Here is a 72,089-nt window from a genome sequence, read left to right on the forward strand (position 1 = left end):
GTTCCCACCATGCTGCACTACAAACCTGTGAGGTGATGCTCCGGATAGGCGTTATCACGAGCACCTTGTTGAATGGTTTATATTTTGCATTTTTCTGATGTTTTTGTACTTTTTGCATTCTTTTTTGATAATAATGTATCGTTTAAGAAATGTGCCTCCCCAAAAGGGAATAAACTGTTCATGTTAACTTGTACCTTATGTCTTCACAGTCCGGGACGTACTGTGCTTCACTATGGGGGAATGTGGCGCCCCATGGGCCGGTTGCCACAGTAGTGTTGCCTCCTTCAATGGAGGTGATATTACGCTTGGGAGCAGGAGGAGCTCCCCACGTCAGGTAAACCCCACATGCACTCACAAGTTCTGATCCCTTACCTGAAGAGGGAGCTCTATACCCTATTTTAGGGAGCTGCCTTTTCTGGTTGGGGGGAGGAGTTAGTCAGTGAGTGTGAGAGGGAAGGGAGAGGGGCAGAAATCACAGAGAGAGAGAGAGAAGGAGAAAGTTCTGGGGAGCTGAGCACATGAAGAGCTCACCCCAGACAGTGGAACAGAGGACGCCAGAGTCCTGGGTTGTACAGGGATTGCACGTCCCAGCAACCGAATCAGGGTAGACAGGAGACTGCATGTTTTCTGGCCACAAGCAGAAGCCCGGCAGCACAGCAGCATAACTAGAGCCTGGAGCTGCACCCAAGACAGCAGTACCCATTATAGGTTTGCACCGCCTGCTAGTACGTAGCTTAGAGCAGGAGTGAAGAAGAGGGACCGCAGGGTAGCTAACAGGCAGCGGGGCCCGCAATGGAGAAGTGTAGCAGGCAGGCCTCCAAACCCATCTGACGGGGCGGACTCCAACTGCTTCCAGGCTGACCGGACCCTCCTGGACCTAGTGACCAGTGCCCCGGACTCCACAGCTTTCTCTGCAGTAAAGGTAACCGGACTGCATTCCTCGTGTCTGTCTTCTTCTTCTGTGCCTCCCCGCAGCTGTGCTACCAACATGACTATCATCACTGCTGCCACCCTGCTATCTTCACCCTGTTTCCCCTGCCGCCATCATTCATATCAGCTCTCTCAGTCCCTGGGGGCCCGCTTCGCCTGTGGGAAGTGTTTCATCTCAGCTGCTATACCATCTATCCCCCAGGGTCCACACAACAGCACCACAGGTGGCATCACATAAAGACTACAAATCCCCTGTAAATACTCCCTTCATCTGCTCGGCCAGGGCCACGGAGCTGGGCCACTGCCACCGTGACCTCCCTGGAAGACTGCCGGCCCGGCTACCGAGTACCCCAGGCCCTCACGGCCCCTGCACTATCGCTATATCTTCAGCACACCAGTGTTCCAGCGATACTGGGGGATCCCAGGACCCTGAGGTGGGTCATGCAATTTCCTCCCCTGGGCAACTCCTGTTACTTGGTGGGGAGACTGAATTCATGGTAGACCCCTGGGAGGGTCTCACACTGGCTGGATATACCGTTTAACCTGTTTCAATGTGACCTGACACAGTCTTTGGATCCTGTCTAATTTCATGTTTTGTAGTATTCATCACCGGTACTGTCACTGGAGCAAACCCACCAGTAGGAATCGTAAGCACAGTCTCACCTTGAACTAGGCCTTCCGGAAGTTCTGAGGAGTCTTTTGGCACGAACAGTCTTTTCTGGACTTTTCTTCCAGGTTCTACGCGGACTCCACACCTCACCCCGACCATTTGGTTTGCAGGGAAGATGGTTGGGTGCCAGCCTACCTTGACTTCTTTTACGTCCATTGTATTCTGTGCTTTCTTTACTCTATGAATCACATTTTCCGCCACGGCGTTGAGTATGGCAAGTGATGTGGCAATTGCATCCACCACCAGCGTCCCTGACTTGTGTTTCGTGATGACCTCACTGATTACATTATAACTAGTGATGGGTGAGCACTAAAATGCTCGGGTGCTCGATGCTCGGGTCGAGCAAATTGGAATGCTCAGCTGCTCGACCCGAGCAACGAGCCCAATGTAAGTCTATGGGAAACTCAAGCATTTTTCAAGCGGCTCTCCCCGGCGGTCTGCAGAGGGCCTAAAAATTGCCCAAATCGATGGGAACAGTGCTCAAATGACATGGGGAAGACCCCTGGAAGCATTTCTGAATACCAGGTCACTGCTGTCAACAACGTTGTCAGAGGTATTACGCCACTTTTACGGACTCACAATAAAACATACAAAAACAAAACCAAAATGGATTTTCCTAGGAAATATGTTGAGGAACAACCTTTCCAGGGTAATGACTTGTATATAAGGCAAAATAAATAACCAAAAACAAAATGCTCCTCCACACCTTGGGCTATGTTCACATGTAGCGTTTTTGATGCATTTTTGCACTTTTGCATTGCTTTCAACCAAGACAAATGCATTCACCGGGAAATGTCATTTTAACATTTTAGATGTGTATGAAACATCATCAGACACATCCTGTTTCATTTATGAAGGACGGATTGTGAGAGTCACAAACACTATTTTTACATCCTTACTATTCTTAAAGGGCCAGCAGTCGGCCCTCGCTATTGTTAGAGAGCTATCAGCCGGCTATGCTTTGTTGTTCCCATTATTAATGAGTGGGTCGCCTATACTGTTATGGCGTATGCAGTGACTGCAAGGGTTGCGAAAAATTTGGAGGCACTCCGATGCCTCTTGCAAGAGACGTAGAGGTCAGAGAGCCTTCTAAAAACAATGTTCCCATTATTAGGAAGTGGGTCTCCCATAGTGTTTGCTTATACAGTGAAGCAATGCCTGCCAAAAATTTGGTGGCACTCCAATGCCCCTTGCAAGACACGTAGAGGAGGTGATATGGCAGATGGTGGTGAATGATATGGTGATGGAAGATAAGGAGAAGGAGGAGGACAAGAGCAAATAGACAACATCAAGAAGCGTATACCCATGTGTAGGTGTGAAGAGGTGCATGGGAATAGACCTCCGAAAAAAAAACACTGGATTTGAGTTTATGTTACGCTGATATCATTCGGTAGTGTTGAGAAGTCTAGCCCAATCCAGCCCTTGTTCATTTTTATAAGAGTCAGCATGTCAGCATTTTCAGTTGACAGGCGGATGCGCCTATTGGTTATAATTCCACCGGCGGCACTTAAAAACCCGCTCTGATAAAACGCTAGCGGCAGAGCAGGCCAGGACCTCCAAGGCGTAGAGAACCAGTTCATTTCACGTGTCCAGCTTGGATACCCAGTTATTATAAGGCACAGAGGAATCACAGAGGATGTTGATACGGTCGGCAAGGTACTCCCTCACCATCTTCTCAAACTTTGCACTCCTTGTGAGAGTACCCCGCACCTCGGGGCCTGTAAGATGGGAGGGTCTGAGAAAACTGTCCGAGAACTTTGACAGTGTTCCCCTGCCTATGCTGGATTGGAGTTGTGCCTCTCTCGCCTGTACTCCTTGGTTGTCCAACGAACTGTGACCTCTAGTGTTTCATATGGGAATTTTTTTAATAATTCTGCAAAAAGGGCCTTCTGGTACTGCCCCATTTTAGTAGACCTGTCCGGGAATAAGAGATAGAGAGTTCTCCTTGTAGCGTGGGTCTAGAAGTGTTAACAACCAGTAATGACTATCACCCAAAATTTGGAGAACGTGAAGGTTACGGGAAAGGCTGCGTAACATAAACTCAGCCATGCGTGCCAGGCTGCTAACAGGCAAGACTTCCGTGTTCTCACCAAGAGGACAACTGACCATGCTCTCCTCCTCCTCCCTGTCCTCAGGCCATCCACGCTGAACAGACGGTATGAGAGTTGTGCAGGTAGTACCGTCTATGGCACATGAAACTAGCTCCTCCTCCTTCTCCTCTTCCTCATTGTCACCCAATCCACGTTGGGATGAGATGAGGCTGGGCTGTGTGTAATCACCCTGTATGGTCCATTGCTCCATCTTATCGTGCTCCGCCTGCAATGCATCCTCTTTGATTGTGAGCAGAGAGCATTTCAGAAGACAGAGAAGCGGGATGGTGACCCTAATTATGGCGTCATTGCCGCTCACAATATTGGTTGAGTCCTCAAAGTTTTGGAGGATGGTACATATGTCTGACATCCATGTCCACTCCTGAGGTCTTATGTGTGGAGTCTGAACTGAATACCCATGGCCTTGTTGATTCTGGTAGTGAACAACTGCCCTCTTCTGCTCACAAATCCTTCCCAACATCTGCAATGTAGAGTTCCAACGTGTGGGGACATCACACACCAGTCGGTGAGCCGGAAGCTGCAGACGCTGCTGAAACATGGCAAGGGCGGCGGAAGCTGTAGGTGACTTTCTAAAATGGGCACATAGGCGGCGTACTTTTGACAAGCAGATCCGTCAGCTCTGGTTAGGTTTTGAGAAACCGCTGAACCACGAGGTTAAGCACATGGGCCAGGCATGGTACGTGTGTGAGCTTGCCTCGCCTCAGAGCCGCCACCAGGTTCCGGCCATTGTCACACACGACCATGACTGGCTGTAGGTTCAGCAGTGTCAGCCACAGATCTGCCTGCTCTTTCAGAGCTGTCTACAACTCTTCAGCATTGAGTGGTTTGTCACCTAAGCATATTAGCTTCAGCACAGCCTGTTGCTGCTTGGCCGAGGCAGTGCTTCCAGCTTGCGACTGATGTGGTCATTTCGGAGATGGATGCTGAAGAGGAGGAGGTGCAGGCTTCCACTATGTTAACCCAGTGTGCCGTCAGCGAGATGCACCGTCTCTGGCCACAAGCACTTGTCCACATGTCCATGGTTAGGTGGACTTTCCCAGTAACTGCGTTGTTGAGGGCTAATATTGTGGGACATGTGCTCGTGTAATGTGGGGACGGAACACCGGGAGAAATAGTGGCGGCTGGGGATTGAGTACTGAGGGACGGCCGCTGCCATCAGGTTGTGGAAAGCTTCAGTCTCCATGAGCCTAAAAGGCAACATTTAGAGCGCAAGCAGTTGTGAAATGTGTGAATTTAGTAGTGAGGCCTGTGGGGCGTTGGCTGCGTATTTGCGCTTGCATTCCAAGGACTAGGGTAGGGACAATTGAACGCTGTGCTGGGACAAGGACATGGACGTGCTTGCTGATGGTGCTATTTGAGAGTGTGCAATGACAGGTGCAGGGCAGGAGGCATCTTTGCATGCGCCATGGACAGAGCATTGGTGTTATGCACACGTCCGGACTGACTGGCGTGTGCGTGATTAGTGATCCCACTGTGCCATGATCCGGAGAATGCCTGGAGGGGCGTAACTAATTATCAACCCTATCCGACCCAGGTCGCACGACGGCTACGACGCCATGCACCAGGGAGGAACCGAGCAGAGGGACCAGGTGCGACTCCAGGTCAGACCCCGGACACGGCTGTTGACCCACACCGGGGAATACAGGAACAGGCAGGTTAGAGCACAGGCTGGATAGGGTCCAGTACAGACTAGGAGACAGGTTCAGAGCCGCAGATGTGGTAATCAAGCAGAGTAAAGCGAAACCGCAGGTGCGGTGGACAAGGCTGAGCAGAGTGAAACCGCAGGTGCGGTGGACAAGGCTGAGCAGAGCGAAACCGCAGGTGCGGTGGACAAGGCTGAGCAGAGCGAAACCACAGGTGCGGTGGACAAGGCTGAGCAGAGCAAAACCACAGGTGCGGTGGACAAGGCTGAGCAGAGCGAAACCGCAAGTGCGGCGGACAGGGCTGAGCAGAGCGAAACCGCAAGTGCGGCGGACAGGGCTGAGCAGAGCGAAACCGCAGGTGCGGTGGACAGGGCTAAGCAGAGCGAAACCGCAGATGCGGTGGACAGGGCTGAGCAGAGCGAAACCACAGATGCGGTTGACAAGGCAGAGCAGAGCGAAACCGCAGATGCAGTGGACAAGGCAGAGCAGAGCGAAACCGCAGATGCGGTGGACAAGGCAGAGCAGAGCGAAACCGCAGATGCGGTGGACAAGGCTGGGTAGAGCGAAACCGCAAGTGCGGTGGACAAAGCAGAGCAGAGCGGGCAGAAACCGCCAGAGCGGTAAGTAAGGCAGAGCAGAGATAAACCGCCAAAGCGGTGAGCAAAGACAGAGCAGAGGGGACAGGGCTCTGTTCAGATGGGACAGACTGGAAGGGAAAAGCAGAACCAGATACACACAAGGTGCTTGCAAAGAAGTAGCGAGTGGACACCAAACTCACAAACAGAAGTACAGCGACAACGAGCACCAGTTAGGTGCAGGTTCAGACTCTGCAGAAAAAAAGAGGAAACGGACAAAGAGACAAAACAGATAACAGGTTAGGAGACAGTTCAGACAGGAACTGTACTGCAACGAAATACAGGAACGAGCCTAGGTATAGCCAAGTGCTGGTTCAGACACTACAGCAAAAGGGAGGAAACGGACATAGGGACAAAACAGGTAACAGGTTAGGAGACAGTTCAGACAGGAACTGTACTGCAATGAAATACAGGAACGAGCCTAGGTATAGCCAAGTGCTGGTTCAGACACTGCAGCAAAAGGGAGGAAACGGACATAGGGACAAAACAGGTAACAGGTTAGGAGACAGTTCAGACAGGAACTGTACTGCAACGAAATACAGGAACGAGCCTAGGTATAGCCAAGTGCTGGTTCAGACACTGCAGCAAAAGGGAGGAAACGGACATAGGGACAAAACAGGTAACAGGTTAGGAGACAGTTCAGACAGGAACTGTACTGCAACGAAATACAGGAACAAGCCTAGCCAAAACAACACAACAACGAAAAAGGAGCCAACGGTTTTAAAGATATGCATCAAAATTTATTAGTACATAAATGATCAGACAAAAGCAGGAATCAGTGTGGAAAACACATGAGGAATAAAAACCCGCAACAACCCTCTCCACATGGCGGACACATTCAGGACCAAACAGAACAATTTAAGTCCGATATAGACTAAGTATTTGAGGAGTAACACCATAGATGATATGTCAATACTTATTTTCAAGTACAGCATATATACTGGACTAGAATACCCATGCTGTCCTATACTGCTGAGTGTACGTTCCCTATCATATGCCAGATATAACCATAGGTGACCTGCTAGAGTCACTATATATACATACCAGAGATATCAAGCTTCAGCAGAAGACAGTCAGGGAATAGTCAAAGATTTAGAAGTCCGTCTGAGGTCGGCACATGAGGAGCAGAGAAGCCCCGACGCGCGTTTCGGTGGTTCCCTTCGTCAGGGGGCATGTTTGCTGCCTCGCTGTCACTTGCTTATATTGGCGCCAGGCACATTTAAAGACCGGAAGTGATATCAGCGTCACTGCGGAGACCAGGACGCCAGCCGGCATCCGCGTCATGTGACAGCGGAGGGGCGGGGCATAAGCCCTAACGCCGCACACCGCTGGAACACAAAGTGTCATTGCGGAGGTAGAACGCCGGCTGGCATCCGCGTCATGTGACAGCAGAGGGGCGGGGCATAAACCCTGACGCCGCACACCGCTAGAACACAAAGACCGCGGGACCGGAAGTGACGTGTGTCACCATGGGGATCCGGACGCCGGCCAGCATCCGCGTCATGTGACGGAAGCGGGGGCTACAGAATAGCCACAACACCTCACGTCACTGGGACACGGAAAGCCGGCTGGCGCACAGACCCACATACTCCGCACATTTACCTGACTGTCTCCTTCACTAGACCAGGTATCATCGCATCCCTCTCATTAAAATAACGAGAGTCAGTTCTATAAGGCCATGATGCCACATATCAAAGAATGTCTAAAAGATAGAATAAAGAGAGAGGGGAAAGAACACATGAACTGGGGGGGGGGAGGGAAAGACCCAAGTGTGACATGTGAGGTAAAAAATATTAAAAATAAAAATGTAGAGAACAGGTGATACCCCATCCGGATATATTTGGCATCCCCGGTTGTATATACATATCCGATCACAGGCACACACACAAATGATGTTATTTGTTATATAAACATAATTTTAAATTTTTTTTTTTACATTTTTTAGGGGGCCAACATTTGGCTGTGTCATCAGATATATACCCCATAATTCGCCCAAATACATACATGTGTGCGATGATGTCTATCAGTGTATATACACACATATATAAACAAAATTGCGCTGTGTGCGCCCATATGTATGTGTGTACATAACACACATGCCGGAGATATAACAGTACCCTGCACACCCATTGTGCAATAGACACCCAACATACTACAAAACATATGTTCATATGCAAGATACACAACATTAAGATACATAATATTGAAAAATGTCATTGAAGAAAAATGTCATTGAAGAAAATATCAGTCCACTTTTTCGTTTTATACAACATTATAGCATGAATTGATATTTACATGTAGTATAATAAATGTACCTATGAGTACAGATTATAATCTTACAGCTTTAATAATTTAATATCTCCACCATGCAGGTTGTCGTCCATGGTCCCCCGCAGATTCACATGGACCGGACGGAACACCACGTCCGGCAGAGGGCCCATTCTCACGGCCGGATCGAAAAACCACCCCCAGATAGTGAAGAAAAGAAACGACCAGACAAAAGGTAAGTCCTAATTATTGCAAGAAAAACAGTGAGTTAAAATCATTAAAACCATGTATATTGGAAGTTAAGATTATAAAATCTAGCCTCAATTAGCTGTGGCCACCTTAGATAGAACTTTGTGGTAGATACTAGGGATTAGAGAAAGGGGGAATAGCTAATGCTCTCATTGAGTCCCTTTGGGTGCAATGTGTTGAGGGACCAAATCCAACGGGATTCCATTTGGGTCAATCGTTGACCCACCTTACCCCCCCGTATACTGGGTATTATGCAGTCGATGCCCCTTATTTTGAGCATCGGCGCATCACAATTGTGGTGGATCTTAAAATGTCGAGGTAAGGTTTTGAGGGTGGATGTGTCCGTGTGGTCAGCCACTGCAATAATGCCCAAAACGTGCTCGCGGACACGCACCTTAAATTGACGGGTAGTCATGCCCACATATATAAGTCTACATGGACACGTGGCAAAGTATATAACATATCTAGTAGTACAGGTGATGAATCTATTGATCCTGTAGACTTTGGACCCGTCAGATTTAAAGAATGTGTCACAGTGTTCCACATTTGGGCATGCCACGCACCGACCACAAGGGACACATCCACTCCTCTTAGTATAGGTATCTAGAAATGTAGTCCCCGCCGGCCCCTCGTAATGTGAACGCACCAGATGATCACGTAAATTCTTCGATCGTCTGATGGTAATAGACGGTTTGTCTGGGATAAATCTGGATATAATATTGTCTGCCTTGAGAATGTGCCAGGATCTAGCCAATATCTCTCTCATCCGGGAAAATTGGGAGTGAAAATTGGTGATAAATCTCACTTTTTCTTTCTCTTTGTCCTCTCCTCTATTTTGATTGCCATAGCTCAAATTATACCTAGATGAGAATCTGGCCCTATTATATGCCCTCTTGATTGTATGATGGCTATATCCTCTCTCGAGGAATCTCTCTTTGAGTTCAGAGGCCTGTCTCTCGAATTCAGCATCAGTGGAGCAAATCCTACGAACCCGCAGGAATTGCCCCACCGGTATTGATCTGAGCATGTGCATGGGATGTGAAGATGTTGCGTGCAGCAACATATTAGTAGAAGTAGGTTTACGAAATAGAGTGGTTTCTAAACAGTTAGCCTCATCCCTTGTAAGTGTCACATCTAAGAACTCAACATGATGTGTGCTGGACTGGTAGGTAAGGTGTATATTAGAATTATTACCATTTAATTGGTCCATAAACATCTGTAGGGATGAGGGAGGACCCTGCCAGATCATGAAGATGTCATCGATGTACCGCGTCCAAAAAAGGACACGGCACATCGACTCATCATGATCTGACAGGTAGAGGTCCCTCTCCCACAGACCCAGGAACAGATTGGCATAGGAGGGCGCGAAGGCCGCACCCATGGCTGTCCCCTGGGTCTGAAGGAAAAAGGACCCCTTGAAAATGAAAAAATTATAATTGAGCGAGAACTCCAATAGTTCCAGAATGAGGGATCTCAAAGTGAGTGGTAAGGCTGAGGTGTCTAGGAAAAACCTGACCGCGGAGAGGCCATCCGCATGCCTGATGTTGGTGTATAATGACTCCACATCCGCAGTCACTAGGATGGTGTTTTCCTCAATATATAATCCGTCTACCTTTTTGAGAAGGTCACCGGTATCTTTAAGGAATGAAGGCAGACATTCCACCAGTGGCTGCAGATGGGAGTCAATCCACCTATTCACATGTTCAAGAAAATTCCCTCTACCCGAAATGATGGAACGTCCAGGGGGGATTGCGGCATCCTTGTGGATCTTTGGTAAAAGATAAAGGGTGGGAATAGTCGGCTCAGAAATCAAGAGAGCTGAGGCCAATTCCTGAGTAATGGTTTCCTCAGCTATAGCCCTATTAATAATGGTTTTCAATTCTGCCATGTATGAGGTGAGAGGATTAAACGTCAATTTTTTATAACAGATTTTATTGTTTAATTGGCGATATGCCTCTTTCTCATACATGGGTTTTGACCAGACGACAATATTCCCCCCTTTATCCGTGGGTTTAATAATGATGTCAGGTAGGTTCTGTAATACATGTAACCTATCACGTTCCTCCTTTGATAGATTGTCGCATGAGCTGTAATGTGACTATTCCCTGACTGTCTTCTGCTGAAGCTTGATATATCTGGTATGTATATATAGTGACTCTAGCAGGTCACTTATGGTTATATCTGGCATATGATAGGAAACATACACTCAGCAGTATAGGACAGCATGGGTATTCTAGTCCAGTATATATGCTGTACTTGAAAATAAGTATTGACATATCATCTATGTATGGTGTTACTCCTCAAATACTTAGTCTATATCGGACTTAAATTGTACTGTTTGGTCCTGAATGTGTCCCCCATGTGGAGAGGGTTGTTGCGGGTTTTTATTCCTCATGTGTTTTCCACACTGATTCCTGCTTTTGTCTGATCATTTATGTACTAATAAATTTTGATGCATATCTTTAAAACCGTTGGCTCCTTTTTCGTTGTTGTGTTGTTTTGGTTGGAGCCTAATATGTCCGTAATAGGGTAGTATTGAATAGAGCAACAATTCTATGGCTATTAATATTTGACACGTTATATACTATCTACTCATGATTAGCGTGTATTATAGGAACGAGCCTAGGTATAGCCAAGAGCTGGTTCAGACACTGCAGCAAAAGGGAGGAAACGGACATAGAAACAAAACAAGTAACAGGTTAGGAGACAGTTCAGACAGGAACTGTTACTGCAGCGAAATACAGGAATGAGCCTGGGTATATGGCCCCCAGAGGCAGAAACGAACATGCTAGGAGCGTGTTCAGACAGGCCTGGGAATACAGCCTCCAGGAAGGCGGACAGGCAGGGAAAAACAGAACAGGACCTGGTACATTCAGAGTCAAGGAGTACACTGAATGTTAAAGTTGCTCAGGCCCCAGCTTGTATGTGGAGCTGGTTTAAATATCCAATGACTGACAGCAATAGGCTGAGGACGCATTAGGGGTGTGCCCACAGCAGCTACAAGCAACAGGAAGTGACCGGGCCGCCGCCCTAAGCAGCCACAACAGAGGCAAGCAGACAGCATGGAAAGAAGCCAGGCTAGCAGACTGGACTGATGATCAAGTTTGCGATCTTGCATAGTGGGAGATGGTGCCCTATGTAAGAACGCTTCCAGGTATGTTACAGTACCCCCCCCTTTACGCCCCCTCTTCTTCAAGCCTGCAAGAGTGTTCCGCAGAGAATTTAGAGGCCAATCCTTCTCTTCAAGAGGACTACCTCTTCTGTCCACTAGACGAAACGAAACTGATCTCATCATCTTGGTAACTAGGATGCTTCCTCCCATCCACCCATCCTCAGCAACAGACGAAGTGGGTGAAGTACCAGGAACAGCACACAGGAAAGTCTCTGTCCACTTATTATCAGATAACACCCTGGTGGATTCTGGAGACAACTGGAGGTCCTCCGCCTGGTTAGAGGGGTGCGGAGACTCGGGGGTCATTACTGCTTCGAAGTACATTTTGCCAAGCTTACTAGATGAAGTAGGCGAAGTACCAGGTACAGGGTGTAAGAAAGTCTCTGTCCATTTGATAACAGGCAGCACCCCGGTGGCTTCAGGAGACAACTGGAGGTCCTCCGCCTGGTTAGAAGGGTGCAGAGACTCGGGGGTAATTACTGCTTCGGGGTACATTTTGCCAAGCTTACTAGATGAAGTGGGCACAGGACCAGGTACAAGGTGTAAAAAAGTCTCTGTCCATTTGTTGACAGGTAGCATCCCAGTGGATTCGGGAGACAACTGCAGGTCCTCCGCCTGGTTGGAGAGGTGCAGAGACTCGGGGGTAACCACTGCTTCAGGGAACACTTGGTCCAGCTCACAGGAAGAAGTTGGCGAGGTATCAGGTACAGGGTGTAGGAAAGTCTCACTGAAATTGTTACCAGGTAGCACCCCGGGGAATACAGGAGACAACTGGAGGTCCTCCGCCTGGTTGGAGGGGTGCAGAGACTCGGGGGTAACCACTGCTTCGGGGAACACTTGGTCCAGCTCACAGGAAGAAGTGGGGGAGGTATCAGGTACAGGGTGTAGGAAAGTTTCACTGCAATTGTTACCAGGTAGCACCCCGGGGAATACAGGAGACAACTGGAGGTCCTCCGCCTGGCCGGAGGGGTGCAGGGACTCGGGGGTAACCACTGCTTCGGAGTACACTTGGTCAAGCTCACTGGAAGAAGTGGGCGAGGTATCCGATACAGGGTGTAGGAAAGTCTCTCTCCATTTGTTAACAGGTAGCACCCCGGAGGATTCAGGAGGCAACTGGAGGTCCTCCGCCTGGTTGTAGGGGTGCAGAGACTCAGGGGTAACCACTGTTTCGGAGTACACTTGGTCAAGCTCACTGGATGAAGTGGGCAAGGTATCCGGTACAGGGTGTAGGAAAGTCTCTCTCGATTCGTTAACAGGTAGCACCCCGGAGGATTCAGGAGGCAACTGGAGGGTCTCCGCCAGGTTAGAGGGGTGCAGAGACTTGGGAGTATCCTCCGCCTCGATGGACGTATCGCCAGATTCATTAAAGATGTAGAGTCCCTGCTTTGGGACCATCTTCAGTCTGGTTTCTGGGTGGGCAGCAGTCTCTTCGGGCAGGAGAACTGGTGAGCTACCCACACACATCACCCATCGGGGCTGCTCCGGGACACTGGGAAGGGCAGCTTCAACAGATTCCCCAGGATTAGGGTTATCGAAGACCATTAGAAAGGCCACCAGGAAGGCCTGCAGGTCAAGGACGATAGGATCCCATGCTTCCCATAGGAGGGTGATCCATTTCAAGGCATCACCCGCTAGGTAGGATAACATAAATGCCACTTTAGACCAATCAGTAGGAAAATAGAGAGGGTAGAACTTGAAATGCAGCATGCATAGCTCCACAAACGCACGGCTTTGTTTAGGATCCCCATAGTACCGTGGCGGATCTGCAGGAACGAGTGCAGAAAGCTCCATTTGGGCTGGTGCATACATCGCCTAGATATCAGCTTGCGAAAAAATTTTTTCTTGGTGCACGTTTTTGCCAGAAAATGTCTCTGAGAGCGAAGGGCCGTGGAGCTCAACGGGAACCATGGCCTGAGCAAACTGTTATGCACACGCCCGGACTGACTGGTGTGTGCATGATTAGTGATCCCACTGTGCCATGAACCGGAGAGTGCCTGGAGGGGCGTAACTAAGTAACAACCCGATCAGACGCAGGTCGCACGACGGCTATGACGCCGTTCACCAGGGAGGAACCGAGCCGAGAGACCAGGTGCGACTCCAGGTCAGACCCCGGATACGGCTGTTGACCCACACCGGGGAATACAGGAACAGGCAGGTTAGAGCACAGGCTGGATAGGGTCCAGTACAGACTAGGAGACGGGTTCAGAGCCGCAGATGCGGTAATGAAGCAGAGTAAAGCGAAACCGCAGGTGCGGTGGACAAGGCTGAGCAGAGCGAAACCGCAGGTGCGGTGGACAAGGCTGAGCAGAGCAAAACCGCAGGTGCGGTGGACAAGGCTGAGCAGAGCGAAACCACAGGTGCGGTGGACAAGGCTGAGCAGAGCGAAACCGCAGATGCGGTGGAAAAGGCTGAGCAGAGCGAAACCGCAGGTGCGGTGGACAAGGCTGAGCAGAGCGAAACCGCAAGTGCGGCGGACAGGGCTGAGCAGAGCGAAACCGCAAGTGCGGCGGACAGGGCTGAGCAGAGCGAAACCACAGGTGCGGTGAACAGGGCTAAGCAGAGCGAAACCGCAGATGCGGTGGACAAGGCTGAGCAGAGCAAAACCGCAGATGCGGTGGACAAGGCTGAGCAGAGTGAAACAGCAGATGCGGTGGACAAGGCAGAGCAGAGCGAAACCGCATATGCGGTGGACAAGGCTGAGCAGACCGAAACCGCAGATGCAGTGGACAAGGTCAGACCCCGGATACGGCTGTTGACCCACACCGGGGAATACAGGAACAGGCAGGTTAGAGCACAGGCTGGATAGGGTCCAGTACAGACTAGGAGACGGGTTCAGAGCCGCAGATGCGGTAATGAAGCAGAGTAAAGCGAAACCGCAGGTGCGGTGGACAAGGCTGAGCAGAGCGAAACCGCAGGTGCGGTGGACAAGGCTGGGCAGAGCAAAACCGCAGGTGCGGTGGACAAGGCTGAGCAGAGCGAAACCGCAAGTGCGGCGGACAGTGCTGAGCAGAGCGAAACCGCAAGTGCGGCGGACAGGGCTGAGCAGAGCGAAACCGCAGGTGCGGTGGACAGGGCTAAGCAGAGCGAAACCGCAGAGCGGGCAGAAACCGCCAGAGCGGTAAGTAAGGCAGAGCAGAGATAAACCGCCAAAGCGGTGAGCAAAGACGGAGCAGAGGGGACAGGGCTCTGTTTAGACGGAAGGGAAAGGCAGAACCAGATACACACAAGGTACTTGCAAAGAAGTAGCGAGTGGACTCCAAACTCACAAACAGAAGTACAGCGACAACGAGCAGGAGTTAGGTGCAGGTTCAGACTCTGCAGAAAAAAAGAGGAAACGGACAAAGAGACAAAACAGATAACAGGTTAGGAGACAGTTCAGACAGGAACAGTACTGCAACGAAATACAGGAACGAGCCTAGATATAGCCAAGTGCTGGTTCAGACACTGCAGCAAAAGGGAGGAAACGGACATAGAGACAAAACAAGTAACAGGTTAGGAGACAGTTCAGACAGGAACTGTTACTGCAGCGAAATACAGGAACGAGCCTGGGTATACGGCCCCCAGAGGCAGAAACGAACAGGCTAGGAGCGTGTTCAGACAGGCCTGGGAATACAGCCTCCAGGAAGGCGGACAGGCAGGGAAAACAGAACAGGACCTGGCACATTCAGAGTCAAGGAGCACACTGAATGTTAAAGTTGCTCAGGCCCCAGCTTGTATGTGGAGCTGGTTTAAATATCCAATGACTGACAGCAAAAGGCTGAGGACGCATTAGGGGTGTGCTCACAGCAGCTACAAGAAACAGGAAGTGACCGGGCCGCCGCCCTAAGCAGCCAGAACAGAGGCAAGCAGACAGCATGGAAAGAAGCCAGGCTAGCATACTGGACTGATGATCAAGTTTGCGATCTTGCATAGTGGGAGATGGTGCCCTATGCAAGAACGCCGCCAGGTATGTTACAGTTGGCTTGCATGCACAACAGCGGAAGAAGCAGTGATGCCACCCGCAGACACTGTTCCGGGACCCTGGAGTTCGGCCCACTTAGTCGGGTGCTTTGCTGCCATGTGCCTGATCATGCTGGTGGTGGTCAGGCTGGTCGTTTTGCCAACCCTGCTGATGCTGGCCAGGCAGGTGGTGCAAATGGCCTTTTTGGGGTTATCGGCAGAGTCTTTAAAAAACAACCAGACTCGGGAAGACCTAACAGTTGTACTGGCAACTTCCGTCGTGTTGATGATACGGGGAACGGTTGCCCGCCTTCTGTCTGCGGCCACCACACTCCTTCTTCCTGCCTGTTGTGGTGCTACGCCTCCCTCCCCCTGTGTGCTGCTGTCCTCGCTCTGTATGTCCCCCTGCCAGGTTGGGTCAGTTACTATATCATCCACCACCTCGTCTTCCACTTCCGCACCCTGGTCCTCCTACTGACTTTCTGGCAATTGTGTCTCATCATCGTCCACCTCTTGTGACAGTTTCTCTCCGTCGCCTTCGTGTGACCGTGACTGTTCAGATATTTGGGCATCGCTACATGCAATCTCCTCTTGCCCCACCTCAAGTGAGCCGGGCGAGAGGCCCGAATCTATAAATGGAAAAGTGAACAGCTCTTCGGAGTGTCCAAGTGTGGGATCAGTTGTCTCCGGGCACTCGGCATGGTGGAAGGAAGGAGGATGAGGGTGAGGAATATGCGGTCCAGATTCACGGCTACTGAGACTTGACCGTGTGGAAGACAGGGTGGTGGTGGTGGTGGCTAAGTGACTGGAAGCATTATTTGCTATCCAACCAATAACCTGTTCACACTGTTCTGTGTTCAATGGTGGTGTTCTGCGGTCCCCTATTAATTGGGACAGGAAGGTCGAGCAAGAGGATGTGGGTATTTGTTGTGGCACAAAGTCAGCTAGCCCACGGCCTCGGTCTCGTCCTCTGCATGCACCATCATCACCATCACGTCCACTTCCCCATCCCTTGCCGCGCGCCTTGCCCGGACAATATTTTCCACGTTCAGTAGAAATGGCTGGATTTGAACCGCAGTGATATGTGATCCGTGTGATGGACAAACCACAGTTTTAAATAGATGGCCTGTAGGTAACTATTTAACTTCGTTCACACACTGCAACAAAATTTCAATGGAGGCCAGAAATGGCAGAATTTTCAGCGCAATTATATGTGATCCGTGTGACGGACAAACCACAGTTTTAAATAGCTGGCCTGTAGGTAACTATTTTTAACAGCGACCTCATGTCAATAACTTCGCTGACACACTGCAACAAAATTTCAATGGAGGCCAGAAATGGCAGAATTTTCAGCCCAATTATATGTGATCCGTGTGACAGACAAACCAGTTTTAAATAGCTGGCCTGTAGTTAACTATTTTTAACAGCGCCGACCTCATGTCAATAACTTTTCTGACACACTGCAACAAAATTTCAACAGAGGCCAGAAATGACAGAATTTTCAGTGCAATTATATGTGATCCGTGTGATGGACAAACCACAGTTTTAAATAGATGGCCCATAGGTAACTATTTTTAACAGCAACCTCGTGTCAATAACTTTGCTGACACACTGCAACATAATTTCAATTGAGGCAAGAAATGGCAGAATTTTCAGTGCAATTATATGTGATCCGTGTGACGGACAAATCACAGATTTAAATAGCTGGACTATAGGTAACTATTTTTAACAGCGACTTCGTGTCAATAACTTCGCTGACACACTGCAACAAAATTTCAGTGGAGGCAAGAAATGGCAGAATTTTCAGCGCAATTATATGTGATCCGTGTGACGGACAAACCACAGTTTTAAATAGATGGATTTTTAGCGCTGTAATATGGAAAGGATCTGGCTGTATTCTGCAGTGCAAACAAGCAAATGGAGCACAAAAACGGTGTTCTCTGGATTGCTTTTTAACAGCTTCCCAACCGCCCACTGTACATAAACGTCGGCGCTGCCAGGGCTCTGTGCAGCGCCGACGTTTATGAACGGTTCAGAGTGACAGCTCTGACAGGGGACATCATCAGGACCTGATTGGATCAGGTCCCAATGATGTTAACCCTTTGCTATCTTCTATATGCCGCTATCTATAGTGATCGCGGCATTTAGAAGATAGTGAGAGGAGAGGAGGTCGTCCACTTACCTCTCAGACAGCCCCCTGATGTCTTCCAGGACCTGACGTTGTTATGGCAGCCGGAGGTCACATGACTGCCTCCAGATCTGCCATATATGGTGTCCTGCTAGGTTCAGACTGCAGCTGAACTCTAGCAGGAGACAGACAGTGTGAAACTGTCAGCAAAGCTCTCATGCAATGCAATACATGTCTATTGCATTGCATGAGAACAGTGATTAGAAAAATAAAAATTAATGTCCCATACAGGGACTAAGTAAAAATGTAAAAAAAAAGTCTAAAAAATGTTTTCAAACTGTTAAAAAAAATCACAAAATAACTAAAAATAAATAAATAAAATATTAAACCAATAAATCCGTATATTTATGCAAAAACAAAAAAGTACACATATTTGGTATAGCCGCATCCGAAACAACCCGATCTATAAAACTGTCACACTAGTTAACTCCTTCTGTGCACACCGTAATAAAAATAAATAAAAAACGGAGCAAAAAACTGTGCTTTTTCATCATATCGCCAAACAAAAAGTGGAAAAAAATGCGATCAAAAAGCAAAATGGAAATAAAAATGGTACCGCTGAAAACGTCATCTTGTTCCTCAAAAAAAAAGCCGCCATACAGCTCCATCAGCCGAAAAATAAAAAGGTTATAGCTCTCAGAATAAAGCGATGCAAAAAAAATATTTTTCTATAAAATTGTTTTATTGTGTAAAAGCGCCAAAACATAAAAAAAAAATACAGTAAGTGTAGTATCGCTGTAAACGTACTGACCCGAAGAATAATGCTGCCTTATCACTTTTTCCACACGCAGAACGGCATAAAAAAAAAACTCAAAAACAATTCCTAAATTGTTGGTTTTTGTTAATTTTACCTCCCAAAAAACGGAATAGAAAGCGATCAAAAAATGTCACATACCCAAAAATGGTACCAATAAAAATGTCAACTCGTCCTGCAAAAAACAAGCTGTCACATGACTCTGCCGGCTGAAATATGGAAAAATTATAGCTCTCAAAATATGGCAATGCAAAAACTAGATTTTGCAAAAAAAAGCGTCTCTTAGTGTGTGACAGCTGTCAGTCATAAAAACCCGATATAAATCTGGTATCTCTGTAATCGCACCGACCTGAAGAATAAAGTAATCTCATCACTTATACCGCACGAGGAACAGCGTAAAAAATAAATAAAACCAATTCTTCACCTGCTACTGATTTGTTTATTATGTCTCCCAAAGATCGCAGTAAGGCTCTGCTCACATTTATCCTGCGCTCTGCGCTGAGCACTTACACCAGAGTTTCCATGTAAATCTCTGAAATACGTGATTCAGACGGAACCCATGACGGAAGATTCCCTGTAATGAGGCAGATATAGGCCACTGTGGATGCCGTCTGGCCTGTGATCCCACGGTGTCAGTTTTTTTAGGCGTGCATAAAAGTGCGGTTGGCCACAGTTTTGTGCACTTCTGAAAAAAAGGACACCGCTAAACAGAGGCCAGACAGAGTCCAGAGTAACTCCGCTGCCTCATTACAGTGAATGGATCCCGCAGGGGTTTCATCTGAATTACATCACTTGGAAATTTAGATGGAAACCCTGATGTAAGTGCTCAGCCTAGAGCGCCGGATAAATGTTACGTAAAATGTTCCCAATAAAAGCTTCAACTCAGTCCTCAAAAAAAGCTAGTCCCCACTCAGGTCCGTCATCTGTTAAAAATATAAGGGACTTCCAAGTTACTGGTAGCAGAAAGGCTCTGGAAAAGCGAAATGGCCCTTGCCCCCCAAAAGAAATTCAGAAAATTTTGTGCTCCCAAATCCAAATGCCTATTCTACAATAATTTGTTCTCCAATTGTCAAATAGCGCTCCGTCCCCCCCAGATCTCGCCGTATGGCTAAGCGGTACGATACAGCCACATATGGGGTATTGCCACTTTTAGAAGAAATTGTGTGACACATTTCGGCACCATTTTTACCCATTGCCCTGTGTGAAAATGTAAAATCTGAGGGTAAAACATTTTTTTGTGGTAAAATTATAATTATGTTTCCTTCACTGCCCAATGGTATGAATTTAAAAATTAAAAAATACTCACTACTTCCCTAGATGAATTCCTTGAGAGGTGTAGTTTACAAAATGGGGTCACTTGTGGGGGTTTCGGCATGTCAGCGACTCTTCAAATGTGACATGGTGTCTGCTGCCTATCCCAGCCAACATAACGCTCCTTTCTCTTCCGAACCCTGCCGTACACCAAAGCAGTGGTTTTCCCCCACATATGGGGTATCGGCATACTCAAGAGAAATTGCACAACAAATTTCATGGTGCAATTTATCCTATAACCCTTATGATAATGCAAAATTAAGGGATGAAAAACGTTTTTGTGGGAAAAATGTGAAAATTTTATTTTTACAGCTGATTATTATAAACTTCTGTGAAGTACCTTGGGGTTCAAGGTGCTCACCACACATCTAGATAAGTTCCCTAAGGGGTCTAGTTTCCAAAATGGTGTCACTTGTGGGGGGTTTCCACTGTTTAGGCACATCCGGGGCTCTCCAAACGCAACATGGCGTCTGCTAATTATTCAAACAAATTTTACATTCAAAAAGTCTAATGGCGCTCCTTCCCTTCCGAACCCTGCCGTGCGCCCAAACAGTGGTTTTCCCTCACATATGAGGTATCAGCGCGCTCATGAGAAATTGCACTACAAATTGTGTATTCCATTTTTTCCTGTTACCCTTGTGAAAAAAAAAAATTGGGTCTAAAGCAACATTTTTGTGAAAAAAAGTTAAATGTTCATTGTTTTCTTCCACATTCCAAAAATTCCCGTGAAACACCTGAAGGGTTAATAAACTTCTTGAATGTGGTTTTGAGCACCTTGAGGGGTGCAGTTTTTAGAATGGTGTCACTTTTGGATATTTTCTGTCATAAAGGCCCCTCAAAGTCACTTCAAATAAGATGTGGTCCCTAAAAAAATGTTTTTGCAAATTTTGTTGGAAAAATGAGAAATCGCTGGTCAACTTTTAACCCTTATAGTTTCCTAACAAAAAAAATTTTGGTTCCAAAATTGTGCTGATGTAAAGTAGACATGTGGGAAATGTTGTTTATTAACTATTTTGTGTAACATATTGTGGCACCCAGCTGCGCTTGGTACCACAGATCCTGGAAGGATGCGTGAACGGATTCCTCCACAAGAGGCCCCCACAGCATACACACATCTCCACCTTCCACCTCAGACCACCAGAGGGAGCCCGTTAGGGATATAAATAGGGAAGGTGGAGCTAGGCAGTTGAGTCTAGTCTGGAGTCGACGGAGAGTCAAGTCTGTTGCGAGAGTTCCTGCAGTAGTTAAGCCTGAGCGAGGTCAGCCTGCAGTGGAGCCCAGTCCAGACTCAGTTGTAGCTCAGCATAGTGAGCTTAAGGTGTGCCGACGCCATAAGAGCGGTGAAGCGCGGCAAGCTGCCACTAGTGTGTATAGCCTAGTGAGGGCCCCGAGTAGGCCGAAGGCTAGAGGAGTGAGTAGCATTGGGGGCAGAGGAGCTTAACCAGCTCACCCCAGAAAACATATACCGGACACCGGGTCCGCATCTACAGGGTCGTATACCCCCCTGTAGAGACAACCGGAGACCCCTGGAAGACTTCAAGTCCCAGGAACACCAGAGAGCTGATACGTAACAGAGCCAGGAGTCACGCAGGCCCTGTAAGCTGGGAGCGTGCACTCCAAGAGAAGGCCCTACTACAAGGTCAGCCGGTGCAGACCAGAAACCATGTTAGGCCTAGCTTCAGGCAGGTCAGAAACTTATTACACAAAGGCAAGAGACAGGAGGCCCTATACCCGCTCACTGGGGAGGATCCTGAAATGCACCCTTCACCCTACAGTGCTCCGGAGTGTGCCTGAACTTCCATCAGTAAAAGGTACTGAAGTGACTATCTTGTCTGTCCCTGTTCTTGCTCCGACCCGGCTGGGTCATATCTGTCCTGCATCCTTACATCCCTGCTGCCCTGAGGCCTAGCTCCACCTGTGGGGAGCTATACCATCAAGCTGCCTTACCACCGGCCTCAGTGGACTGCCGCAGCGCTGGTGATTCTCACCAGATACCACAGGTGACGTCACGAACTTCCATATAATTAACAACCCCCCTTTTAAAAGAGAGGCCCAGAGTACGGGCCCGGGAGCCGACTACCGCGACATCCCCTGAAACTATCAACGAGGCCCGGGCGCCGAGTCCTCCCCATCCCCTGGGCTCTACAATATCTCTCTGATTTAAGGGCATGAAAATTCAAAGTTTGAAAATTGCTAAATTTTCAAAATTTCCGCCAAATTTCCGATTTTTTCACAAATAAAACGCAAGTGATATTGAAGAAATTTTACCACTATCATGAAGTAAAATATGTCACGAAAAAACAGTCTCAGAATCAGGGGAATCCGTTGAAGCGTTCCAGAGTAATTACTTCATAAAGTGACAGTGGTCAGAATTGAAAAAATTGGCCTGGTCACGAAGGCAAAAACAGGCTCTGGCGCGAAGTGGTTAAGCAAATAATCAGGATTAAGATCCAAGAAAAAATTATTCCTGGCCCCTGATACCTGGGGCTATTTCTAGAAATATCTGTAAAAGCACCAGCAGCAGACAGAACTGGAATGGACCCTCTTGCTATATGCACTGCAGTCTGCCACGTACACTGCCTGCCTAGAACTGATATCTATGCAGCTGGATTAGTCCTCAGATGGACTGTTAGTTGAGATGGATACAGTATGTGTAGAATATGTTGTGGTATACCTACACTAACTAAGAAACAAGCGAATCTCTCCCTAGCTCAGCAGCACCTCTCCCTACACTGCCTGATTCCGGAGTAGACTGTGACGAGCATGGCGGCACCAGGCCTGATATACACCTGATGATGCTGTGTGGCCAGCCAATCACTGTAATGCCACAACCCACATGGCTGCGGCATTACAGTGTGTGGCAAACAATCCCTGCATGTTCATTGGCTCTCTAAAGAGCGCCAAACATGCAGAGAGGTGACCCGAGTTCCAGCGCGAGCAACCCGGAAATACTCGGCGAGTACCGAGCAGTGGCGAGCGCGTTTGCTCATCACTAATTATAACCCAGGATAGGATCCTCTGCCACATTCTAATCACTGGTCACGAAAAAAGGTACCGAAATCTCGATGGTGTTACTGTTCTTCGTGGCCTTCAGTTGGAAAGTCACTTCCACCCAGCCTATGAAAGGGATTTCTGTCTGGTTGACAGCTTTGCCATGGATTTCCACTGGTCCTAAGAGTTCTTTTAGTGACTGAAGGCAGGTATGTGGCAGGTACCGCCTTCTCCATTCTTCATTTAAAAGGCTCGCTTGGGCTCCTGTGTCCCACAGTGCTTTTACCAGGAGTCCATCTAGCTGGTACTGTATAAAGCACCTTTCACCGATTAGGCTGTTGAGGTTATCTTTACTGACCAAAGAATCCTCCTCCCAGGAGTACATCGTTTGACCTCCCCACTGGGCATTAAGTAACTGATGCCCCTGTCTCTCTTGCAGCTGTTGTAGACGGGAACACACTTGGGGATAGTACTGATGCAGCCATTTTACCTCATGTGCCGTTTTGAGGTTTGGTGAGATTTGGATTTGCTTCTGGGGACTACTCCTTGTCGCGGTTACCAGTCGCCCCACACTGGCAACTTCCTGTCTTTTAACCCAAACGACCGTGACCATTGGCATTCCTTGGCATAATGTCCTTCCTCACCACATCTTAGACAGTGGACACACACCGTTCTCTGATTTGATAAACGGCACACTTCACAAGCCGGATATCTTCTGTTCTGGAACTCACTCCTGGGTCTGAGGGATACAGGTTCTGACCTGGAACGAATCAACTCGGCTTGCAGTTCTCCTATTAGTTCCTCCCAGTCAGCGCTGGCGGTCCTCTCTTTTGTTGGTGATTTAAGGTTCCCTCTCGGAGGTGGCACTGGAGGGTCTCCATCATGATCTTCGGACTGGCCACCGGGGATCTCCAACTTCAGCTGACTCATTTTGGTGATTTTAGGAGAAGAGCCTTTCTTTAACTTCTGCTCGCCCTCTGACTCCAAACTAGCTGACTCATTCATTTTTTCAATTAGGACTTTGTTCGGAATGCCAGGATCTTCTAGGTTCTCTTTCAGCTGCAACTTGACGTCTTTGCTGATTAACCCCGTTCCCAATGATCTCAAGAACTTCTTCTGGACTAGTCCAGCATCAAATTTCTCTTCCGCTTCTACATCTCTGGATGCAAACAACAGTCTATCCTTCAGTTCAACTGCTCTGAACAAGAAACTTTGGGGTGATTCATTATTTTCCTGTGAGATGTTAATGAGTCGGTGGAACAATTCTGAAGGGCTCTCTTCTTTATAGTGCCCTTTTAAAATCATCTTCAGCTATTGCAAGGTCAATTGACTCTTCATTTCTAGCATACTGCGGAGGTTCAGTCCTGGGCTGATTGCTTTCACCACCCCCTCAACGATCTCATCTGGCTGGTAGACTTTCTGTAAGCCTGCATCGATCTAGTGCAACAAGTTCATATAAGACAGTTTCTCTTTCTGTTCACACTCTCCAATCTGTCCCAGGATCTTGAATTCTTTCCTTATGGTGATTTGTGGTGTTAGAGAGGACAGTCTTCCTGATTTATCTAACCCGAGCAGGGTAAAGGTTCTGTCTGAGTCTGTCACCCATTCAGAGGTTTTGGTCGATTCCGGCAGGGCTGTTGTTAGGGCTTTGAATTGTTCTTTCAATTCCTGTAGTTCAGTCTGTGGACGGAGATTCCCGCTTTTGGTAATTGGTGCCGCCCCACCATCCTCCAACTTCAACCTGGTTAGAAATTGTGTTAGCTCCTAGAGGAACGTCCCTATGACGTCTTCAGCTTCTTTCTCCCCCAGCATCCATTTTTGTATTAATGGCCTCTAACAGTTGCCTGCGGTTGTGTGCTTTAGAAATCTGTTCTTCTGACATCTTTATATATTCTGCTACTGTTCTCAATTCTTCACAGGTTAACTGAAGAAGCAGCTCACTAATTCTGTCCATTTGTATTTCCACATCCATTGCTGCTAGTGAGTTTTCTTTACGGCTGGTCCCCTTTGACTGGTGTAGCAGAGTTGAATTGAGGTGCTGTGCTGATGTGTTTTTCCAGACTCTTTTCCTCTTCTCCCTCTACATGCTAATTCCCACTCAGGATTCCCCATACGGGCCACCAATGTTACACGCACGCAGGTAAGTTTAGATAGGGCGAGACGTGTTTCATGAATTCTTTGGAATCCAGAGGGAACCGTTACTCAGGGCGACCATAGGCTGCAGCTTCTCTCAGGCACACAACAAGACAGACACAACTGACAATAGTCTTTTTCAACAGTTTAACAGTGGAATTTAATCTGAAGCATGGCCAGTGCAATTCAGGGATATTACAGCACAACCTTCTTTACAGTACAGTCTGAGTTTCTTGAGCAACTGGCTCCAGTAACAATACAGTAGTTTCTTCACCAGACACGGTATTAAAGTCTCTTCAGTAGCATAATTCAGCATAGATTAGATCTCTTAGCAGCACACTTCTGTGTATACACAACCACAGGCTTTTCCTTCATGGAGATGTAGGGGGGGGGGTTAATGAGGGAGATGATTCCTGTGACACAATTCCTTCCAGTCCTTATCTTCCTGCCCAATAATACTCTGCACTGTTAGCTCAGGGAGTTTATCTGACCTGTGTTTAGTTTCTCTCCTGATCTGAATCCTGTTCAGTTGCCTTCTGCCAGATCCAGATAACACACCACCTTTCTCTTCAGCTTCAGCCAGACTACAATAACAAGTACCCCACAATCCCCCTGGGGCTCTGCTAAAACACGCCCTGTCTCCTGTGACTGTGTTAACCCCTCTAGTTGCTGGATGCTTCTGAAGCACAACACTTCCTGTCTCCTGTACTTGTGTTATTTGTAACAGTTGCTGGATGCCTTGGAAGCAACAACACTACTTCTGCATGTCACAATACTTATGTACATGTATAAAATTCTTCTTCTGAATATTGATCCACTTGGGATCAGAGTAAAAAATATGCTCTTTAGGGCAGACTGGATCATGCACCTATACCCCTTCCTTTTATCATTTCCCATCCTTCTGTTGAACTTAATGAACGTGTGACTTTTATCAACGGTACTAATATATGTTCATATTTTTGTGAAGTTCAGGAATTCTGCGACAAGGCAGATACACCCCTGAACTCCTCTGTCGTGACCTGATAAAACGAGTTGTCATTTAACAAACATAAGTTAGTGGTGGTATCTGATGGCTCCACCGAAGGACGAAACAAACGTGCCACTTTCTTTGACTACGGGGGTGAGAAGTTGCGTGGATGTGAAGGGTGTAGAGGAAGCGTGGTAGAAGAGCGAAAAACACATCTATGAGTAGAAGAAAAAGGGGAGAACGACTTATCAGCTGGGTAAGGTAAAATAGAATTGAGGAAGTAAAGAACACTGAAATGGTTAAAAACCAATGATTGCTCTAAAACCAAGGACTATTGTAAAGAAACAGGTTCAGATCAAGGTTGAATTTGAAAAGCAAAAAATTTCTCATGTCACATATACCTCTACAAAAATATCATTCTGGGACTCTTAGAATGAAATGGACTCTTGACTTGGGTTATTGTTCTCCATTTGACTTGATTTCTTTAGCTTAGAAACTAACTTCAATGGAAACTTGGACATGGCCATGCCCCTCTATCGAAGGACCCTTAGGAACCAATTAAGCCCATCAGAATGTTTTTGAAGAGTGGGAAAAAATCAGATTTTTTGTTTTTCTTTTTTTCATATTTTTTTGTAATGAGTTTCTAGAAATTCTTTTGCAAGTCTTCCTGTACCCGCATTTTTTGTCAAAGGTTCTTCAGTTGTCAGGTGTGAGAAGAATTTGTTGTGCAAGGGTTAATGTACACACAAAATGCTCCTCTGGTATCAAAAAAAGATTTACGAGCTTTACATAGGAAACCACAAGCACTATATTTCCGTTCTCATTTGCAGCAGGCAATGTATTTTCTCTTTTCTAAGCAGATATGAAATTTCTGTGAAGGGAATCGGGTGATAGACCATCATCATGTCTACGATGAGGCCCCGGACACGGGACAAGTGTGGATCTCAGCTGGAAAACCTTGTTCTTAGCGGTTTCGGAGCTTCTTCCAAAACTTTGTGGAATAACGACTTGGATGGTCGTAGAGGAAGCCATTGCTTGGTTGGGGCCTTAGCAACATTACCACGGGGCCACAAGCAGGTAGGTGTCACTTCTAAATAATTATTTTTGAACATGAACTTCAAATATATGGGGGAAACTATTTTAGTGAAAGCAAGAGGATACAGGGAATTGTGAACATAAATGGGAATGGCTTATATTACAAAAAAAAAAAACCTTTATGACTTTTCAAATTATATAGAACATATTGGAAAAGTCAAAAGGACATTAGATTGGTGACAATATGACAGCAATATTAAGATACAAAAGCCCAACACAGATTTATCAAAAACCTTATTTTTTTATTTTTTTGGTGCTTAGTGGTTATAGTAAAAATGGTAAAAAATATATAAAAAAAAATAAATAAATATATGTATATATATATATAATATATATATATATATATATATATATATATATATATATATATATATATATATATCATGGTGCATCTTTTCCAGCCTAAGACTAGCTTATGAATTGCCACTCTTAATTTATTCTCCCCCCCCTTTGGGTTTAACTCTGACAAATGCTTTCGGGATTTAGATCAGTCATGCGTGAATGTATTCTCAAAAGGAATAAGGAGGCAAGCTGCCGTCAGGCATTGGCTTGAGAACAATGGACTAGGCATATTGAAACACAACATGCCCCATCTATTTTTCGCTGATATCTACCAAATGAGAATCAGCTAAACATCTAATACACATTAATTAGTTGGCCAGAACCACTGAAGTTAGTGGGTTTTGCTAACCATACTTTAATGTTTATGGCCACCTTAAATCTTTTATTTTTTTAGGCCATCATCTAAGGTAAACTATCTTTCTAAGGTAATATATTTCATAGCTCTTACAGTAAAGAATCCTTGCCATCTCAAGAGATTAAACCTTTTTCAATCTTTGTCAAGTTATGAGACAAGAATTAGAATGAGTTTGCTTATTTTGTTTTGAGAAGATGGAAGGACTGCAATACCAAGATATGTTAATAAACTTGGGGTTAGTCAGTTTGGAAAAACAAAGGCTTAGGGGTGATCTTATTACAATGTACGATATGAGGGGACAGTGCAGAGACTTTTCTAATGATCTTTTAACACTTAGGCCTGCGATAGGAACAAGGGGGCATCAACTATGTCAAGAGTAAAGAAAGTTTAATCATAATCACAGATGCAGATTCTTTACTGTAAGAGCAGTGAGACTATGGAACTTTCTGCCACATGATGTTGGAATTCTACTAAAATTCAAGAGGGGCCTGGATGCCTTTCTTGATAAATATAATATTACAGGTTATGGGCATTAGATTCTGTTGATCCAGGGAACTAGTTTAATTACCGTATAGAGTCGGGAATACATTTTTCCCCTAATAGGGAGCTATTAATGTCTGCCCCATGGGTTTTTTTTGCCTTCCTCTGGATCAACATGTTAGGCTATAGGTTGAACTCGATGGACTTAAGTCTACCTTCAACGTTAAAGCTATGAAACTAAAATAAAACTGAGACTACTGGAAAATTGTAACAACTATCGAAACAAACATAATCAAGGTTCCATCAGGCTGGGAAAAATTGTGCAGGATTCTTTACTGTCAGAGCTTCAAAGCTGTGTAACTGTCATCTCAGGAGCTAGTTTTAGTAGGAACAGCTAATAATTCTGTTTTTTGGTAGAATTAGATTTTTATGGAATGTAGAAGGTTCCTTACGTTAAGAATTGTGTCTACAGCGCTCTTCTTGAGAACCCAAGAAATGTCAACATTAATAGATGTACAAATGACAGAATTTCCATTCTTTACAGCTTATCAAGTCAAGATCAAATTCACTGATTGACTCAACAGGATCAGAACCAAACAGGTTTGTGCATGTAATAGAGTATAGAACGTGCTCTTGAAAATAGGATGTTATTACAAGTTGATAGTGAATCCTTGCTTGATCTGGTGAAGGGGTCTCTGATACCAAAACGTTGACATTAAAGTCAAGTTTAGAAGATGAAGACTCAGTTCCTTGTTTTTTTTAAGAATATCTTTGATTACTGAGAAAGATGATTATATTCTTTCACATTTGTATGTCATTATTCATCAATTGTTTCACTATCAGGCTTTATAAAAGCTGCCAGGAAATTAGAGACAGTTTCATTTAAGAACAGATGGAATTCCCCACATTTCTAACCTCTAGCCCAAAATCAATGAACCTTTGACTAAAGCATAGTAAGAATAAAACTCATTCATGTCACTGCGGTACCTAAACCTGTGAAGAAATATTATACAATATTTGTGATTATTAACAATTTCTGAAAGTAGACCAAGCTCTTGCATGGGTGTCAATTGTTCGGGCTGGTGGTCGTTGTGGAGGATGGGTGCTAGAAAGGCGTTTAGGATAGCCTAAGCTATGAACACTGTGGCATATTTGTCAGTACTGTATATATTAAACTGATAATCCCATCTCCAAGATCCTCTCTCAATATGTAGTATGTGTAGTAATAATAATATTAGCAAATACCTCCAATTAGAAATGTTGTATAGTTCTCCTGATTAGCTATGTTGCTTACTTCATGTGCAGGCCATTGCAGTAGCTTAGGTATCCATGGTTACGACCACTCACATAGTGACAGTTAGTTGGTTGCTAGTGGTCGTAACCATGGATACCTAAGCTACTGCAATGCACTGCACATGAAGAAAGCGGCAGAACTAATCAGAAGAACTATACTACATTTTTAATTGGAGGTAGATGCTAATATTATTATTATTACACCTACTACAGGCTTTTCAGGCTAGTCATAACCCTTTCAGCAAAGCCAAGGGGAGAAAAATGTCTATAACACATGACAAATATGGTGTAAGTCATACAAGACAGTTTTTTTGGCACAAATTTCTCCAGAATTCTGGCGCAAATAGCTTGATGAGTCTGTTTTTAGCCGCTTAAAAGCCAACTTTTTAACTTCTATAGTATTGGCCCCCCTAGATTGTATTTTACTCTCTACATAATAATATTTAGTAGCCAGTGTCTAAACCACACAGGGTGCCAACATCATGGTTAAATAGCTGTCATCCATGTCAGCATAGATCTGTCAGCAGAATATTCTGCTCTGTGTGGAATATTCTGCTGATGGACCCATATTAATATATTTTTTTTGCAAAATGTAATTCATAAGATGGATATTCTAGCACACCAAAACTGGAGAGTAAATGTAATACCTGAATATATATTTCTAAGTGTATGATGTGTTTCATTTTTCAGGAGAGTAGTGGTTATTACAAAACAGGACAATGAACCATTTGGCTTTGAAATTCAGGTAAATCCAAACATTTTACACATGCAATCTATGCAAATAATAGCAGAACATAAGGATAGGAGTGGTTGTATATTGTACATATGTATATACAGTAGTGTTCAAAATAATAGCAGTCCAATATGACTAACAAGATTAATCACTGTTTTTGGTATAAATTATATTACCACATGTCAACCAATTTACCAGTTGGTGCTGTAGATTCTAAGAAAACCACCAGACTCCTCATTCATGATCTGCATGTTTTTTGAGTCTGTGCATTTGAATAATTAATTGTACCGGGGGGTGTTCAAAATAATAGCAGTGTGGAGTTCAATTAGTGAGGTCAATCATTCTGTGAAGAAACAGGTGGGAATCAGGTGGCCCTTATTTAAGGGTGAAGCCAGCACATGTTGTACGTGCATTTCTCCTTGAAAGCCTGAGAAATATGGGTCGTTTGAGACATTGTTCAGAAGAACCGCGTACTTTGATTAAAAAGTTAATTGGAGAGGGTAAAACTTCTAAAGAAGTGCAGACAATGATAGGCTGTTCAGCTAAAATGATCTCCAATGCTATAAAATAGAAAGCAAAACCAGCATGGAAGAGAATGGAAGACTACCATTCAAATGGATCGAAGAATAGCCAGAATGGCAAAGTCTCAGCCAATGATCAGCTCCAGAATGATCAAAGACACTCTCAAGTTACATGTGAGTATTGTGACAGTTAGAAGACGCCTGTGTGGAGCTAATCTCTTAGCAAGAAGTCCCAGCAAAGTCCCATTGTTAAAAAAAAGACATGTACTGAAGTGGATACAATTTGCTAAAGAACACATCACCTGGCCTAAAGAGAAATGGAGAAACATTTTGTGGACTGATGAAAGTAAAATTGTTCTTTTTTGGGTCCAAGGGCTGCAGACAGTTTGTCAGACGACCCCCAAACTCTGCATTCAAGCCACAGTACACTCTGAAGACAGTGAAGCATGGTGGTGCAAGCATCATGATATGAGCATGTTTTTCTTACTATGGTGCCGAACCTATTTACCGCATAACAGGGATCATGGACCAGTTTGCATAAGTTAAATACTTGAAGAGGTCATGTTGCCTTACGCTGAAGAGGATATGCCCTTGAAATGGGTGTTTCAACAAGACAGCAACCCTAAACTCACCAGTAAACGAGCAAAATCTTGGTTCCAGTCCAACAAAATTGAGGTTATGGAGTGGCCAGACCAATCCCAAGACCTTAATCCAATAGAACACTTATGGGGTGATATCAATAATGCTGTTTTTGAGGCAAAGCCAACAAATGGCAAAAAATTGTGGGATGTAGTCAAAGCATCCTGGGCTGGAATAACAGTTGACAGGTGCCAGAAGTTGGTTAACTCTATGCAACATAGATGTGAAGCAGTTCTAAAAAAAACTGTGGGTATACAACTAAATATTAGGTTAGTGATTCACAGGAACATTAAATCCTCAAAAAAAGAGAAGACACATTGTGAGTTTGTAAAGAGAAATGCAGACACTGCTATTTTTTAGAACGGCCCAATGTTTATTTCCTGTTATTTTCTGTAAAGTATTAAAAATCATATACATTTCTCTTCATGTTTTGAATTAGAAAACAGTATGCAATGTACTCAATGCATGGAAATAAACACTAGTATAAATATTTTGTGCTTAACTAATGTTTTTGAACACCCTGCTATTATTTTGAACACTGCTGTATAAATAGTTTGAAGGGTGAAATCCTGCTAATAGATGCCCTTTAATACACCACTAGAAACAGGCAGGGGGCCTGCTATGTACTCTCTTATTATTAGGTTCACAATATGAAAGTATTCATTAAGCTCCCAAGCTCCCTCTAGTGGTGACTGCAGGCCACTGGAATTTTTACAGTAAAATCCTATGTATATGCAGGGGATTTGGGGGTTCTGTATCAGAAAATGGAGCTGATCTTTTAGTTTTCTGAATAAAGTATAAAACCATCTTACAAAGTAACTAAATTAAACATTCAGACTTACTGCTTTAATCAAAAATCTGCTACCTTTATTCATGCTTTGAATTACAGACATACAAACTGCAGCATGTGCGCGGGATAGACATGAGGACATACGTGTACAAAGTGCATGAGGACAGCCCATCTAGCCATGCTGGACTGAGAGCCGGTCAGTGTCTATATCTTCCTCCCTTAGTAATCATATAAAAGTGATCATACGCTGGAACAAAATATGGAGGAAGAACCAGAAATGGATTTGTGGTTCTCAAGTACCACTCCTAGCATGTATTACCAGTTTCTAGTAGATGCATGCTAGGAGTTGTAGTTCTCATGTATGGCGCTGTAGACATGTAAACAAGCCTATTTATGCAGTTACCTGGCAGTGGTGTCGTAAGTAAGAATCACACTGATTTTTTGCCTGTCCTAGCGCTATAGCAATATTATAGCCCCTGAAAACTCTTATGAAAGATGTTTTTCACTTCTATATTTTTTTAAAAAGAGCACACAAATGTATAAAATAACAAAAGGAGTAAAACTTTTTCATGCCCTGCAGTTCCCACGATGATGGTTCCCTGTTCCCCTACCGGTTTATGTTCACTCAGCTCTAATAACATTGTTTTGCATTGACATGTGATCGCTGCAGCCACATCAATGACCTTTGTGGTGTGAACATGTCACTACTATGACAGTGACAGTGACTGGCTGCAGTGTTCATGTGTCCACATGCCACATGCATTTCTCCTTTTGCTATTTCACTCCATTGATTGTAAACAATGTAACAGGACTGGAAAACCTCTATACTGTATTTGCTAAAAGTATATCTATGACCAGAGTTTTGGTTGCATGTCTTCTGATACACTTAAAGAAGTTTTCAGGGAATATCTGAAAAATCAAGAAAATATCATTAGAAATAAATTCCAAACTACCTTTAAGTAGCAAATCATACTCATTTTGCAAGCAGCCTATTTTTTCCTTACTACCCCTGGTACATCCAGTCTTAGATCAGATAGACAGAGTGGACAGCAGTGTGAGCAGCCTCTTCTAACCTCAGCACTCCTGGTATCACCAGTATTAGATCAGATAGACAGGGTGGACAGCAGTGTGAGCAGCGTCTTCTATCCTCAGCACTCCGGGTATCTCCAGTATTAGATCAGATAGACAGGGTGGACAGCAGTGTAAGCAGTCCCTTCTTAACTCAGCACCCCTGGTATCTCCGGTATTAAATCAGATAGACAGGGTGGACAGCAGTGTAAGCAGTCCCTTCTTGCCTCAGCACCCCTGGTACCTCCGGTATTGAATCAGATAGACAGGGTGGGCAGCAGTGTAAGCAGTCTCTTCTTACCTCAGCATTCCTGGTATTTCCAGTATTAGCTCAGGCAAACAAGGTGGACAGGGGTGTGAGCAGCCTCTTTTTACCTCAACACTTCTGGTACCTCCAGTTTTAGAACAAACAGGGTAGGTATCACATCTCCACCAGGACCTGCTCATGCAATGTCTGCTTCTGTTGCCAGGTGCTGGTGATAGAGACGTTGGAACCAGAAACTCTGGAAGGCACAGGCTCTGTCCAGCCACTTAGATTTGGGTGGCTGGGACATACAGTGCCATCCAGTCTGGCAGTATGGGTGTGTGTGCTGTCCAGCTGGAGTTATCAGCTCCCTGCTCTAGCCAATTGGAGAGCACCACACTCTAATTAAGTTTACAGCTTACTGCTGAAAGCTGCCAGATATAGCTTTGTGCTTCCCTGGTTTAGGTCTGTTATTTCTACTCCTGTGTTGTATTTGTGCTTTCCTGTTTTGAACTCGGCTTGTTTATTGACGCTTCTCCTGCCTGACAATGTTGTACCTTTGCTACCCGAATAGCAACAGACTCTGTGGCCCTTGCCCAGGGACCCCTGTGAAAGTCCATATTCCTGTATAGGGATTAATGGGTGAAGGCCAGGGCACCCCCAGGGCTCTGGGAAAAGGAGTAACTTGTACCAAGTCTGTTCGTGGTAGCTATTTTAGAGCTGCCAGGTGACCATTGATAGAGCCACCTTACGGTGGGCAGAAGTGTGAGCAGCATCTTCTTACTCAGCACCCCTGGTATCTCTAGTATGAGATCAGATAGAAAGGATGGACAGCAGTTTGAGAAGCCTCTTCTTACCTCAACACCCCTTTTATTTCCAGTATTAAATTAGATAGACAGGGTGGACAGCAGTGTGAGTAGCCTCTTCTTACCTCAGCACTACTGGCATGTCTAGTATTAGATCAGAAAGACAGGGTGGACAGCAGTGCAGCCTCGTCTTGCCTCAGAACTCCTGGTATCTCCAGTATTAGATCAGATAGACAAGGTGGACAGCAGTTTGAGAAGCCTCTTCTTACCTCAGCACCCCTCGTATCTCCAGTATTAGATCAGATAGACAGGGTGGACAGCAATGTGAGCAGACTCTTCTTACCTCAGTACCCCAGGTTATTTCCAGTATTAGATGAGATATACAAGTTGGACAGCATTGTGAGCAGCATCTTATTACCTCAGCACTCCTGCCATCTCCAATATTAGATCAGATAGACAGGGTGGACAACAGTGTGAGCAGCCTCTTCTTACCTCAGCAGTCAGCACCCCTGGGATCTCCAATATTAAATTAGATAGACAGGGTGGACAGCAATGTGAGCAGCATCTTCTCACCTCAGAACTCCTGGTATCTCCAGTATTAGATCAGATAGACAGGGTGGACAGCAATGTGAGCAGCATCTTCTTACCTCATTGTCCCTAGTATTTCCAGTATGAGATGAGATACACAGGTTGGACAGCAGTGTGAGCAGCCTCTTCTTACCTAAGCACTCCTGCCATCTTTTTACACATGTTTAAAAGCACCTGTCCTATTAATATGCTAGAACACGTTTCTGACAAAGTAACAAATCGGTGGACATTATAATGTTCCATAGTGATTACCTCACTATACAAAATAAGTGTGATTTGCTAATTATAGGTATTTAGGAATTTATTTAGAATTAAATGTTTTATTTATTTATTTTATTTTTTTCTATTTCTGGAGAAACCCCTTAATTTTCACAAAAAAAACAATGTGCCTGCTAATACTATCCAGATCCCTTTCCCTAATATTTGACCTTAAGATAGAAACCTACACATTAGGAAACCAATCTTACAACCAGATTTCATAGTTCCATTTATTAATTTTTGAGTTACAAATTTTAAATGAGACTTTAATATCTTACCATTACCAGATACAAATGTTTATCATACATCTTTGTAAAAAGTATATGTCTACTCATGACGTAGTTAATTATTTTTGCTATAATCTTGAATATTTCAGGTGATATGATCACTAATATTAATGGAGTAGACGTGGAAGGATTCAGTCATCAGCAGACAGTGGAACTTATCCGATCATCTGGAAACTTTCTCAGGTAAGCATTTGTGTACAATGCCCGTCTCAATATGAAAAAATGGGCAACATATGGGCAGCTTTATGCTTTCGCCTTTGAGTGTGGTATAGCATTTTGGAAACTTAGTGCAAAAATGCAACATACAGCACATGCAAATGTTGCATTTCATAACCTGAAGCACATACCATGATGTAGCAAGATATCTAGATGCAAAAGCATACGAAGCTTGACAAGTTCAATGGATTGTGCTGTGTTAAAGGGGCTTTCTCATATTATTAAATCGGTAAAATTTCAAAGTTTTTATAAAAACAACCAACTTTGCAATGTACCCGTTATTAAAAATCCTCTCCATTCTGAAGAACCAAGGGATTCTTAGGCTATGTGCCCACAATGCAGAAATGCTGCATATTTTTTCTGCTTCTCCCTGCGTTTTTCCCGCAAGGTAGAAGTGTTTGTCAAGCGTCTTTGCATGCATTTCCGCATGCGGGTTATCAAGCGCTTTCCAAGCGATTTTAGCATCACTTGGGAAAGTGCTTGACAACTTGTTCACACTATATAAATCCATGCAACCAGCATGGATTTATAGTAGTGTGACCAAGTTAGTTAAAAAAAAAAAGAATAAGAATGGTAAAAAATAAAAAAAAAAGATTATACTCACCTTCCGATGTCCTCCCGGTGTTTTCTCTGCTGCGTCCGGTGTCTTGGGCGGCTCGCGGTGGTGTGAAGGACCTGCGGTGACGTCATTGAGTCATGTGACAGGTCACATGACTCAATGATGTCATGGCAGGTCCTTCACAACACCGCGACCCATACAGCAGACCAGACGGAAAGGAGAAAACACCAGGACGACATCGGAAGGTGAGTATAATCTTTATTTTTTATTTTAAATTCTTTTTTTTACAGTTTCTATGGTACCCAGGTCTGGATGAGAGTCTCCTCTCCTCCAGACCTGGGTACCATCCGCACATTGAACCGTGTGATATCAGCTTGTGCACATGTAGTGATGCGGATGTCACGCGGTCCAATGCAAGTCAATGGCGGTGATTACGCTGTGTGTCCGCAAAATTAATGGACATGCGGATTTTTCCGCAATGATAATCCGCAGCAGAAATTTCCGCAGCATGTGCACAGCACATGCGGATTATCATTGGGGACCATGGGGCACGTATTACCAAGCGTTTTTTAAGCGTTTTCGCTGCGGAAATTCCGCGGCAAAAACGCTTGAAAAACGCATAGTGGGCACGCAGCCTTAATTTGTTGTGCACTGTTCTAGAATTAGTGTGAATCAATTTGTAGAGTCCGGTCTTGCAACCAGGCCATTAATCTCTGGACTGGAGCCCTGAGAACCGCCTCCAACCTCCCGACATCAGCGGCTCTTCTTTTAATTAGTCAACCTGGCGGAATATCACGTGTGTCACACCGCAATGATGACTTGTGCCAGGCTGGCCAATCAAAAGAAGAGCTGCATATTTCGGCAAGTAGTAGGCTATTCTCATGGCTCCCGTCCAGCACCCACATATTACTGCCTTGGCCGCTGGACTGGATCCTGCAAATCGATTTGCACCAACTCTATATTTCTTATTTATTCGAATACTGTCCACTTCTGCAATCTAGCAGTTTCCTGCTTCTTAGACAAGAAGTGCACGCTTGTAAGCTCTTTGCTTTAGAGCTTTCAAGTGCTGCTTTAAAGCTGGCCAGCACATTGGATCCAGGCAATTTCAGTGCCCTATGCTGCAGGGGCAAAGCTGCCTTTGCTTTAAGCATGGAAGAACACACAATTCAGGCCAGCAACGCAATCATGCTGTAGGTCTGACTCCGACCTGTCAATCTTCAAAAATGTACCATTCCCCAGGAAGCCAGGAGGCAGAGGAGCCGTATGCTCCTGAACAAAAAACATGAGACAAGCCCTTCATGTGTTTAGGTATAGGTTTCTGTATAAAGATATTTTTCTGCATCGTGGACTAGTGGACAGCCCCTTTGAGAAATATACAAGAATATTCTACCTGTGTTACCTTGTAAATCCATAACCAAAGTCATCACTAATCACCACCCAGATTATGGTTAACCCTGTGTTCATCACACCCATAAAAACCATAATAAACACCATGGACCGTTGAATGCAATTAGAAAACGAAAAGCTGGAAGAGCTGAACTTAACAACCAAATAAATCTGTTCTTGGGAAGAGATCACTTCTTTATCTTCATCCCCTTCATACCTGGATTCAACCTAAAACGTGAGGGATCTAACTTATGAGATGTCACAAAACTTTATATTCATTTTTGCAACTTTTACCCCATGAAGGATCCCGGTTCCCACCAGCTCACTTGCTGCGGTGGCAAGATTAAAACTCACTTACTGCACAAACATATTAGGGGAAGTGTAAAACTGTTCCTGAAATAGTCTAATAGAAACTCTGTAGGGCTAAACTTCCATGACTGAAGGGGTAGAGCTGAATGATTTTTGTGTCCTGCTGCAGAGGGGGAGACTCATGCTTCAGCCAGCTATCTAACAGCCAGACACAGGACAGTAAAGGGAAAATAGAAGGCAGGGTGAGCTCCTGGAGCATGCAGAGAAGATTTGTTTGTCAGTTTTAATTCTAATACACGATAAAATAGGATCAAAGGGAAGGAGATCGTTAAAGGGCTTGATCACCTGTGGGAACTTTTTTTTAATGCTTGTGATTGGGAATAAAAATAATTTTTGCAATTGTTTTTTAATAAAATGATAAAAAGAAAAGAGATGTGCTGCAAACCACTCATAAAATACCAAAAGAGTGATTCCTACCTGTCTTAGAGAAAATGGTAGTCCAAATGAAGATATACGCATGCAGCTTCCAGGGGTCCTTCGAAGAAGTCACAACTGCAACTAGAGGTGATGGACAAGTGCCGGAGTCTGTAGAACAAGCCGTGAGTGTTGCAGAAAATGGGTGTGAAAATACTTTATTGAACCACCAAACGGACAATAAACACATAGAACAGTCCCAGCAAATACCCAAGATGGTGCAAAATTACATAGTCTCACCCTTCCGCTGGCCCGCCGGAAATGAATCAACTGCGACTTTGGAACTTCCAGGGCAAACTAACTCAACCAGTGGTTCCCCGCTTTTGGCGGGCACCCACAGAGAGGAGGTAGTGGAAAGCTTAGGAAGCTGACAGTCCATCGAGATACAAGGCCAGAAGACCTGAGGGTCCCACCCCGGCTTCTCCGAGAGTTTTCATGGGACCAGATAACCAATCTGGCTTCTCCGAACGTCTCCATGGGTTCCAGGCGACCAGAGGGTCCCACCTGGCAACCCCAAACAACATATCCATGGAGCCAGGTGACCTCATTGTCCCAACCTGGTTTCCCATATGTATCCATGGGTTCTCTGATGGTCAGTGGAGGAGATCTGTATCCTTTCAGCCAGGGCCGTGTACCCTTAGGCTGGAATCCTGTAGAATCCAAATCTGTGTCTCTCTAGATGGAGCCATGCTACCAAAACTACTGTCCTGAAGAGTCACTCTGAATATGATTCTCTTGCAGCAGGATAGAAATCCCTTTTTATATTTATATAAGTGGCTAAGGTCATCATTCACAGGTCAGGGGGAAAGGTGAAGGGCTCAGGTCTCATCGTTTGAGCATTTAATCAATTTGTATAGTTTGTATCCCCCAGCTCTTTAAATCAACAACTAGCTGGCTTAGTACAATATGTAATTAGCATATTAACAAACATTATTGTTTCCAGACCAAGAGAAGTCAACATTCAGGTTTATACAAATACTAGTATGTCCTTCTTGACCAGCCAAAGAAAAACACATATATTCAAAAGTCAACACAAACACAATAGTGTATCTCTCTTGGCCTAACAAATCTAGGCGTCTGGCTAATTAAGATCAGAAGCTGTGTCATCACAGCAGCCCAATATAGTTTCATAGTTTTTAAAGTTGAAGGTAGACAAAAGTCCATCGAGTTTAACATATAGCCAAACATGGGGGAAACATGGCGGAAGCCTAACATTCAGGCAAAGAGACGAACCATTAATAAAGTGATGGCGATGGAGGATAATCTGCTTTATGTTCTTCTGTGTCTTCCTCCTCCTCATATTCTCTTATGTATGTGGGCAATGCAATACGCTGTTTACATGGTTATTATTTGTGTATATTGGAGATAGTTTGGTTGCTATCTTTGTGCTATGATTTTTCTATGATAGCATAACCTATAGGTGTAATACATGTATCTGAGGAATGTAATTGCCCTGTGTATATTTGTGTAGTATGGGGGCGAGTGTATTAGGCTTTTGTACTGTTTAGGTGGCCCTTTATCTTCTGTCTCTTCCATCCTCCCCCTCCCGCACCCCCTCCCCATATCCTCTCTCTCCCTTATTCTTTGATATATGTTTTATGTTTACCATAGGCAATTTATGAAATTGGATAATGGGTCATAATGTGCTTTAAGTTGTGGGGTGATGCTTGATAGATAATAGAGTTCACACCAGTAGATTAGTATAACTTTGAGTACCGCAATATAAATGAATGTATGTCCATCGCATGTTGTGATGCTATATAGTGGTGTGCAGCCTATAAACCTGTTAGATTGATGTGGGTCTATCCGATCCTGGATCTTGTCAGTCTTATGGTGGTTTTTTTTTCTCTTTTATTCCCCATTTACCCTGTCATTTTCACTGTGCTGACTGTGTCAAGATATTTATCATGCGCTTGTTTAAGCTATAGATAATGTTTACCTATTAAGGCTCCTCCAGCGCTGATACTCGCATGTCCGGACCCTATGTGCGCACGCGCTTTGCCTGTCCGGACGCGCGCATCCGGGGGGTGTCTCTATGGGTGGTGCTCCGGTGACTCACGTCCCCGTCACTTTGTTGGCGTTGATTTCGGGCTGCGTCACCGGACCGCTTCCCATGACGAGACCCTGGGATGCGCCCCTCTGGATGGGTGAACACGATGTGCGCCACCTATGGGCCCGGAGGAGGTCACGTTGCGCGGTGGAGGGGCGGGGGCGGTGCTGATCAGCAGCATGCGGGGTGTGCACTGATACACATGAGGGAGGAGATGCTATGATCACAGGCTAAATCAATGAATGTGTTTGGGGCGGTGCACGCTAATGAGGGATTGAGTCTGCAGGTGTGCATGAGTTTCACATGACATCCTCTACCTATATAAGGTAGCTAATGTGAGTATAGCAGTACCCCAGAGGAAGGCTGTGACAAGCCGAAATGTGCGTTGGGGTTGTTTGGTGGTGCTTTACTCCCCATCAGGCAGTGTTCATGGTTGTGTTTCATGTGATATGATAGTCTATGTTGCAGTGTCAGTCAATAGAATTGTTGGCTGGCTTTCTTTTGGTTCAGCCATTTCCTGGAGACAGTTACTACTAACACTGCACTACTGCTTTTTACTTATGACCGTGTAAAAATCTCTCTTTGACATTAGGAGTAATAGTGCCACCTAGTGGTAACCTGTGTTTTTTTTATGCATTGTGTTTTTAAATATTTTGTAGTTTGAACTGAATAAAATATATTTAATGTCTGAATAGACTTGCTTTTCTCTCTTTTGTTAGTAGTAGTATACTTTTTTGTTTTGAACTACTCACTCTCTTGGGCACCTGTCATTACATGTACAGAACTATGAGTGATATCTATGCGTTTTGATGGGCATAAGCTATATTCTATCATTTAGTGTGTAATATGCCGTGTATGTGGACATTTATATTAATATAGCCTAACATGTTGATCCAGAGGAAGGCAAAACCCCCATGAAAAAGATGCTAATAGCCCCATAACAGGGGAAAAATTCCTTCCTGACTCCACATACAGCAATCAGACTAGTTTCCTGGATCAACGCCCCATCAGAGAATCTAGTGCCCATAACTTGCTATATTATAATTTTCAAGAAAAGCATCCAGGCCCTCCTTGAATTTGAGTAGTGAATCAACCATTACAACATCATGTGGAGGAGAGTTCCACAATCTCACTGCTCTTACTGTAAAGAATCCATAGTCTCACTGCTCTTACTGTAAAGAATCCATAGTCTCACTGCTCTTACAGTAAAGAATCCATAGTCTCACTGCTCTTACGGTAAAGAATCCATAGTGTCACTGCTCTTACAGTAAAGAATCCATAGTCTCACTACTCTTACAGTAAAGAATCCATAGTCTCACTACTCTTACAGTAAAGAATCCATAGTCTCACTGCTCTTACAGTAAAGAATCCAGTCTCACTGCTCTTACAGTAAAGAATCCATAGTCTCACTGCTCTTACAGTAAAGAATCTATAGTGTCACTGCTCTTACAATAAAGAATCCATAGTCTCACTGCTCTTACCGTAAAGAATCCATAGTCTTATTGCTCTTACAATGGAGAATCTGCAACTGTGATTATGACTAAACCTTCTTTCCTCTGACAGAGGATGCCCCCTTATCACCGTCACAGGCTTAGGTGTATAAAGATCATTTGAAAGATTTCCATACTGTCCCCTCATATATTTGTACATTGTCATTAGATCACCCCTAAGCCTTAGTTTTTTTCCAAACTGAATAACCCCAAGTTTGATGATAACCTGTCTTGCAGTTCACTCATTGCCTTAAAAATCTTGGTCTCTCTTCTCTGTACCTGTTCGCTATGATGTAATTTGGAGTCTGTAGCTCATTTTTTCTTTTTTTTCTGAGCTCCTCTCAGCTGATTTATGACCACAGACCACATCAAAGTTGAATGTGCCGGGAAACAAAGAGCCTGTAAAAGCCAAAAAGTGCAAGATGCTTAATGAAACCCAATTGCAAAACTGATTTTTTAGCCCTAAATACATGCATTTAAGCCATAAAAAAATGATTATCCTCAAATGTGGACAACCCCTTTAAGAAAGGAAGATTTTTTTTTTGCATCTCATTAGTGAATATTCTTTATTCAATGTTCTTTTATGGATCTAGTTGAAAATAGATCTACCACAATGCCATAGCTTTTGCCAGTGACAGAAATTATGATGTTAGTGTGAACAGTGCCATATTGGTAAGTGGTGTCTGTTATATAATGTCAATCATGGTGCAGATAAGGGCGCTCACATACAATATTTCTTCTATTGCAGAATTGAAACTGAATATAGTACAAGGATTAGACAAGCAGAATTGCAAGCTAAACTGCTCATTTTAAAGGTATGTTCCGGTTTGTATTATACATAGATAAGAGATGCACAAAAGTAGGAACTGAGGTTTCCGTTCAAATGTAACTCCTTGAAAGTGTCAAAGAAGATCTTTTGCCATGTTTTATAGAAGACACAAGATTCCAAGTTGACTTTTAGCTTTCAAAATTCCACTCATGAAAATCCTTCACAAAAATATCTGCAGGTGGATACAAACAATATACCTCCCGTAGTAGAAAGGTAGTATTACAAGGTGCTCGATATAATGCAATAAGTGGTTGTCATCCTGTTTTTACATATAGAATTAGTAGTGGTTTGGCTGTAGAGGCGCTTGTCCTCCTATAAAAATCATTCTTTTTTTGTAGAGATCTGATGTGCCAGTCATGGCAAATCTAGTGTACAAATCAAACAGGTAGTTGGCACACCCAGCGAATTAGAGATCACTTGAGATCCAACACAGTGAGCTCCTGTAGACCAATAGTAGACAGAGTGAAGGAGCTGCACACCTAAAGGCACGTGGAGATACTTCAAATAGGATTATTGACAGTATTTCACATCCATTGGTTACACCACAATAAGTACAGTATTACATAAAGTTTCAAGTGAAAAACTTTCCATCAGGCAAATACGCTGTGTTAATTGCATAGAGGTCAAGGGGATCCAGGGTGCAGGGTGGGCTTCCACCAAACAGGGACAACCTGTACGTCAAGGAAGGGGATAGACTACCTATCTGTCTAGAGAAAACTTTATGGAAGGAAGGCAAGAATTGAGTTGGGGGTGGAAATCCAATAGGTCATTAGCAAAGACTGTATAGGCTATGTTCACTGCATATAGGTCAAAGAGATCCAAGGTGCAGGCTGAAATTCTCCCAAACTGGGACAACCTGGACATCTTCGAAGGGGATAGACGATCTTTCTGTCTCTAGAAAAAACTTTATGGAAGGAAGGCAAGAATTGAGTAAGAAGCGGAAAGCCGATAGGTCCTTAGCAGAGCCCATATAGGCTAGGTTCACTGCATATAGGTCAAGAGGATCCAGGGTGCAGGGTGGGCTTCCCTCAAACTGGGACAACCTGGACGTCTACGAAGGGAATAGACGATCTGTCTCGAGAGAAAACTTTATGGAAGGAAGGCAAGAATTGAGTTGGGGGTGGAAATCCAATAGGTCATTAGCAAAGACTGTATAGGCTATGTTCACTGCATATAGGTCAAAGAGATCCAAGGTGCAGGCTGAAATTCTCCCAAACTGGGACAACCTGGACATCTTCGAAGGGGATAGACGATCTTTCTGTCTCTAGAAAAAACTTTATGGAAGGAAGGCAAGAATTGAGTAAGAAGCGGAAAGCCGATAGGTCCTTAGCAGAGCCCATATAGGCTAGGTTCACTGCATATAGGTCAAGAGGATCCAGGGTGCAGGGTGGGCTTCCCTCAAACTGGGACAACCTGGACGTCTACGAAGGGAATAGACGATCTGTCTCGAGAGAAAACTTTATGGAAGGAAGGCAAGAATTGAGTTGAGGGTGGAAATCAGATAGGTCCTTAGCAAAGTCCGTATAGGCTATGTTCACTGCATATACTGTAGGTTAAAAGGATCCAGGATGTGGGGTGAGCTTCCCCTAAACTGGGACAACATGGACATTTACGAAGAGGATAGACAATCTGTCTATAGAGAAAGCTTTATGGAAAGTAGGTAAGAATTAAGTTAGAAGTGGAAATCTGATAGATTCTTAGCTGAGCCCATATAGACTAGGTTCACTGCATATAGGTCAAGAGGATCCAGGGTGTGGGGTGGGCTTTCCCCAAACAGGGACAACCAGGATACAATTATATCAAGGCCCGCAGGAGTTTTCTCTTGAGAAGATAGATCGTCTATCCCCTTCCTTGACGTCCAGATTGTCATATTTTGGGGGAAGACTGCCCTGAACCCTGGTTCCCCTTGATATATGCAGTGAAAATAGCTGTGAAGACCCGGTGTCTTCCGTGGGCATACCGCTACTCAGACAACACAGGGTGAGGGTAAAACAGTGTGGCAATACTTTATTGAACCACAAAGTGGACAATAAACACACAGAACAGTCCCAGCAAATACCCAAGATGGTACAACATTACACAGTCTCACCCTTCCTTCTCCGCCCGCCTGGGATAGAACAGCTGCGACTTTTGAGACTTCCAGGGCCAACTACCTCAATCAGTGGTCCCCCCGCTTCTGGCTGGCCCCCACAGAGAGAAGGTAGCGGCAAGCTTAGGAAGCTAGCAGTCCATCGAGGTACAAGACCAGGAGACCCGAGTGTCCAAATCTGGCCACTCCGAGAGTTTCCATGGGGCCAGGCGACCGGTGGGTCCCTCCTGGCAACTTCAAATGTCTCCATGGGTTCTAGGCAACCAGTGGGTCCCTCCTAGCAACCCCAAAACAAGATATCCATGGGGCCAGGTGACTTCTTCGTCTTCTCCTTGTCTCCTCAAAAGTATCCATGTCTCTCTGATGGTCAATGGAGCCGATCCGAATCTTTCCAGTCAGGGCCGGTACCCTTAGACTAGAATCATGTAGAATACAAATCTGTGTCTCTTTGGATGATATGCAATCCATCTACTTTCCTGGAGGATGTCTCTCATGCTCCTACTAAGGTATTTCTCAATCTCTGTCCCAAGACTCATTCTGTCTCCAGCACTACAGACATCCCTGTTTATATTTACATCTGTGTGAGGTCATCAGGCACAGGTAAGAGGTAAAGGTGCAGGGCTCGAATAACCACAGCTCATCCCCCAAGGTTGACTGGCAAACACCCTACAATGGTACTTAACATATCTAGCAAACATTCATTGTTCTAGCTAATCTATTTACATAATTTGTATCACAGGGGCTCTTGTAAATACACATCAATGTTTCAAAATCAAAGAGCAGATAACATTCAGGGTTATACAAATAATAGTCTGTGTTAATCAACTAAAGAAGAACACAGATTAAAGAGTCAACATAAAAATAAAGGTGTGCTGCTCTTGCCATCAGAACGTATGTCTGGCATAATTAAGATTTTACTCTGTATCGTCACATTGCTCTCCCAATCTTAATTAGCCAGACATGATAGGATCCCAATCATCCCTCTCCACTTGTTGCAGACAGTCAATCAGCATGTCCTTAAGCACACACATGAATATAAGAGGTCTCACCTTCTTTAGAACAAAACTTTGCATCATCCAGTTTCCTCAGAGCATATTCCATATCATCCTTGCAAATAAACTCCAAACGTAATTGAAGAAAACAGACTGGTATCCATTGTGTTCATACATGCCGTCCTCTGCATCCTGTGGTTCCTGAATTAAATCCGATGAGTGTCAGTGGCCTGGTATTCAATCCGTTGAAGCTGGCATAGCTCCTGTAGTTGCTGTTTCTGGTTGCTGCTGTATATCCTCTCCGGTCTTCCTCCCAAAGCCGGGCTGATGGGGTTGGACATGGTAGCATCCAAAACCCGCTATGTATGCCTCACCTATGGACTGATGGGTCTTTCTACATGCCTCCCTGGTTGTGGAGCCCTTTGATTGTGTGTACTAGCACCAGTCACCTGCATCTTCCCCAGCTCTGCTGGGCTGAGTAGTATCCCACCGTTGCCACCAAAATGTGAAGACACAGGGTCTTCTGTGGGCGTAACACTACTCAGACAACACAGGGTGAGGGTAAAACAGTGTGTCAATACTTTATTGAACCACAAAGCAGACAATAAACACACAGAACAGTCCCAGCAAATACCCAAGATGGTACAACATTACACAGTCTAACCCTTCCTTCTCCGCCCGCCTGGGATAGAACCCTTAGACTAGAATCATGTCGAATACAAATCTGTGTCTCTTTGGATGCCATGCAATCCATCTACTTTCCTGGAGGATGTCTCTCATGCTCCTTCTAAGGTCTTTCTCAATCTCTGTCCCAAGACTCTGTGTGAGGTCATCAGGCGCAGGTAAGAGGTAAAGGTGCGGGGCTCAAGTATCCACAGTTCATCCACCAAGATGGACTGGAAAACACCCTACAATTGTATTTAACATATCTAGCAAACATTAATTGTTCTAGCTAATCTGTTTACATAGTTTGTATAACACGGGCTCTTGTAAATACACATCATTGTTTCAGAATCAAAGAGCAGATAACATTCAGGGTTATACAAATAATAGTCTGTGTTAATCAACTAAAGAAGAACACATATTAAAGAGTCAACATAAAAATAAAGGTGTGCTGCTCTTGCCATCAGAAAGTATGTCTGGCATAATTAAGATTTTACTCTGTATCGTCACAATAGCCTATATGGGCTTTAATAAGGACCTATCAGATTTCCACTCCCATTCTTGCCTTCCTACGATATCGTTTTCTCTTGAGACAGATCGTGTATCCTTTTCCTTTACATCCAGATTGTCCCTGGATTGGACTCCATCTGTATGACTTCTTTATGATTCCTGCACTACAAAATGTTTTATAGAAATTATTTCTACTGCATACAACAATGGTAATTCTCCATTGAAATGACATAAACAGACCGGAAACAAACAGACAAATGATGGCTGAAAATGACTTAGGCTGAGTTCACACGATGCGTTTTTCATGCGTTTCCGCGGCGTTTTTGCAGTTGCGTAAACGCAGCGGAAACGCAGCGGAAACGCATGAAAAACGCATGGTAGAAGGGCAGCAATGTTCCCCAATGGAAATCCGCATGTGCTGTGCCCATGATGGGTAAACGCTGCGGTCAAAAATCCGCAGCATGTCAATTAATTTTGCGGAAACGCTGCTCTTTTGCCGCAATTGACTTGCATTAGACCGCATGGAATCCGCATCACTGTATATGTTGATGCGCTTTTCATGCGGTCTAATGTGCGGATGGTACCCGGGTGTGGATGAGAGGACTCTCATCCAGACCCAGGTACCATTAAAAAAAAAAAGAATAAAATAAAAAATATATATATTCTCACCTTCTGACGGCCCGCGCTGCGTCCTGCCGGCTTCCCGCGCACTTCGCGGTTGAATGAAGGACCTTCGCTGACGTCAGAGTCATGTGACGGGTCACGTGACGCTGACGTCGGAAGGTCCTACAGTCTTCACTGCCGGCAGCCGGGACCGATGAAGCAGGACACAGGGGGCCATCAGATGGTAACGTATAGATTTATTTTTTATTTTTTGACATCACACACTATATAAATCCATGCCGGTTGCATGGATTTATATAGTGTGAAGTTGACAAGCACTTTCCAAGTGATGCTAAAATCGCTTGGGAAGCGCTTGTCAACCCGCATGCGGAAATGAAAGTGAAGACCGCTTCATTTCCGCATGTCCCTGGCGGGAAACCGCATGTACAATCCGCATGCGTTTTTTCCTGCCAGAGAGATGCAGAAACGCTCAGGAAAAAATCCTGAGCATTTCTGCATCGTGTGCACATACCCTTAGGCAGATTATAAAAAAAGGGGAGTAGAAAAATGTGTAAATATAAACCCTTTAAAAGATTATTATTTTCAATTTAAATATATTAAAAAACACCACACATCCCAGGTGCATAGTGAAGAAAAAAGTCACAATATAACTGTCTGCTCAAATGTTCAGAGACATAGAATGGTATAATCAGAGCACATAAAAATGACAAAAAATAGGGAAGCAAAGATTTAGACAGTCAAGATTATCCCTATATCGGATGATTACTGTATTTCTGTATGAAAAATAATAAAGGCCACCAAAATGACTATCTGATCGAACACTTAAGATGTGCACAATTGATATGATCAGAGCTCATGTAGCCAATGTAGACAGGAAAACATTTATAAGTCCTACCAATAATAGTCACTCCTAAGGCAGCCAATTATCATGTTTAACCCCTTAACCCCCGAGGGTGGTTTGCACCTTAATGACCGGGCCAATTTTTACAATTCTGACCACTGTCACTTTATGAGGTAATTACTCTGGAACACTTCAACGGATCCCGCTGATTCTGAGATTGTTTTTTTCGTGACATATTGTACTTCATGATAGTGGTAAAATTTCTTCGATATCACTTGCGTTTTATTTGTGACAAAATCAGAAATTTGGCGAAAATTTTGAAAATTTAGCAATTTTCAAAATTTTAATTTGTATGCCCTTAAATCAGAGAGATATATAGCACAAAATAGTTAATAAATAACATTTCCTACATTTCTACTTTATATCAGCACAATTTTGGAACCAAAATTTTTTTTTAGTAGGGAGCTATAAGGGTTAAAAGTTGACCAGCGATTTCTCATTTTTACAACAAAATTTACAAAACCATTTTTTTAGGGACCACATCATATTTGAAGTCACTTTGAGGGGTCTTTATGACAGAAAATACCCAAAAGTGACACCATTCTAAAAACTGCACCCCTCAAGGTGCTCAAAACCACATTCAAGAACTTTATTAACCCCTCAGGTTCTTCACAGGAATTTTTGGAATGTGGAAGGAAAAAATGAACATTTAACTTTTTTCACAAAAATGTTACTTTAGACCCATTTTTTTTTTATTTTCGCAGGGGTAACAGGAAAAAATGGACTTCAAAATGTGTTGTGCAATTTCCCCTGAGCATGCAGATACCCCATATGTGGGGGAAAACCACTGTTTGGGTGCACTGCAGGGTTCGGAAGGGAAGGAGCGTCATTTGACTTTTTGAATGTAAAATTTGCTTGAATAATTAGCGGATGCCATGTTGCGTTTGGGGAGTCCCTGATGTGTCTAAATAGTGGAAACCACCCCCCTTTTCCCGCAGTGACTCCATTTTGGAACTAGACCCCTCAAGGATTTTATCAAGGGGTATAGTGAACATTTTGAACCCAGAGGTACGACACATAATTTGATAACATTAGGTCATCATATTGAATAAGCTGTCATTAGTCTTGAGCGCAAGTGCTCGCTACTTGAGTTTGCATCAGGTACTCAGGTATGCACCATGTATCAAGGGTACTCAAGTGACATGCTCGAGTCCCAGCCCCGCATGTTTCACGGTTATTAGACACCCAAAAAAAAACATGCGGGGATCGCTCGTGCATGGCAGGCAATCCCCGCAAGTTTTTTTTGGCTGTATAACAGCTGCAAAACATTTGGGGCGGAGACTCGAGCATGTCACTCGAGCACCCGCTATACTCGGTGCATACCTGAGCACCCGATGTAAACTCAAGTAGCGAGCACTTGCGCTCAACACTAGTCGCCATATCGTCGTAATTTTTTTTTCTTTACTTCTGAAAAAATCCCAACCCTAACCCTAGCCCAACCCTTGCCCAACTCTAACCCTAGCCTAACCCTAACCTTAGCATAACCCTAGCACAACCCTAACACAACCCTAACCCAACCCTAACCCAACCCTAACCCTAGCCCAACCCTAACCCTAGCCCAACCCTAACCCTAGCCCAACCCCAACCCTAGCCCAACCCCAATCCTAGCCCAACCCTAACCCTAGCCTAACCCAACCCTAACCCTAGCCTAACCCTACCCTAACCCTAGCCCAACCCTAACCCTAGCCCAACCCTAACCCTAACCCTAGCCCTACTCTAACCCTAGCCCAACCTTAACCCTAGCCAAACCTTAACCCTAGCCCAACTCTAACCCTAGCCCAACCCTAGCCCAACCCAACCCTAGCCCAACCCTAACCATAGCCCAACCCTAACCCTAAAGTTTTTTTTTACTCCGTTCCTCGTGCAGTATAAGTGATTAGACTACTTTATTCTTTGGGTCGGTGCAATTACAGCGATGCCAGATTCATATTGGGTTTTTATGATTGACAGCTGTCGCACACTAAGACGCATTTTTTTGCAAAGACTAGTTTTTACATCGCCATATTTTGAGAGCTATAATTTTTCTATATTTTGGCCGACAGAGTCATGTGATGGCTTGTTTTTTGCGGGACAAGTTGACGTTTTTCTTGGTACTATTTTCGGGCATGTGACATTTTTTGATCACTTTCTATTCTGATTTTTAGAAGGCAGAATAAACAAAAACCAACAATTCAGGAATTGTTTTTTTGTTTTGTTTTTTTATGCCGTTCTGGGTGTGGTAAAATTGATGAGGTAGCTTTATTCTTCGGGTCAGTATGTTTACAGCGGTGCTACATTTATATATTTTTTTATATTTTGGCGCTTTTACATAATAAAAACTTTTTTATAGAAAAAAGAATTGTTTTTGCATCGCTTTATTCTGAGAGCTATAACTTTTTTATTTTTTGTCCGTTGGAGCTTTATGGTGGCTTGTTTTTTGCGGGACAAGATGACGTTTTCAGCGGTACCATTTTTATTTACATTTGTCTTTTGGATCGCGTTTTATTCCATTTATTTTTGGCGTTATGATGATAAAACATCATTTTATGTTTAGTTTTTTATTTTATTTTTTTACCGTGTTCACTAAAGGGGTTAACTAGTGGGACAGTTTTATAGGTCAGGTCGTTCCGGACGCGGCGATACCAAATATGTGTACTTTTATTGGTTTATTTATTTTTTTCATAAGATTATTTATTTATGGGTGCAATATATTTTTATTTTTTTTATTATTACTATTTTCATTTTTTTTTTAAATATTTTTACTATTTTTTTTTTTCACTTTGACATTTTTATTACTTTTTCACATTGTCCCACTATGGGACTTTCACTTTTTGCAGCCTAATCGGCTGCATGGCATAGAGAGCAACAGCTCCCTATGCCATGCAGCCTGTGAGCGCTGCACAGGGAGAAGTTACTTTGGTCGCGCACTGCGCATGACCAAAGCAACTTCCTGCCTCCTGGTGTCCCGGATGTTGTCATGATGACGTCGGGTCACCATGGCAACAGCCGGGACCGAACTCAGACGCCCCGAGACGCCGGCAGAGAAGGTAAGTATTGCGCTTACCTCCTCTTGCCACTGGAATGCTGCGATCGATTTCGATCACAGCATTTCGGGGATTAATGTGCCGGGAGCGGTGCGGGACCGCTCCCTGCACATAGCACCGGGTGTCAGCTGTAGCAATCAGCTAACACCCGGCGGTGATCTCGCCCGCACCGCTTGTGTGCGGGCGAAATCGCCAGGGCGTATTAATACGTATCAGGCCCGTAAGGCTCAGGGCTCAGATACGTATTAATACACCCTGGGCCAGAAAGGGGTTAAATATATAGCACAAACCACAACATAAATGTCTGATTCAATACTCATAGCCAATAGATGGTATAGTCAGAATGGATATAAATGGTATAAACAGGGAGACAGGAATAAAACCTGCCAAAGGACACTATCCCTGGATAGACCAACTATTATGTTTTAGATGCATAATAATAATACAATTAATATTTATAACATCCCAGGTTATAACACAATAAATGGGCCTGTCTCTCCCTAGGATAGACTCTAGGCTCTACCTGCCTAACAGCAGAGGTTGGCACCATAGTGATACGGGATTTGGCGCCCCCGCTCCTCGGTGGCTCTCCCATGCTTATCCTAGTTGTCCCAACAATAAAATTCTAAACTAGCCAACATGCCATATATACTCGAGTATAAGCCAAGGTACCTAAAATTTTACCACAAAAAATTTGGAAAACTTATTGACTCGGGTATAAGCTTAGGGTGGGAAATGCAGCAGCTACTGGTAAATCCCCATCCTGGTAAGTATTGCCCCCTCATCCCCAATCCTGGTATGTATGGCTCTCATCCCCAATCCTGGTATGCATTGCTCCGTCATCCCCAATCCTGGTATATATATGGCCCCCTCATCTCAATCCTGGTATGAATGGCCCCCTCATCTCAATCCTGGTATGAATGGCCCCCTCATCTCCAATCCTGGTATGCATGGCCTCCTCATCCCCCAATTCTCGCATGTATGACCCCATCACTGCATACATAAAAAAATAAACACTTATACTCACCTTCCTTCCTCATCTCTGCTCCAGTGCTGCATCCTGTTGTTCTGCATCAGCTCATGTCAGCATCTGAGCAGTGCATGGGATCACAGCCATGCACTCTCAGACGCTGCTGTGAGCTGCCGGCATAATCACTCCTCTCCATGCTGGAACTATGTGCGTGAAGAAGGGTGAATATGCATTCTCTTTAGTAGCAGGCACTGTCAGTAGGAGCCGCGGCTCAGCGCTCCTCCGTGCCTGCTACTAAAGAGAATGAATATTCATTCTTCTCCATGCCCATGGGAGTGGAGAAGTGGGGTTATTCATTTCCCTTTAGCAGCAGGCACACATGGTAGCTGCTGCAGCGACTACTGCGTGTGCCCCACTCCTTCGCCGCTGCAACCACCCCACCCCCACAATCCACCAACGGAATTTCTATATACTCGAGTATATACCCGAGTATATGCCGAGGGGGGCTTTTTCAGCACAAAAAATGTGCTGAAAAACTCGGCTTATACTTGAGTATATACGGTAGTTCCGGAGATATATAAGCACATGAAGATAGAAAAACTACTCAAAAAAAACCCACTTATCATGTCAGTGGATGGTCATTCATGATACACTGCGCCTCTTCGCGTTTCACCATATTCTGCATCATCAGGATGCTATCTTCAAGTATTGGTATGATACCCAAATGATGTGGAGTAATAAAAGGCCCATTGTGGTGCTCTGATTATACCATTCTATGTCTCTGAGCATTTGAGCAGCCTTTTATATTGTGAATTTTTTCTTCACTATACACCTGGGATGTGTGGTGCTTTATAATATATTTAAATTGAAAATAAAAATCTTTTAAAGGTTTATATTTACACATGAAAAAATTACTTACAATGCACCCAGGTTGCGTGCAAATAAAAAAAGATGTCTAGACATATATCTGTACTGCGGCTTGTAGATCATTTCCTTACATTTAGCTAAAAACTCAACAACCTGCACAGAAGCCGGCACGTGCCTCCGGTAGTGCACAGGTTGTGGTGAAGCCTGTCATTTGTGTCTAATTGTATTTTGCAAAAAAAAAAAAGTTTCCATATTTGCCTAGTGAGGTACTTTCCACTCACTGACTACAGAGATCTGGTTTCCTGTGCTGCCCGTTCAGTTGTTATAACTGCTTTTCTCTGCCCTATAAAGTTCTGATTGTTTATTTTCACAAATGTCTAAGTCCATAAATTAAAAAAATATATATCATATTTTCTATAATTTACAGGATGATTTACGATCAAAATGGAAGGAATTGCAAAGTATGTTACAAAAAGAACATCAGATGCTTCATGGTAAATATGCTCCTAAATTCTAATAAGACATTATTGTAAAGATACATCAGCAGCAGAAGACCATGGGCCCGGCCGTGTAAACCATGACATAAATCAGAACCAACACGACATAAATTCATTTTTATAGCAGGTTGACTCGGTTATATCCACAGCTTTAAACAAATTTAATGGCCAAAGGAAACGTAACTTCCTTTATTAAAAGTCCATTGTAAGCAGTGTTTACACAAACAGGTAGAACTGAGCTGGAGTATTCTCACCAAACTAACAGCTGTGACAAGTAAGCTACATCATTCCTTTAGGCTATGTGCCCACGTTGCGGACCTGAAGCATATTTTTTACGCTTCTCCCTGGCGGGAAAATCGCATGCGGATATTACATGCGGTTTTCCCGCCAGGTAGAAGCATTTGTGAGGCGTCTTTGCATGCATTTCCGCATGCGGGTTATCAAGCACTTCTCCAAGTGATTTAAGCATCAGAATGGTAAAAAATAAAAAAATAAACTTTATACTCACCTTCTGATGCATTCTCTGCCCTGTCCGGAGTCTTGAGCGACTCACGCTGTTGTGTGCAGGACCTGCGGTGACATCATTGAGTCATGTGATGGGTCACATGACTCAATGACGTGGCAGGTCCTTCAGACAACAGCGCGACGGAGGGAAAACATCAGAAGATAAGTATAAACTTTATTTTTTCTTTTTTTTACAGGTTCTTTGGTACCCAGGTCTGGATGAGAGTCTCCTCTCCTCCAGACTTGGGTACCATCCGCACATTGATCCCGCAGCGCTTCCGCAAAATTAATGAACATGCTGCGGATTTTTGACCGCAGCATATACGCTGCGGAAAAATCCGCAGCATGGGCATTGACATTGCGGAATGCCATTGGGGACCATGGGGTGCGGATATACATGCGTTTTACAAGCGTTTACGCTGCGGAAATTCCGCAGCATATACGCTTGAAAAACGCTACGTGGGCACACAGCCATATTAATCTCAGAAAATGACTTCTTTAAGCCAGATTTTGATATTACGTGTGTTTTTCTTTTTTTTTAATTCTTCATATTTTTTTTTCACATCACTATATTAAAAGAAATCTTGCAATTTTCACACTGGCCACTAGACTCCTACTTCCAGTTCTTCGCATGGACATTAACAGCTATAGATTGACTGGATGTATAATATCAATATGCTCTGTTCTGGGCAAAGGTCATTGTGAAGGGAAGGGGACGGTTGAGCTGTGACATCACCTATTGTGAATGGTGGATCCTGTGTTATCAACTGTATATAGAGGTTTTATCAGTCATTGTACAGGAGGAGGAGGTGAGCTGTGACATCACCTATTATGAATGGTGAATCCTGTGTTATCAACTGTATATAGAGGTGTTATCAGTCATTGTACAGGAGAAGGAGGTGAGCTGTGACGTCACCTATGGTGAATTCTGTGTTATTTGATGTATATAGAGGTGTTATCAGCCATTGTACAGGAGGAGGAGGAGGTGAGCTGTGACATCGCCTATTGTGAATGATGGATCCCGTGTTATCTACTGTATATCGGGTTTTATCAGTCATTGTACAGGAGGAGGTGAGCTGTGACATCACCTATTGTGAATGGTGAATTCTGTGTTATTTGATGTATATGGAGGTGTTATCAGACATTGTACAGGAGGAGGTGGTGAGCTGTGACATTGCCTATTGTGAATGATGGATCCTGTGTTATCTACTGTATATAGAGGTGTTATCAGTCTTTGTACAAGAGGGGGAGGAGGTGAACTGTGACATTGCCTATGGTAAATGGTGAATCATGTATTATATTGTATATAGAGGTGTTATCTGTCATTATACAGGAGGAGGTGAGCTGTGACATCACCTATTGTGAATGATGGATCCTGTGTTATCTACTGTATATAGAGGTGTTATCAGTCATTGTACAGGAGGAGGAGGTGAGCTGTGACATCATCTATTGTGAATGATGGATTCTGTGTTATCTACTGTATATAGAGGTGTTATCAATCTTTGTACAGAAAGAGGAGGTGGTGAACTGTGACATTGCCTATGGTAATTGGAGAATCATGTGTCATATTGTATATAGAGGTGTTATCTATTATTCTACAGGAGGGGGAGGAGGTGAGCTGTGACATCATCTATTGTGAATACTTGTTTACTTGTGTTATCCGGTTTACATGGATGTGTAGTCATTGTACAGGAGTGACAGAAGGAGGTGATGATCTGTGACCATTAACTAATGTGAATTGTAGATCATGAGTTATTTTCCATATTTAGAGGTTTTACCTTTCCCTCTGTGATGATAATGAAACTGATGAAAAGTCTTCTGTGCAGGACAGGAAGGATGATAGTGTAACTGTAGGCCCAGTAGCCAATGTGGAAATTGTAAGGGTTCAATTTTTTATACATAAATATAGATCATGATATGGAAATTTAAAAAAAAAAATCTGTATTTTTTTTTTAATGGAACCCTGATTTAAACAATAGGTTTTCTACAAAGGGAGGGAAGGTGGGAGAACAGCACAGTGTGAAACTGCTCCAAAGCCCAGGAAAACATTAAGGTTTCTTCTCCCTAAATGAACCCTTACCACCTAAGGACTTAGGGACATGAAAACTACCAAAGTTCCTGCATTCCAGTGCTAGACCACCTACATCTTCTCACCAGTCCCTGGCCCTGCAGCTACACACCTGTGGACCTACAGGCATATTAGTAAAAGTTATTGATTTTTATGTGGCTGCAGAGTTTTATTTGAATTAGGGTGAATTCGGCAACGTGTCCGTATATACCTGTGACCATGTCTGTAAGCATTGGTTTTGTGTACAATGTTACAATGTATTATCTAAATATATAATAAAGTATTACCTATAAACAGTATCTAAATAAAACTACTATATATTAAAATAGTTAAAAAGAAAAAAGAATATAAGAGAAAAATACTGGGAGTGTAAGGATCGAGAATGACTTTGTCTTGAACCAAATTCCAGTCTTGAACGAGAAGCCTGTTGGAGTAAGGAACTCTGAATTTACTATGAAGCACATCCCTCTTAAGAAATTTGATCAATTCTTGGGCTCTTTGTAGGCTAGAAAATAAAATTATTTCAGATACAATTTATGGCTTACATTATAGTACTGTAGCTTTGTTGTGTGGTGGTTAGTCATTCATGCTTTTAGAAGTGAAGCACAAAGCGTCATATGTTGTGCCAATTTTTTTGCTTTTGGTGCCCCCCAAAAAAAGAGTAGAAATGATAAATTTCCCTGCTTGGTTTCTAATGCCTGTATACGGAAAGGGTTGATGTCTGGGGTAGCAAGAGGGATTAATGGTAATGTTCCTTGGGGTTCAGAAAGGTCGGGGTTTCTAATTTAGGGTTGCTGGGTTTCAGGTTCTTGGAGGCATGAAGAAAACAGTTGCTACCCTCTGAACTTAAAGAATCCCCCCACCTCCTCCTCCCATCAAAATTTTTATCCTCTTAAAATATTGCAGTCATCGTATTATACAGCACTGTGTACTTACAATTGCTCATTTTGCCTTTCAACACAGCTAATTCTTCTCTTTTCCATTAGGTCTATGACATCAGGTGATTAAAAAATGAGTAGATGAATCCTTTAAGCGCTATGTAGAAACAGGAGGTCAATTTTTCCTGTATGAGTCATCAGTCACAGCAAAAGTCAATGGCAGGGGAGGAGGAGGAGCAGTTGGGTCAGGAGTGAAGAGAAAGGATGATAAATGCAGGGACAAGAGACTTCCTGTTTCTACATAAACCTAATGGAAAATAGAAGAATTAACTGGGTAGAAAGGCAAAATGAGCAATTGTAAGTACACAGTGCTGTATAATATGATGACTGGAATATATTAAGAGGATAAAAATTTTAATGGGAGTGCTTCTTTAACCCTTAAGCAAGGCAGTGCAGCTGCCATATGGCACTCACACAAATAAGGGGTCTAAACACACCTGTAGGCTGCCGACCACTCGTAATCGATCGGCATCCATCTGTCGCTGCACAAGATCTATGTAGTTCAGAGGTGTTGACTATTTCCCTATATAGAGCCCAGATATTAGAGATGGTGGTGCTGAGAGTGGCATACACAAAATTGTGAAGTGCTAAAATAATTATCTCCGTGTAGTTTGACGTTCATTGCTTTGACTAGATGGCTTCATTAAATTTACGCAAAATACACTAAACCTAAGAAAAATTATCTAAACTTTTAAGGAATTTTTCAGGAAGTATGTACAATCATTTTTTTCTCTCTAATTTCAGCAGGGACTATAAATGACAGCAAAATACAGGAAGAACTGGACTCCATTTATTCCAAGATCTTTGGGAATCCCGCACCCGGTTCCTTCTTAAATAAACACAGATTGTCAAGCTCAAGCAGTGGAAAAAGCCATTTGAGCTCTATTTTACTAAATAGTGAAGATGGACTTGGATCTATGTCCGAGCTCGATGAAGACTCTGGAACAGAGGCTTGTTTTAGTCGTCAATCTAGTACAGAAGAAGACTTTATGTATAAGTTTAACGGACTTTCTTCGATGAGGTCTTCACTATCGCGTCACAGAAGCATCAGTGTGACAAGTAGTGAAAGTGAACCAATGTCACCAAACTGGGACTCTATAAGTCTATCAAATATTTTTGGGACATTGCCACGTAAAAGTAGAAGAGGAAGCGTCCGAAAGAACTTCTTGAAATTTATTCCTGGTTTGCACAGATCGGTAGAAGAAGAAGAATCTCAACTGTAAAAATAATTTCACCGATACATCATCATCATCAGCATTAAATAAGACCTTATGAAATGTTCCTGTACATATACACTTACAGTTTATTGGGAGACATAATGTGGGAATATGATGTAGAAATGGAAGGAACTCTCAGAAAGCAGCCGGCAAATTGACCACTGACAGGATGACTAGTGGTTTCACCTTACAAGCTTTTGGAACACTTTTAATCTGAAATGACCTCTGATGATGAATGATCTTAGTGATCTCCCAGAAGCACAATTTGAGATAGTTGAACTGACTTAAAACTGACTCCTCCTAGATTTTCAATTGCTTGATTACGTCAAAGTCTCCTTGCCTCTTCTCCCCCTTCAGCTCAGTTTGTCTTTGAGATGAAGATCTGAGTCATCAGAGGCCGAATGGTTGCTTGGGATTTAATTCCTTACAGCTCCATGTAGAAAGCTGTACCTTTAAGGCATTGCATCCCCAGTTACAAGCCCATCTCAGTTGCACTAACACATTAATATTGTTTGAACGACAGTCAAATAGGAAACATTTGTCAACAATCATGCCATCTCTTCCCACAGTTAGTTGATTTAAGAATTAAAAAGATTTTTCTGTATTTTCATGACTATGAAAATTGTACATTCACACTGAAGGCATCAAAACTATGAATTAACACATGTGGAATTATATACTTAACAAAAAAGTGTGAAACAACTGAAAATGTCTTATATTCTAGGTTCTTCAAAGTAGCCACCTTTTGCTTTGATGACTGCTTTGCACACTCTTGGCATTCTCTTGATGAGCTTCAAGAGGTAGTCACCGGAAATGGTCTTCCAACAATCTTGAAGGAGTTCCCAGAGACGCTTAGCACTTGTTGGCCCTTTTACCTTCACTCTGCGGTCCAGCTCACCCCAAACCATCTCGATTGGGTTCAGGTCTGTTGACTGTTGAGGCCAGGTCATCTGGTGTAGCACCCCATCACTCTCCTTCTTGGTCAAATAGCCCTTACACTGCCTGGAGGTGTGTTTGGGGTCATTGTCCTGTTGAAAAATAAATGATGGTCCAACTAAACCCAAACCGGATGGCATAGCATGCCGCTGCAAGATGTTGTGGTAGCCATGCTGGTTCAGTATGCCTTCAATTTTGAATAAATTCCCAACAGTGTCACCAGAAAAGCACCCCCACACCATCACACCTCCTCCTCCATGCTTCACGGTGGGAACCAGGCATGTAGAGTCCATCCGTTCACCTTTTCTACGTCGCACAAAGACACGGTGGTTGGAACCAAAGATCTCAAATTTGGACTCATCAGACCAAAGCACAGATTTTCACTGGTCTAATGTCCATTCCTTGTGTTCTTTAGCCCAAACAAGTCTATTCTGCTTGTTGCCTGTCCTTAGCAGTGGTTTCCTTGCAGCTATTTTACCATGAAGGCCTGCTGCAGAAAGTCTCCTCTTAACAGTTGTTGTAGAGATATGTCTGCTGCTAGAACTCTGTGTGGCATTGACCTGGTCTCTAATCTGAGCTGCTGTTAACCTGCGATTTCTGAGGCTGGTGAGTCGGATAAACTTATCCTCAGAAGCAGAGGTGACTCTTGGTCTTCCTTTCCTGGGGCGGTCCTCATGTGAGCCAGTTTCTTTGTAGCGCTTGATGGTTTTTGCAACTGCACTTGGGGACACTTTCAAAGTTTGCCCAATTTTTCGGACTGACTGACCTTCATTTCTTAAAGTAATGATGGCCACTCGTTTTTCTTTACTTAGCTGCTTTTTGCTTGCCATAATACAATTTCTAACAGTCTATTCAGTAGGACTATCAGCTGTGTATCCACCTGAGTTCTGCACAACACAACTGATGGTCCCAACCCCATTTATAAGGCAAGAAATCCCACTGATTAAACCTGACAGGGCACACCTGTGAAGAGAAAACCATTTCTGGTGACTACCACTTGAAGCTCATCAAGAGAATGCCAAGAGTGTGCAAAGCAGTCATCAAAGCAAAAGGTGGCTACTTTGAAGAACCTAGAATATAAGACATATTTTCAGTTGTTTCCCACTTTTTTGTTAAGTATATAATTCCACATGTGTTAATTCATAGTTTTGATGCCTTCAGTGTGAATGTACAATTTTCATAGTCAAGAAAATACAAAAAAATCTTTAAATGAGAAGGTGTGTCCAAACTTTTGGTCTGTACTGTATATAAAAAAACATATTAAGGCAAACAATCTCTTTTAAAGCTATAGACAGGAAACCTTTGCACTGATTTTTTAATTGTTAATTTGTGTCATCTTTTATTATCTAACTTTCTAAATAGTCTTCATTGAAAGCATGTAAACCATTTTGTTGTTGTAGAGTCTGTGCAACTTCTTCATAGCTGGCTGCGCTGCTGCTTCTAACTTCAATCTGATAGCACACTTCTCATGACTGTTTTCTTTCACTCTGCTATCCCATTACCTTTTCATGGGTTGTACACAGCAGATCAGATCAGATCAGATTGTAGAGAGAGAGTAAATCACCAAAGTTATAAGGAAGATTAGCTCTTGCTGACTGTGAAGTATCAGAGTGTAGATAGGGAAGAAAGAAGTGGGGGGAGAGATTGAATGATTGACTTTGGAGAAGGGGAAAGCATCACTTTGTTCCAACATAATGGAAAAAAAATCCAGTACCAAAAAGAAATTGTGCTGATACATGAGAGCTAGTGAAGGGAGTAGAACTCACATGCAGCATGTACAGTATTACTGGGAAGGACATGCCAATAAATCTGAACTTAGCAGTATATGCATATAAAAGGGAATCTGTCAGCCGGTTTTTGCTATTTAATCTGAAGACAGCAAGAGATAGAGGCTGAAACACAGAATTCAGAGATGTGTCACTTGTCAAAGTGCGTGCTTTTTTACTAACTGAAGGATTTATCACTAAGAGATTGACATTGCTGGATTACATAAGTCAGGCAACATCCCCTCCCCCTGTGATAGGCTGCTCACTGTCTATGGACTTTATACACACAGAGCTTGGTGTGGGCGGGGTTAGCTTTCTCAGCTCTGCTTCATTCTAAATCTAATCCTAATCATCATAATAATCCTAACCACCAATCATTTATCATGTCACGGTGTCTAAGAATGTCATCTATATAATATTAAATCTATATAATACCTACTGCATAAATCTGCTTTCTTATGTGGCTGGCCATCCTATACGCCCGCTAGGTGTTGGCGCTTGGTTATGTAACGCCCAGCTGCGCTTCGTATCACAGATCCTGGAAGAGTGCATTGATGGATTCCTCCACAAGAGGCCCCCATAAACCATTCACACATCTCCACCTTCCACCTCAGACCACCAGAGGGAGCCCGTTAGGGAGATAAATAGGGAAGGTGGAGCCAGACAGTTCAGTTCCTGCAGAGTGAGACACAGAAAAAAGTCGGTCTGCAGTGGAGCTCAGTGATTCACCAGTTCCTCTGGAGAGTTCAGCAAGTATACATCTGAATACAGAGTCGAGCCCAGTTGAGTTGTAGCTCAGAGTAGTGAGCTGTAGGTGTGCCGGCGCCATAAAATCGGTGAAGTGCGGCAAGCTGCCGTTAGTGTGAGTAGCCTAGTGAGGGCCCGAGTAGGCCGAAGGCGAGTGGAGAGTTAGTACATAGGGGGGGGGCGGAGGAGCTTAACTAGCTCACCCCGAAGAATTTACCGGACACCGGGTCCGAAGCTTACCGGGATCTCTATGACCCAGTAAGGCATAACCGGAATCCCTGGAGAACTACAAGTCCCAGGATCGCTAAAGTGCCGATACGTAACAGAGCCAGGAGACACATAGGCCCCGTAAGCCGGGAGCGTGAACTCCAAGAGAAGGCCCAACCACAACGTCAGCCAGCGCAGGACAGAGACAAAGTTAGGCCTAGCTCCAGGCAGGTCAGAAACTTACTACGCAGAGGCAAGAAACAGAAGGCCCTACACCCGCTCATTGGGGAGGATCCTGATATGCACCCTTCACCCTACAGTGCTCTGGGACGTGCCTGAATTTCCATCAGTTAAAGGTACAGAAGTGACTATCGTGTCTGTCCCTGTTCTTGCTCTGACCCGACTGGGTCTCGCCTGTCCTGCATTCCCTCTTCATAAGCTGCCCTGAGGCCTAGCTCCACCTGTGGGGAGCTATACCATCGAGCTGCCTTATCATCAGCCTCAGTGGACTGCGCAACGCTGGTGATGCTCACCAGAAGCCAAAGGTGGCGTCACGAACTTTCATAAAATTAATAAATATCCACCCTTTTAAAGAGAGACCCCAGGGTATGGGCCCGGAAGCCGACCACCGCGACATCCCCAAGGCCAGGCCAAAGGCCCGGGTACCGAGTCATCCCCATCCCCTGGGCTGGTCATCTCCTCTGGCGTCCCAAACAGGATTGCGTGCCCGCTGCAACGACGCAGTGTCATGCCCGTTGCCACCGGGTACTATGCGCCTTTATTGAAGTGAACTGTATATTGACTGTGGTGAAGATTGCAGCCATTGTTGGGCCGCCGAGCGAGAAGAAGGGCGTAATCGCGGGAAACCGAGGGGCGTACCAGCAAAAGAGCGCGAAGCTCCGGACACTCCCCATGCCTCGACGTCAGACCGGGAAGCGCCAGGTCCTGTACGGAGCGTCGCTGAGCGCTCTGACGTAGGACGTAAGCGACTCAAGGGCCTGAAGACGACCGTCACCTGCGGAGCTGCAGCCTACCGGAAGAAAAAAAATATGAAGGTAGACCACGGTTAACTAGGGCGGCGCTAGCATGTCCGACGAACAGCAGAACGCCGACATGCCAGCCAACGTCCCTGAAGTTCAACCCGCGCCCAATGATGAGCAGGCCGAAGCAGCCACTCCACCGGCAGCGCCTGTAACCCCTGTCATTCCCATGACTTTACCGTATATTCCTGGAGCAAAGTGGCTCCCCCAGTACAACGGCAAACCAGATACCCTGTCTGGATTCAAACGGAAGATATGTGGTATCTTGGACATGTACTCCATGACAGGCAAACAAAGAGCCGCTGTAGTATTGGGACAACTGACCGGAGCTGCGGAACGGGAAGTGGAAACATGGTCGGCCGCAGACCAGGAGTCAGTGTCCACAATATTTCAAAAACTACAGACTGTCTTTGAGGATCTTACTGAGGCGGACCTCCGGATGAGGTTCTACAGCTGTTCCCAACAACTGGAGGACAATGTTCGGGACTACGCCTGGCGTCTACAAGGGGCCCTGCGGGCTCTGAACCAGGTTAGTCCAACCAGCATCGAAAACGAGAACAAAATGCTGAAGGAACAGTTTGTCCGGGGACTGAGGTCTCCAGAGGAGAGCAGGACCGTGCGTTGGTGGTCCCTGGATCATCCCGATGCCACTTTTGACAATCTTAAGGACATGGTTATAAAAGGACTGCAGCCCCTGGAGACAAATGTCATCCAATGTGGTGGGGCTACCCCAGTACCTGCTACACCCACCTTTTCCCCAGTGGCTGCTGAAGCTAAGGTTCCAGCAACGTCCCCTAAAGAACTGGACAGTTTGCGCTCTGAGGTGCGTCAGTTGAGCAAAGCCCTAACCACCGTGCTGAGTGCTCTGCAGCTGCGGACGGAGCCCGAGGAAGGAGGGAAAATCCTGTTAGCCGATAGCCCTGAGGATGTCCCCTGGATGAGAAGGAGGAGGAGGCCAACACCACCCTCACCGAGGACCAGTGACCAGCGCCGTCCACAGAAGGACCCTACCTGCTACCGCTGCCGCAAAACCGGACACATCGCCCAGAATTGTCCTTTAAACGAGAAAACCCTGGGTCCAAGGGCCGACATCCAGGAGTAAACTCAACAGGCCCATCAGACTGGAACAACAGGTTCGTCGGAGGAAGACCTTTCCTGTCCATTGTGTTGGACGGGATCCCGACGCACGCTCTGCTGGACACAGGATCTCAGGTAACCATCATGCCTGACGTCCTCTACAAGAGGTCCTGGTCCATGGACGATCTACGTCCGCCAGCTCCAAATTTGTCAGTCTTTCTGTATATGCCTCAAACGGACTCCCCCTTAACCTACTCGGGGTTAAGAATGTGACTGTAAAGGTGGGGAGAGTGGAGCTGAAGGACCAGGGGCTAATTGTAGTAGAGACTAATCCTGATGACACCAACCCGTATATGGTACTAGGCACTAACATTGTTGGTAGCTGTTTGGGAGAAGTTGTGTTCTTGCTCCAACAGATAGCCGACACTGCCAGACCAAGACAGAGGAGGGTGTTGCAGAAAGAGATCCGAGTCCTGATGTATCAACAGTAAGTAAGGTTAACAGACGGTGAAATCGGTAACGTGCGAGTAACGGATCCCATACCCATTGTCATCCCCCCAATGAGTGAAATGCTCATCTGGTGTAGAGCTGCTATAGGTCTTAGAGGACAGAGCTACCAGGTGGTAGTAGAACCCCTTTGCTCCGAGCATAGACCCACGCTCTTAACCGCCAGAGGAGTGGTAGATGTACGCAATGGGAGGGTGCCCGTCCATCTTCTCAATTGTGGGGAAGATGAGGTCAGATTGCCACATTATGTCACTGTTGCCAAATTACATGCTGTAAATAACAACTGTATCCACATGGCGGAGTCCTTAACCTCACCAGATGAAGTGGAGGATAATGACCCTGCATCCCAGGTGGAGGATTGGTGTCAACAGCTCCATGTTGGGACAGACAAATTACTTTTCCACCCTTGACCTCACTAGTGGGTACTGGCAGGTAGCTGTGGCTGAGGAGGATCATGAGAAGACGGCCTTTACCACCCCGATGGGACTCTGCGAGTTCAACAGTATGCCGTTTGGACTCTGCAATGCCCCTGGAACGTTCCAGAGATTGATGGAGTGCTGCTTGGGACACCGCAACTTCGAGACTGTGTTACTTTACCTGGATGATGTGATAGTGTACTCCAGAACGTACGAGGACCACTTGAAACTCCTGGCAGAGGTATTTGAATCACTGTCCCGGTACGGGATGAAGTTGAAGCCCTCAAAGTGCCATCTGCTCATGAGAAAGGTACAGTACCTGGGGCACATTGTAAGTCCGGAAGGGGTAGCACCAGACCCGGAGAAGGTCACTGCCATCCAGAAGTGGCCGGAGCCGAAGAACCTCAAGGAGGTGCGTCAGTTCTTGGGACTAGTAGGATACTACCCGAGGTTCGTAAAGGACTACACTAAGAAAGCAGCTCTTCTGCAATACTTCCTGGTAGGGCAGTCCCCTAAAGGCAGAAATCCCCCATTCCACTGGGGTAAGGAGCAAGCCGAGTCGTTTCAGGAGATGAAGGAGATCCTGACAAGCGATGAGATCCTAGCCTACCCTGACTACAGCCAACCGTTCCTGCTGTATACAGATGCCAGCAATGAAGGGCTGGGCGCTGTTCTAAGTCAGAAGCAGAATAGCCAAGAGAAAGTGATCGCATACGCAAGCAGGAAGCTCCGCCCCACCGAGAGGAACCCAGAGAACTATAGCAGCTTTAAGTTGGAGTTCCTGGCCTTGGTCTGGGCCATCACTGAAAGGTTCAAGCACAACCTAGCCTCCAGTAAGTTCACTGCCTTCACTGATAACAACCCCTTGACCCATCTTGAAACAGCTAAGCTCGGGGCACTGGAACAGCGATGGATGGCGCGGCTGTCGAATTACCAAATTACAATTAAATACCAGGCGGGCCGCAAGAACGCCAACGCCGATGCCCTGTCCAGGATGCCTCACCAGTCAGACACAGAAGAAGAAGTGGATGACCTGGAAGAGATAGAGCTACCTGCCTTTCACCAGAATGGGATGATCTACGAGCAACGAGCCTCCAGGAGGCAGCGTGGAAAGACGTTAAACCCCCTGCCTCACCACAACTGGAAAGAGACCCAGGACAGTGACCCGGTTGTCAGCCGCATCAAACAGCTGATAACCCAAGAAGGTGCCTCCCTGGAGAAGGAAGCGCCTCTCCAAGCAAAGCAGCTGTGGAATGAGAGAAGCCGGCTGTTTATCTACCGCGAGAAGCTGTGCCGGAGGTAAGTCAATCCAAAAACCCATGAGATGGTATGGCAGATAGTGGTCCCTAAGACAGACATCCAAATGGTATTAGAGGCCTACCACGATCAGGCGGGGCACTTTGGCTGGAAAAAGCTAGAGACCCTGCTGAAGTGTCGATTCTACTGGGTAGGAATGCGCAGCTCCATTGAGAGGTGGTGCCGGGACTGTGGACCCTGTGGCCTAAGAAGAAAAGACTTCAGCAGCCAGAAGGCACCCCTGCAATCCATCAAGACGACTCGACCCTTGGAGATCGTTGCCCTGGACCATGTCAAGCTGTCCCCCAGCAGATCAGGGTACTCCTATGCTCTGACCATGGTGGATCACTACTCACGTTTTCTGGTGGTCGCCCCCTGTCAAAGACCTGACGACAGAGACTGCAGCAAAGACGTTCCAAGCGTATTTCTGTAGACCCCATGGTTATCCTGAGCAGGTGCTGACGGACCAAGGCCCGGCCTTTGAGGCTGAGTTGTTTAAGGAGTTCTGCCATCTTTACGGTTGTAAGAAGATAAGAACTACACCGTACCACCCACAAACTAACGGTCTCTGCGAAAAGATGAACAACATCATCATCGACCTGCTAAAGACCATACCCCTTGAGGAGAGAAATCGGTGGCCAGACCTACTACCTGACCTAGTGGATCTGTACAATCATATACCAGTAAGTTCCACCAATTGTACTCTGGCATATCTCATGCGGGCAAGGCCAGGAAAGCTGCCCATGGATCTGGAGCTTGGTGTTGTTGAACCTGAAGCTGATATGACCACTGAAGACTGGGACATCACCAGACAAGAGCAGTACAGGAGGGTACAAGCTTGTGTCGAGGACAGTCTTACTCGGGTGAGAGAAAAGCAGGAGTCTCAATACAACAAAAACGCGCCCGCAGAACCCTTCACACCAGGTGAAACAGTATTAAAAAGGAAAAGACGAAACCATAAACTTGACGATCAGTGGGAAAAAGAACCCTACACTGTATTAAATTTGAGGTTTGACAATAAGAAGACATGCTTAATCAGTCGAGATGGAGGAAGAACGTCTACAACAGTGTCCAGGGACCACCTAAAGTTGTGTCCAAACCTACTGAAACCCCAAGATGAAACACCTCTTACTGCCCCGGAGGAGCCTAAAGAAACAGTGATCCACACTGACTTAGGAGACTTCCCAGCAGATTGGCCTCAAATAGGAGGAGCAGTAATCATCCCAGTACTTCAATTCTATGAACAGCCAGAAAACCCTCTACAGCAAGTTGAACCTGTAAGTGCTGCAGAAGAGCCAGCTCAAGAAGTATCCCCGGATGAAGGATCCCCGGTAGGAGTGGAGCAAGAGGGCCCAGCCAATGGTGAACTTGCCAGTCGAAGAGAGAGGTTAAGGCAGTTTTACAACTTAGTCACATGTAGAACTGGTAGGGTAACTGACAATACAGACTCTGTTACCACACAAACCACGGCACTACGCAGATCAACACATAGCACGCGAGGCCAACCCCCTGCCAGATATAAGCAGTAAATAGTCAAATTCCTAAATGTAGATAGTTACCCCTGGGGTATTAAATCGTAATGTATTGTATTAATTGTGTACTTTCTTTTATGTATGTCTTTGTTAATTTGTGTTTTGCTTATTTACTTCTTTATTTACCTAAGAACTTCTTGGCTGAGGACTGTGTGCAGCCCAAAAACTGCATTTGTATATAATTGCACTCCCTGGAGTGCCCCTTTAGGTGACCTCAGAAGGAAAACCTGTCTGGAGTGGCTCAATTGGAGGTCCAACTCAGGATCTTCATGCCCTGCAGCCACCCCAGGGCCTACGTTGAGGGTTTGGGACAGGTCCCTTAAAACCACCAAGTACTCTACCTTGTGAGATGGACATCCTGGCTGGGAACCTCACCATAGGAGACTTGAACTCTGAGGACACTTTGTATTTGTTATTGTTGTGCAACGTTTAAGAAATGTGCCTCCCATAAAGGGAAGATTGTTAATGCATTGTTCATGTTCCCAGTTGTTATAAAATGTACTTCAGCCCAGGAGTGCTGAGCTTTACTAGGGGGGAATGTGACGCCCTGCTGCGCTTGGTATCACAGATCCTGGAAGAGTGCATTGATGGATTGCTCCACAAGAGGCCCCCATAAACCATTCACACATCTCCACCTTCCACCTCAGACCACCAGAGGGAGCCCGTTAGGGAGATAAATAGGGAAGGTGGAGCCAGACTGTTCAGTTCCTGCAGAGTGAGACACAGAAACAAGTCGGTCTGCAGTGGAGCTCAGTGATTCACCAGTTCCTCTGGAGAGTTCAGCAAGTATACATCTGAATACAGAGTCGAGCCCAGTTGAGTTGTAGCTCAGAGTAGTGAGCTGTAGGTGTGCCGGCGCCATAAGATCGGTGAAGCGCGGCAAGCTGCTGTTAGTGTGAGGGCCCGAGTAAGCCGAAGGCGAGTGGAGAGTTAGTACATAGGGGGGACAGAGGAGCTTTACTAGCTCACCCCGAAGAATTTACTGGACACCGGGTCCGAAGCTTACCGGGATCTCTATGACCCAGTAAGGCATAACCGAAATCCCTGGAGAACTACAAGTTCCAGGATCGCTAAAGTGCTGATACATAACAGAGCCAGGAGACACATAGGCCCCGTAAGCCAGGAGCGTGTACGCCAAGAGAAGGCCCAACCACAACGTCAGCCAGCGCAGGACAGAGACAAAGTTAGGCCTAGCTCCAGGCAGGTCAGAAACTTACTACGCAGAGGCAAGAAACAGGAGGCCCCACACCCGCTCATTGGGGAGGATCCTCCCACTAATAATATGAATGAACACCATGTAATACTACATTTCACCTGTAGTGGCTGCTGTAATGAAAATGTGTGACTTGGTTGGAAAATCTGGATCAGCTGATTGCAGTCTGACTTCACTGTAAGAAGTTGTCTCCTCTAGTGTAGGGTGATAATATTTGGTGGGTAGCATTCTAATTACATATGGAGTATTTTCATACACAGAATTTCTTTCCATACAACAGTAGCTAAAAATATCCTGGTAAGCGATGAATAAATATTTCCCAATGTCTTTCACAATCTGCAAAGTAATCAAGTTTTACATGCGATTAATTATGAGCCTTCCATGAGTCATCCTTTGGCGCTCATTAGTATCTGTAATTAAGAACATGTTTTGGGTGAAGATCAAATTAACTTTTTGTTAAAATGTATTAAAAATAGAATGATGGGGGTGACATTTTCTAATAAAAGCAATTCAACGCAAGTAAATGGTTCATTAATGATGTATAACAGAGATCTGACGAGTGAATTATTACAATCTACCTTACTATGAGGAATAGTTAGTATTTTATGATGATGTGAGATGTACCATATGTACCATGAGTTGTCTGCTTTGGATAATTATTACTTGCTAAAAGGGTCCCTTGATAATAAAAATATCTGAAAATGCCCCCCTGCTAAGACCAATTGATATCAACTGCAATCCTTGGCCAAACTTGTCATTAAGTGTGTAATTTCCCTGCAGCACCTCCGCAGGGGAAGTGAAGCATTGCACAGAGTCCATTCAATTTAATTAGTCTGTATGATGTAGGACAGGGCAGGTCCTCCAGATAAGAGAAGCTCTTTGTAAACACTCTCCACTTGGGGAACAGCGATGAGTATTTCTTCAGTATTAATATATGACACCCCCATATCCCAAACTTTGCATTTGAGGAGCTGAAACTTGTTTACTATCCATTCTTCTACACTACTTAGGAAAGAAAAAAAACTTTGAATGTAATCAAAATGAAGCCTTGTGATGGATGACATCAACATAAGAAAAAGGGTCAACTTCCAAGAAGTCATCTCTCCATGAGTCTAAAATGATCATTATAGTATGTATGTCCGGAATACTGGAATGACTATAAATAAACTAATACATTCAAAGTCCATGCCACCGCCGCCACCAATAACCGCTGATTGGCATTGGTGTCGGGTGTCAGATCCCATCCAATCAGACATTGATGACCTATCCTAAGAATAGACCATCAATGTAAAAGTAGTAGACAACCTCTTTAATGGTTTACCAGCACAGATAGTTGGTGTAAGTATCTTGGTATGAACGTACAGGATGTCCAGCAGGCGCCCCTCACAATTTATAGAGTGCCAGCAGGCGGCTTCCACTGTTTTTAGAGGGCCAGCAGGCGTCTTGTGGACAGAAGAGACCAAGATAGAGCTTTTTGGTAACGCACTCATTCAACTGTTTACTGTAAATGGAATGTGACTTACAAATAAAAGAACACAGTACTTCTAGTCAAATATGGTGGAGGTTCAAAGATATTTAGGGGCTGTTTTGCGGACTCTGGCACAGGGTGCCTTGACTGTTTGCAAGGCATCATGAAATGTGAAGGTTCCCAAAGGATTTTGGTTTGCAATGTAGTGCCCAGTGGCATCTTAGGTCATGGACTCATGGGTCTTCCAGCAGGACAATGACCCCCAAACATAATTCAAGAAGCACCCAGAAATGGATGGAAACAAAGCACTGGAGAGTTCTGAAGTGGTAATTCCAGCTCCAGTAGCGTCAAGTCTCCCACCACTACCTCTTACATACAAAAGCAACAAAGAAACTGCAAATGGACACATTAAATCAGGAAATTTTTTAAGTTTGATTAATTTCTGTCAAATTTGAAAAATTTCTGCCAACTTCAATGAATTATTGTCAACTATGATAAATTTTTGTCAACCTTGATTAATTTCTGAGTACAGATCACGGTAAAAATGATGAATCGGTCAATGTGCATGGAAAACATCAATCAAGTTATGCAACGTGGAAGATATGTATGCGACCAGAATGAACACTTCTTTCCAGCTGATGGTACCATCTAGCACCTGTTCCTATTTTAAAATCAGGAAACAGCGTTATCAATAGGGAATAGAATTGTTTTCTTGTTTTTTTTTAGCACGGAGTGTAATACAATAATCCCTGACTAGATGTCTATAATACGCTATCCCTACTGCTATAACTCACCCATACACGAATCTCAGATAAGAGAGGTAATTTTGTACAATAGAAAAAAAAGTTTAACCAGCTCCGAAGAGGTTTTTTTAGGTACGTTGCAACACCAAACTGTGGAGGAATGCAAGCAACCCTGCCTGCTTTGATAAATTTCTAATTACAGATCACTGTTAAAATTATGAATCGGTCAACGAGTGCATGGAAAATATCTATCAAGTTATGCACTGTGGAAGATAGGTATGTGACCAGAATATGACCACTCATTTCCAGCTGATGATACCTAGCACCTGTTCCTATTCTAAAAGCTGCTAACAGCGGTATCAATAGGGAATAGTTTTTTTTTGCTTGCCTGCATGAGCAAGAGTATAAGGTCATAATCCCTGTCTGAATGCGTGTAATATGCTACCTATAGTGCAATAGCTCAACCTACACAAATTTAAGATAAGAGTTAATATTGTAGAATATA

The 72,089-nt window shown here is 44.5% G+C and overlaps 1 protein-coding gene across 1 annotated transcript; it reads left to right on the forward strand.

Moving 5' to 3' along the window:
* Nucleotides 1-26,051: 26,051 nt before the first annotated feature.
* On the forward strand, nucleotides 26,052-59,273 carry CYTIP (cytohesin 1 interacting protein). Its single transcript, XM_073645686.1, has 9 exons — nucleotides 26,052-26,217; nucleotides 26,822-27,038; nucleotides 28,778-28,833; nucleotides 30,217-30,271; nucleotides 32,309-32,405; nucleotides 35,550-35,643; nucleotides 42,693-42,759; nucleotides 53,840-53,906; nucleotides 58,164-59,273. The coding sequence occupies exons 2-9, from the start codon at nucleotides 26,865-26,867 to the stop codon at nucleotides 58,640-58,642; spliced, it is 1,089 nt and encodes a 362-aa protein (XP_073501787.1). The 5' UTR covers nucleotides 26,052-26,217; nucleotides 26,822-26,864; the 3' UTR covers nucleotides 58,643-59,273.
* The last annotated feature ends 12,816 nt before the right edge of the window (nucleotides 59,274-72,089 follow it).

The sequence above is a fragment of the Phyllobates terribilis genome, unplaced genomic scaffold, assembly GCF_046119375.1.
Source record: "Phyllobates terribilis strain yellow unplaced genomic scaffold, ASM4611937v1 Scaffold_9__5_contigs__length_417890890, whole genome shotgun sequence".
Lineage (NCBI taxonomy): Eukaryota > Metazoa > Chordata > Amphibia > Anura > Dendrobatidae > Phyllobates > Phyllobates terribilis.

Coding starts and splice junctions, on each gene's coding strand:
- CYTIP (XM_073645686.1), top strand. CDS start 26,865: ATGTCTACGATGAGGCCCCGGACACGGGACAAGTGTGGATCTCAGCTG. Junction 28,834..30,216: donor ACAGGATCAGAACCAAACAG/GTTTGTGCATGT, acceptor TTCATTTTTCAG/GAGAGTAGTGGTTATTACAA. Junction 53,907..58,163: donor AGAACATCAGATGCTTCATG/GTAAATATGCTC, acceptor CTCTAATTTCAG/CAGGGACTATAAATGACAGC.